The sequence below is a fragment of the Alosa alosa genome, chromosome 4, assembly GCF_017589495.1.
Source record: "Alosa alosa isolate M-15738 ecotype Scorff River chromosome 4, AALO_Geno_1.1, whole genome shotgun sequence".
In the NCBI taxonomy this organism is placed as follows: domain Eukaryota; kingdom Metazoa; phylum Chordata; class Actinopteri; order Clupeiformes; family Clupeidae; genus Alosa; species Alosa alosa.
In genome coordinates this window covers 12,901,282-12,961,549 of record NC_063192.1, presented here as the reverse complement: position 1 = coordinate 12,961,549, position 60,268 = coordinate 12,901,282, and the positions used below count along the sequence as shown (strand labels likewise).

The following is a 60,268-nucleotide window of genomic DNA, read 5'->3' as shown; positions in this document are numbered from 1 at the left end:
GGTAGTACAATTACTACTTACTGTGTGTTTAATTACTATGAGGAAGAGAAACAGTCACTAGAGACTGTCTGAACTTTGATACTCATTTATGGCCCCTTCTGTGCAGGTGGAGACTTGTGTGCTTCGGAATAGCACACACCCGTAGAAGATTCTATCCTCTCTATTTTGGAATGATTGTGCTTATGTTATGTAGAGGATCCTGTCACCTCTAAAACACGAACCACCAGAGAACTCTTTTTGTTCTGGCAAGAGACCTGCAATTCATTTTGGATTTTTTTTCATTACATCTGCTATAATCCATCCATTGTCATGGACACCTTCATGTCAGCATTGCCACTTCCTCCTACATGGATATATGGAAAGATAGTCTGTGAACAAGAAGAAATTACAGTAAAAAAGAATAAACCATATATTTTATTCCGTAGAACAGTGATGACACAAGTCTATAAGTCTGCCATGCTTTTTGTGTGTATCTCAGGAGGAGTCGGGGAAAGCTGCCCTTCAGGTTCAGATCTAGGGATGCTATTAGCTATATGTACACTTCTTGTTATCTTCTAGGAATACTAATCCACCCCTTTCCTTAAATGTAAAGATTTCTTGTTCATTGACTGTATTGTTTCTTCACAGCATCTACCTTGATGTTACCTGGCATTCAAGTATCAAAACATGTTTCAAAAAATACATCCATATGTACAGTAACACTTTCTATGAACACAGTATCCATAATGAATACATCCATTAAGGGTTATAACACACTCATATAGCCTGATAATAATTGACATAAGTCTAAAGACTGGCTTTATGATACTTCAGGTTGTAAGGGATTATTCTACAACGATGCAATGTCTTATGAGTGCAGTCATAACTATTTTTGGATCGTTATACAGTATAGTGGTTATATATTTTGTCAATCATCATGAAACGTAAATACTTTATAACCCTGTATGTATGAATGTGTTTATCTGCATAATGGTTATTGAGTTTATATAAATATTAACATTAATAGATGGTTTTCAGCATACTGGTATCAGCTTATTCTGGGTTGTGGCGCTTGCACAGAAAATATTACAAACCTTGTCTTAGTAGCTCACTGTATTAGTTGATAAATTAGCACTTATTGTTGCATTATATTCATTCATTCATTACACGCAAAATCGTATCTAATCTTTTTTTTTTTTGGAAATGTTACTATTTATGCCAAAGATTGAATGTAAAACAATGCCTTGTGCAGTATTGTATAAGTATATATACTCTTTTGATCCCGTGAGGGAAATTTGGTTTCACACACTAATCCCGGTGCAGTGAGCTGCCTGCAACAACAGCGGCGCTCGGGGAGCAGTGAGAGGTTAGGTGCTTTGCTCAAGGGCACTTCAGTCGTGGCCTACCGGTCGGGGTTCAAACCGGCAACCCTCCGGTTACAAGTCCAAAGCGCTAACCAGTAGGCCACGGCTGCCATCAGTGAAAGCTGGGAATCGAACCCCCTACTTTTCAGGCTACTGCATGCTAGTCCAGCTCCTTATCCACTACACTACCTTGGTATGTCTCCTATCTAATATTGGTATTGTTCAAATGTAAAACAAGCGCTATACTTCCCATAAGATTATTAAGCATGGTTTTAATGCAATGGACAGATAAAATTGAAAGTTGAAATGATTTTAATTAATTTGTTCTCTTTGATAATAAATGTTTGCAGTGCTTACTCATTCACTATGTTCACCTCTGTGGTATAAGACACACTACCAAATAAAGAGCTGACAATTATATCACTTATAACCTATCCTGGCTGATACCAAACCAGTTCAAAATGGAGAATGGGTCTGAACCCTCTCAGTTCACTTTGAATTTCAAAGGGGCATCACCAGCATTGAAATTCAACTTAAGTTAGTACATTACTCTTTCAGACGTACAGCAAATACATTCTTGAAAACAAATGTTTTAAATGCAGTTGTTTGCTCAATTACAAAATTATAAACAATACATGTAGCAGTGCCAACTATCCTCTTCTGTCTGTCATTGTATACATCCCGTTGACCCATGCCAGATAAGCAGTTGTGATTAGTTCCAGGGATTTCTGTGATTTCCAAAATGGGAGAATGGCTCAAATGCATTCTCAGATCTCTATGCTGTTTCTGTTTACTCAGGTAGGCCATTTCAGCTGTGTTTTACTAGCATAACTTCAACCTCTAGGACAAACAGAATGTGCTCAATTATTTACTTTTTACGGTAATGAGTCTAATTTCTGATGTGTTAGCTTTATGAGTACAGTACAGTGGCATATAGGGTCTTCTATATAACATAACATTCTTCCCACAGATTTCTCTTGTGTATCTTAGGAAGTAGACTTGCAGAGCTTGTCCTTGGTGTGGTAACATTCTAGCATTTGTTATACAATGTAAATGTCTCATGACAGAATGAATGACAGTTGCTGAGGATTTGTAGAATGTACATACCGGTATGTAGGGCTATGATCTGAAACTGAGAGGGCAATGTATTCAGCTATGATGAATCTCTGATGCAGTGCTGTTTGGCACAGCTGATTTTACAGTAACAGCAATGATGACATGAAGTCAGTAGATCAATCTAATTATAGACAGGGCAAAACCTTGTGCAATCCGATAATGGTCACTACCAAACTTTTCTCTTTTGATGTTATAGTACTTTTTTGTGTATAATCCATTTCTGCTTGGGACATTTTTGTAACTTACATAGTTAATGAGATAATTTTTTTATTGGAATAAATTAGAGGATATAAATATATAACAAAGACATGTACATCATGTACATCAACATGTACATCATCCTGGCATTGTCATCCTGGAATTTGCCCACTTTAATTTATATTCTCTACTTGTCCCTGTAGTCATGGCCTCCTCATCACTAATTTCGGGCTCATCATTTTCAGTGGTCGACTGGTTGATCTGCTGCTCAGTCTCTGCTGGCCTCTTTCTACCATCCATCCTTCCTGACGCTTGTGTCTACTGTAGGGCCGGCTCGGCTATCCGTATCTGAAAACTTTTGGAAAAGACGGGCTATATGGACCCTATCAACTCTTTTTGGGAGGGGAGAACTCCCTCACGTAGGCTACAACCCATGCAGAGGCATTGCATTGGTGTCATGCACAGAATGCTGAACCTGTCCTACTTTAAGAAAAGACCTACCAAACTTTTCTCTTTTGATGTTATAGTACTTTTTTGTGTATAATCCATTTCTGCTTGGGACATTTTTGTAACTTACATAGTTAATGAGATAATTTTTTTATTGGAACATGTATTGACTATGTGACTGTACAAGAACAACTGAACAAGACTGTCATCCTGGAATTTGCCCATGCCATGCAGGAAGATTGAATAGATCTATAGCAAATAGCATAGATATGTGTCAAATTGTTAGTGTTTTTGTGTGTGTGTTCAGGTATCGGGTGTGTCTGAACTCTGAAGACAATTTTATGTAATGTTGTCTGGGCATGTTGTCCTCTCTTCACCAGTCAGAGTGCTCACTCAGTGGCCCGCGGCACTTGTGCGTGCCAGCACAAACTCCCTGGGACTTACCCTCACACAGACTTCATTTCTCATAACACTAGGCTGGCCATGGGGTTACCCGTTAGTTAAATCCAAACTGGGTTCAGGGTCAGTGTTTATACCGGATCTGTGTTTGCATGTAATACGTTTCAAACACGTGTTTCAACATTGCATTTCGGTCGTTGCTTTTACCTTACCTAAGCCTACGCATGCCAGTTATGTATCCACCAGCTGCCTGCCTGCAGCCTACTTCCAAAACTTCAAAGCTGCTTGCTGTCAGATTTGGTTCCGAGGACACAAGTTCAGTGTATCAACAACACTCAATAACAGTTTATGTGATGTGTTAATCAATTCATTTTCCAACAATTTCACAACAGCTAGTTCTGGAGTTGGCCATTCAACTTGCCCACTTGCTTACGACGAGACTCAGGCTGCGCAATCGGCACCCGCTTCCTTATTTGGGTTTTGGGTTGCCAGGTTTTAGCCTATGACAAAACGGTTGAAATTGATTGTGTATGTGTAGGGTGTATTTCATACACAATCTGGCAACCTGGGAGATGTCAGACTAATAGAAAACTGAATGGATCAATGATTTTAAAGTGAAGTTTGATGGCCATGCAAATTACGGGAGTTTTCCAGGAGAAATAACAAAACGGGAGATGACCTTGGAATACGGGAGAACCCGGGAAAAACGGGAGTGTTGACAGGTATGGGTTGGTCTCAAGTAGCTACATAAGTATAAGTATATAAGTATAAATATATATACTCTTTTGATCCCTTGATGGAAATTTGGTCTCTGCATTTATCCCAATCCGTGAATTAGTGAAACACACAGTGAGGTGAAGCACACACTAATCCCGAAGCAGTGAGCTGCCTTATACAGCGGCGCTCGGGAGCAGTGAGGGGTTAGGTGCCTTGCATAATGGCACTTCAGCCGTTCCTACTGGTCGGGTTCGAACTGGCAACTCTCTGGTTACAAGTCAGAAGCGCTAACCAGTAGACCACAGCTGCCCCAATTACTCCTAGGTGTGGTTTGGGCGTAACGTGCAATAGACCAATCAGAGCATCATCTCACATTCCCTTTAAAAGCAGGCGCGCTTGTTGCATGGCATTACATTATTACATTACATTACATTACATTACATTTGGCTGACGCTTTTTTAACCAAAGCGACTAACAACATGGTAAACAGTAAGTGTTAGAACAATTCTCACAATTTTAGGACAGTTTAAAAAAAACATTAGAGTACAGTAAGAATAAGTGCGTCGGTGAGTGCTGTTTTTAACAGTTACTTGTCAGTTTAAAAGCGGCTGGTGAGTGCTAGGATCAGTAAGACTTGTTGTAAGTGTTGCTATGAGAGTAGATGTTCTCTAAAGAGCTGGGTCTTCAGGAGTTTTTTGAAAGTGGAAAAGGATGTCCCTGCCCTTGTAGGAACTGGTAGTGTGTTCCACCAACGAAGAACAACAGATGAGAAAAGTTTGGATTGGCTTGAGCGCCCCGGTGGTAGAGCTAGGCGTGGATTAGATCAGAGGAGCGCAGCGGTCTGGAGGTAGTGTAAGTCTGTATGAGGGCATTCAAGTAGGTGGGAGCAGACCGGAGACTACTTTGTAGGCAAGCGTTAGAGACTTGAATTTGATGCGGGCCGCCATAGGTAGCCAGTGTAGCTGGATGAGCAGCGGGGTAACATGTGCCCTTTTGGGTTGGTTGTAGACCAGCGCCGCCCGCGTTCTGGATCATCTGAAGTGGTTTCACTGCGCAGGCTGGGAGACCTGTCAGGAGGGCATTGCAGCAGTCGAGTCGTGAGATGACTATTGCCTGAACCAGAATTTGGGTAGCATCTTGAGTCAAGTAAGTCCTGATTTTCCGTGTATGTTGTAGAGTCTGGCGGCATGACCGGGCGACTGAGGCAACATGATCTGAGAAGTTTAGTTGGTTGTCGGAGAACAACTCCTAGATTTCTTGCAGTCCTGGTCGGTGAAACAGACAGGGAGTCAAATTTGATGTTGATGTCGTGGTGTATGGTAGGTTTAGCTGGGATGACCAGCAGTTCAGTCTCTGAGAGGTTCAGCTGGAGGTGGTGTGCCTTCATCCATGTAGCTATGTCTGAAAGGCAATCCGAGATCCGTGCTGAAACCAGGGGGTTGTCAGGTGGAAAGGACAGATAGAGCTGTGTGTCGTCTGCATAGCAGTGGTATGAGAAGCCGTGCGAACGGATAATCTGTCCCAAGGAGGTGGTGTAGATAGCAAAGAGGAGGGGGCCCAGCACTGAGCCCTGGGTGACCCCTGTGGTGAGATGGTGAGGTGCAGATAGCTGACCAAGCCATGATAACGTTAAACGAGCGTCCTGTGAGGTAGGATTCAAACCAGGAGAGAGCAGAACCGAGATTCCCATGTCAGCGAAAGTATAGAGAGAAGGATACGGTGATTAACCGTGTCAAAGGCACCGATAAGTCAAGCAGAATGAGTACTGATGACCCGGCGGTCGCCCTGGCTTCTTTAAGGCTTCTGTTACAGACAGCAGAGCCGTTTCGGTAGAGTGGCCGCTTTTTTGAACCCAGACTGATTTGGATCCAGAAGGTTGTTCTGTGAAAGGAAGTCAGAGACCTGTTTGGAGACTGCTCGTTCAATGCCTTTGGATAGGAAAGGCAGTAGTGAGACAGGGCGGTAGTTCTCGACTTGAGCAGGGTTGAGAGAAGCTTTCTTAAGTAACGGTGTTACCCGGGCCATTTTGAACGCTGTTGGAAATGTGCCGGAGGTTAGCGAGGCATTGATCACATGTGTGATAGCTGGAGCGATGGTCGGGCTGATGGACTGAAGTAGGCTCGTAGGTATAGGGTCCAGCGAGCATGTGGTAGGACGGCTGCATGTCAGGAGTCTGGACACTTCACATTACATTACATTACATTTGGCTGACGCATTTTTAACTACTAACAACATGGTAACAGTTAAGTTTTAGAGCAATTCTCTCAACAATTTTAGGACAATTTAAAAACGGTAGAGTACAGTAAGAATAAGTGCATCAGTGAGTGCTGTTTTTAAACAGTTGAGTGTTGAGTTGAGTTTGAGTTCAAGTGCTAGGATCAGCAAGACTTGTTGTAAGTGGTGCTATGAGAGGAGATGTTCTCTAAAGAGCTGGGTCTTCAGGAGTTTTTTGAAAATGGAGAGGGATGTCCCTGCCCTTGTAGGAACTGGCAGTGTTCCACCAACGAGGAACAACAGATGAGAAAAGTTTGGATTGGCTTGAGCGTACCGGTGGTAGAGCTAGACGTCGTTCGTCTGAGGAGCGCAGCGGTCTAGAGGTAGCGTATGAGGGCATTCAGGTAGGTAAGAGCAGAACCAGAGACTACTTTGTAAGCAAGCGTTAGAGCCTTGAATTTGGACCCCACGACAACGACAACGTTGCAACACATTAAATATATGGGAGTTTTAGCAGAGTGCGGGCATTTCATTCCTTTTGCAGTTTGTAGGCTATATTGTTGTTCGGTGATTTAGCCAGAGACTTTCTAATGAGGAGACACAGCACTCAAAAAATCCTCCATAGAAATGCATGGGGCTAGTTTGTAACGCCAATATGGCAGTTGTCTATACATATCCCACCCCTTCCTCGGCGAAACGTCGACATGTGAATACATTGAGCCAATCATTTGGTGTGATGTGAATACATTGAGCCAATCATATGGTGTGTTGTGAAGACATCGTGCCAATCATGTGTTGTGAACTCGCCGCTGGAGCAAGATTGGTGTCGTGAAGCCTTGTGCACGCGCATTTCTGCCGAACAGGATGCCCGATGAGTGCCCAAAAATCGTTGCAATATGGCCGCCGAGTGGAGGGACTTGCCTAAAAGGACTTTGATTTAGCCTACTCCTTTACTACACCCTCTTCCGAGCAAACAAGGCATATAGGTTTATCATGTAGGGTAATTGTTCTTTCTTACATTAAATAACTTTAATTTATATTCTCTACTTGTCCCTGTAGTCATGGCCTCCTCATCACTAATTTCGGGCTCATCATTTTCAGTGGTCGACTGGTTGATCTGCTGCTCAGTCTCTGCTGGCCTCTTTCTACCATCCATCCTTCCTGACGCTTGTGTCTACTGTAGGGCCGGCTCGGCTATCCGTATCTGAAAACTTTTGGAAAAGACGGGCTATATGGACCCTATCAACTCTTTTTGGGAGGGGAGAACTCCCTCACGTAGGCTACAACCCATGCAGAGGCATTGCATTGGTGTCATGCACAGAATGCTGAACCTGTCCTACTTTAAGAAAAGATAGACTAACGTGACAAATGTCAACATTTTTTTCCTCGACCGGCCCAAAAGTGAAGCGGCCCACCGGGAATTCTCCCGATTACCCACCCCGGGCGTGATTCAGTCTTACTCTTCTTGGACTGAAGACAAGTCCTGCCATGCTAAATAGCCTTTCACAGGCCGCTGAGGCAGGTAGCGGAGTGTTCAGCTTCACAGAAAGCTGCCAATGTACAGAAACATTTCTTGCAAATACGGCCACGGGTGTATGACGTTATTTTCACCACTACCCTGTTCACCGAGTTCACCACTGTCATCGGGGTGGTCGTCTATGATAACGGGAGGTCCTCCAGTAGGTGCTCGTGCAGTGCTTCCATGGCGGTTTCAGTTGTGCGTCCTCCTCCTTTAGCAACAAACAAGCGCTTGCGCAGCGTGCGGAGCGTGCGTAATGCAATCTAGGAGCAGAGATTCGCTAAACCTCCCTTATTGCAGTCGCACGCATTTCTTCTAATTTCATGTTTTAGTAACGAGTAACGAAGATGCTTAGTGGAAATATAACGGAGTAAAAGCATACATTTTATATAGGAAATGTAGTGGAGTAAAGTGAAAGTTGACATAAATTTAAATAGCGAAGTAAAGTACAGATACGTGAAATTTCTACTTAAGTACAGTAACGAAGTATTTGTACTCCGTTACATTACAACACTGGACGTGCATCTGTCAAGGGGAAACTCTGCTGTGCGTCGGATGCAAAATAGGAATGATACAAGCGCCGGTGTACAAAGTCAATTGCGCATGAGTGCAAGATAGACAATGGGCCCTATGTTCACAGTTTGATACTCAATTCAAAAACTGCCAAAACAGCCAAAATGCCACCGTCTTATCTGGGCCTAAAATGGACTGAGGTTACATGGAAAAAGGTCCTGTGGTTAGACCAATAAAAATGTGCCATTCTTTGGTGAGGTGGAGGGTGTGGAGGAGCATTAGTGCCTACAGCTTGGGCATCTTGCACATTTGGCAAAGCACAATCAATTCTGAATGATGTACAGTTCCCTCCAGAATTATTGGCACCTCTGCTAAAGTTGAATGAAAACCGGTATAAAGATCTCTGTTGGTGATTTATTGTAATCTCCCTTTGCCAATGTTCACCAACAGATGCCAATGTTTTATTGGCAAAGGGAGGTATTACAAGCAGGAGTGCCAGTAATTGTGAGCAACGTGTTTTCCTTAAAAATAATGTATTTCTTTTTCTCAGAATAAATTTGCTTCCCTTTATGGGTGGATTTTTCCTCGTTGTTTTCATTGGGAGAGTACCTGTTTTTAGTCAACTTTACCTTTGTACTGCATACAGGTTTTGAGCAACATATACAGTGCCTATAAAAAGTCTTCAGTCCCATGCTAAAGTTGACTAAAAAGAGGAATAAAAAAAATCGTCTTTTGGAAATGGATCTTAATGCCTTAATTAATAAATGAGGAAAAATCCATTATTCATTCACAAAGAAAATTGGTGTCCTTAAAGGTTGGATTTTTCCTCATTTTTTAATTAAGGCATTAAAGCAACACCAAAGCACTTTTCCTCTGTCGCACGCACACTACCGGTATTTGTTTGTTAACGATGTCCACAGACAAGGCAGAGTATGTTGCATGATTTTATGAAAGTATGATGTATTGCAACATCAGAAGCATTTCAAATGTGTAGTTTCTTATGTCTCTCATTCCATCGAACTACAGATCCGCTACCCGATCTGGCACATTTACATAGATAGATAGATAGATAGATACTTTATTGATCCCCAGGGGAAATTCAAGGTCTCAGCAGCATACATACAAGACAAACACATTCTTTAACAGCAGAAGAGTAATTAAAGTATATAATATAAAAACACAACTAAGCAGTAAGGACAGTAGAAGATAAAGAATATGCTAAATATACTAAAATACAAATTATACTAACACTTAATACAATATATAAAAATATGCTAAAATACAAATAACAAAATTACAAATTATACTAACACTTAATCTAAATCAATTCTAAAAACAGTATCCACATAGTGGTGATTAATAAATCAGAGGCTTTGCAATGACTGAGGCAGGGACTGAGCCTGTGATTCTCTGTGCATAGTAAGGTATGGTAAGGTGCTCTAAGGTGCTCTGTGTGAATGAGTGTCATGGTGGTAGTGCAATGGTGATAGTGGTCATGGTGATGGTGCAAATGAGTAAGTCAACAGTGCAACAATGCAGAAATAAAGTAAAGGAAAGTCTATATATCTATATATTTAACTATTTAAGAAAATGTATAAGTGTGGCCACAGTTCGGCTGTGGCATGGAGGGGGGGGGTTATGCATATGTGCTAATGTGCTAATATAGCACGCAAACAGTGAGGCATAAAGACAGTGGTACAAGTGGCTAGTGGACAGACAGTACCAAACATGGAGGGGATGAAGAGGCAGACAGACTATGCAGAGAAGTCTATCTCTCCTCTTCCCTTAAGTGAGGCATTGAACAGTTCAATGGCCCTGGGGACAAAATGACTTTCTCAGTCTGTCAGTTGTGCAAGGCAGCTGATCAGGCTCTTCTGTTTAACAATAGTGCTGTGGAGTGGGTGACACTCATTGTCCAAGATGTTGATCAGTTTGTTCAGGGTCCTTTTGTCAGATAGTGAAGTGATACACTCCAGTTCAGCTCCCACTACAGAGCCAGCTTTCCTTACCAGCCTGTCAATTCGCCCCACATCCTTCTTCCTTGTGCTTCCACCCCAGCATACTACTGCATAGAAGAGGACGCTGGCAACAACAGACTGGTAGAACATCCTGAGGAGCTTACTGCACACATTGAAGGACCGCAGCCTCCTCAGGAAGTACAGCCTGCTCTGCCCTTTCTTGTAGAGTGCATCAGTGTTGGCTGACCAGTCCAGTTTATTGTCCAGGTGGAGACCCAGATACTTGTAGGTGCTAACCACCTCCACATTGACCCCATCAATGTGAACTGGTAGCAGAGTGGGCTTAGACCTGCGGAAATCCACCACCATCTCCTTGGTCTTTGAAGTGTTAAGTTGAAGATGATTGAGTTTGCACCATTGTACAAAGTCCTCCACCAGGCTCCTGTACTCCTCCTCCTGCCCGTTCCTGATACACCCCACAATTGCAGTATCATCAGAAAACTTCTGCATGTGGTATGACTCGGTGTTGTAGCAGAAGTCAGATGTGTACAGGGTGAACAGGACTGGAGAGAGCACAGTTCCCTGTGGCGCTCCGGTGCTGCAGATCACAGTGTCAGAGAGACAGTTCTTCAGTGCGGTTATAGCCGAGAGGGCAGCGAAGCGAATGCAGAAGTGCCGTTCACCCTGTTACGAGTTGATGAACCACTGAAATGATTTTGGAAAGATTATTTTAATGTACAAAAAACTCTTTGGTGTTGTATTAAGATCCATTTCCAAAAGATGATTTTTTTGTATTCCATAGTCGTCAGCATGGGGCTGAAGACTTTTTATAGGCACTGTACTGCCATCCAGGCAATGTCTTTTCCAGGGATTTCCTTGAATATTTCAGGAAAACAATGGCAAAATGGATTCTGCACATATTTAAACAGCATTTCTCCATAGAGTAAGAGTCCAGGTGCTAAAATGACCTGTTTGCAGTCTAATTAGTCAAATTATGTGCATAATGGAATGAAAAACATGACTAAGAATACCCCCATCTTATTGAGCAACTTAAATCCTATATTGGGGAGTAATGGGACATCATTTAATTCTTAAAACTCTAACAATTGGTCTCCTCAGTTCCTAAACATTTACAGAATTTTGTTAAATGAAGAGGTAAAGCAGCACAGTGGTAAACGTTTTTTTAAATATGTTGCTGGTATCAAATTCAAAATGAACATATATTTTCCATTAAATAGTCATGACAAATTTTCATTTTCAACATTTGATATGTTGTTTGTGTCCTTTTTGCTGCTAAATATGGGTTTTACAAGACTTATTATCACATCCTATTTTTATTTGCAACGTCCCACATTTTTCTGATTTGGGGTTGTACATCCATGCCAATGTGTTATACTTACATCCATGCAAATGCGTTAGTACGTACATCCATGCCAATGCGTTAGTAACAAATGCCTGCTGCTTTTTGCATTTTCAATTGCTACTGTCATGTACTGTATGTTGGTCAAAATGCACTGTACTGGTTCAATGCTGAATAGTCCTACTCTAAACCATGTAGGCATATTTCACCACTTGAGTTATTACATGCAAAAGTGTTGAACTAGTTGTTGTAAATAGATGTCATAAGGCGTATTTCCTATGTTTTGCTGTAAATTTGTCATTTTTCCTTTGCACAATCCTGCAAGGCTATTTTATGTTGTATGTTGTATCAACTAATTACAGCACAAACAGTACAACTACGCGAGTGCTACGCCGCACAGAAAATAGTGTTGCCTTTTGGATTTTTCATTAGAAAATACTTACAGAGTAAATTATCTTATAACAGTTTGACTATCTTGTTCATGAACAATAGTGTAAGGACTTGGCAGAAATACTTGCCTTTGAGACATAAACTAAGCATTTTGTGCACGATATGCATATTTGCAGGCAATCCACTATTTAGTGCAGTTTGGACTAATTGTTTTGAGAAATGCACTGTTGTGCAAACGATGATTAATGATGATTCAATAAATGCACCAAAGCAACTGACAAAAACTGTAATTGCATAATAGTATGTGCAAATGGTGAACTCTGGTTGGACTGGCATAGTGGCTGCCTTTGAGAAGATAAATAGATACATACCAGTAGATAGATAGATAGATAGATAGATAGATAGATAGATAGGCCTATTGATTCCAAATGACATGTTGGGAAGTCATATGTCAGGCACAGGCCAATCAGTTAGAATAATCAGACAAATGCTTAAAAGTTGCCAAATCTACATATTATTTTATTTTCAATTATACTTTTCTAAACTGAATACATTACACCTCTCCATTTCATAGACATAACAGAACACATAATTGAAATGCAAGCTAAAGGGGATGTTACAAAGGCTTCAAAGATGAAAAGTGAGATGAGGGTTTGTGAAGCTGATGGCCACCAACAGAGGATGTCTACTTCCTCAGGCCCCTCTTGGTTCGCTTCGACCTAGAAACAGAGAGAAAGAAAGAAAGAAAGAAAGAAAGGAAAAAGGGAGTATTGTACATTTTTGCCAGAGGAAGTATTATATAAAGACATTCTAAAGAGTTGCAACAAAGAAGTAGGGGTCTGGGAACACCTGATGTTCTTGTTTCATGTTACAAATGGTTACACAAATATTACAGCTTGTGAAAATGCTGTTGAAACATTTTGGTAGCACTTTGCTTCAATCTAGTGTATTCCCTGGATTATTACATTTACTGTGTTGACATTAACACTATTACTGTATTAGGTATTCATAATGTATCTTTGAGTTTATAGTATTATGGTATTTTGGTAACACTTTCCTGAATACATAGAAACCTATAAACATATTCATATAGAGTTATAAGGTATTCATAATGCCCCATAATTACTGACATAAGTCTATAAGTTGTACATATTGACTATGTTCATTAAAGAGTTACAATGATACACCCTTAGTGATTGAAGCATAAGAAGATAATGTGACTGATGACATTTTTGCCATTATGTCAAGTGCAGTTTATTCACATAAATGTTCTTAATTAAATATGTGACCCCAAACAATCCTAGTTGTGTAAGGTGTATGGTTGGTTGAACAGTGAATTGCAATCACAGAGTTCAGTTTCCTCGCTGAACTTCCCTTTACTATATTTGGCTTGGATCTACACAAACAGCACAATACTTATACATTTCAGAACCACCATGGCATGTTATACATTTTCTGGCATGTTTTATTACCCCAGGCAGACATTTATGTGTCTATTATGATTTCAAAGTTGTTAATGTTAACCAATGTTATTACAAACACACATAAATTTTTTGGCAGGCATTTGTGCCCAACTGTTGTCTGACAGTTTGTTGTTTCATGTGGATCTCCTTAAATCATTCTTACCCAACACACACCACCTGTCTATAGCCCGTGAGTGACAGCAATAAGGGATAAGCATAGAAGAAGTCACATTGCTAGATCCCTGCAGGCTGTTGGGAGATTAGCAGTGGCAACTGGGGTTTATCGCTCTAAGATAAGAGTACTAAACCTGATATTTGCTCATTATCCAAGAAATAGGAGGAAGGATACTTCTCCTCCTGAAAGATGAGAGTGTAATTTGTCTATTTGACAACCCCCAAAAGACCCCTGTTAATGCTATAGGGATTCTGGCGGACATTTTGGGATACACTACAACTCTCACTCACACACAGACTTGTATAGGCTACTCACGTTTTCTGGTGGTCACTCACTCGGTTTCTCAGCACATTAATCTAAGGCCAGAAAAAAAAGATAGTGTGTTAGTTGTAATGATCCTTGTGAACAGCATGGAAAGTAGGGTATGTTTATTTATTTTTCATTCATTCATTCATTCATTCATTCATTCATTCATTCATTTGGCTGACGCTTTTCCTCAAAGCGACTTACATGGCTATAGACCATGTAAACCAGGCTTGGTCATAAAGTCCTAATGGCATTGTGTAACTCTTACTTCATATCTCTGCTTTGTGAACTCGTATTGCAGCTCAAATTTCTCAGCCTCTAACTCGTACATCCAACTCCACAACTCTTTAGCCTTTTCCCTGCAGGTGAGGTGTGAGAGAAGCCAGGTTTACAGAAACAGAGAATGGCAAAAACAGAGAACAATAAAGACAGAGAACAATGCACCATAAATGATAAAGATGACAGTAAAATTGTAAAATTAGCAGGATGCCCTTGGGAGATCAGCCTTACATATCTTAGCTTTAAGTCATACTCATACAAAATTGGGCCTGCCTTCAAGGTTTGGTTTACAGTGGTTCATATATATATATATATATATATATACACAGTATATATCTGTTGAGCTGTTCTTTTGAATTCAACCTCAGGCTGTTCTCATTCAGACTGTCAATATCCAGAGGTTTGCGGCGGTCACTGAGGATCTTCTTCTTCTTTTCCCGCTCAGTCTGTTTCTTTCCAACTCGTACTGTCTGTAGGAGTTGATAGGCTTTAGAGGACACCATAAGCTTTGGGAACTCATATTAGTTTCAGAACATAGCATGGGCAGTTGATGTAGAATAATTATGTAAGATTAGGTAGAGCCGGTTGACTCTAACTCAAATTGATCATTTGTAGCCTAGGCTCTACATGGCAAACAAAATACCGGCTTGGGCTGGACCATAAACGGTTCCAGCCAATCAACAGGTTGCTTTAGGAACATGGAAGGGAGGGGTGTGATTTGATTAGATTGTTGGGGTAATACATTAATAACCTTCCTCCAACAGCATCTTAAAGTGCTTACTCTCTGCATGTAACCGCCAAAATGTAAGCTGGTGAGAGTCTTTTTCTTTTTGGCATCTTCATCTGCTCTCTTCTTTGCCTCCTCCTCCTCTTTTCGTGCCCGCTCCTCCTGTTGAAGGGAATAAAAAATCCACATGACTAAAACGTGACAGGATGTCATATTAAAAATTCAAACATTTATTGCCCACTTAGTTCAAAATGGATAGTGCTTCCATGACTTTCAAGTTCATTTTGACAGGATTGATGAATGGTTTGGTCAAGCAAATGCCTGCGGTATGACCACGGTCTGACTTAAAGAAGATCAAGGCCTTCCTGACCTGTAGAGCCAAAATGGCGGGAGTAGTAGGCTGCATGTAATCACCTATCATTATTCAGCAATGTGCTGGCCTGATGCCCTGTGGGAGAGGATGTCAGTGAGTGACTCACCTCAACACGCTTCTGCCGTTCTTTCTCACGCTCGCTGCGAATCCGATGCTGCTCTGCCCGCTCAGAACGACGCTTCTCCTGCAATAAAGAGATCAAACAAATCACTGAGCAAACCTAAAGGAACTTGCCTGGGAACAAAAGCTTAGACCCGTCTCTCTAATGGTCTATGAAAGTAATGTCATCATCTTGAATAATAACAACTTGTTGTAAAGTGCTTACACTATTAAACTAAGAACCTGTGGATTAAAGTCCAACACCTTAACAGTCAGTGTACTGATATGCCCAACTGCTGCAGTATTATGTTTTATGTTTCACACACATCCATTTAAAGCATGGACAAGCTCAGGTTATGAACTGGTGTTAATGGATGAGACTTACAAACAGAGTAATGTGTGCCAAGTGCAGAGATGATGTGTACATTTTGTGAAAGAAATTGTTTGACAGATAGTTATGCTTCAGTTGTTGTGAATGAGCCTCATTCACCAATATCTACCTAAGCCAAGATCCTATGAAAAATCTTGTGAAAAGCAGATTTTCAAAGGTGTTCTTAAAGGACCATTCCGGCCATTTTCACATAGATCTCTGTAGGCAGGCAGGCCAAGCAGCTACACTCTGGGGGCATGATTATGATTATGCCCCCAGAGTGTAGCACTGTAGCTGCAGCAACTCTAGTCCCCCGTACAGACAGTACTCGCTGACCTCGAGAAACAGAGATCTATGTGAAAAATGTCCGGATTTCTACTTTAAGCCTCAGAGTTGTTGCAGCTTCAATCCCATCTCTTCTTAAGTTGACAGGGCATGCCAGTTGTTCTTAATTAGTATAGGTAAACGCCCTGACAGTCCCCATAGAAGGGCATGATACTGCAGGGCTGTGTCACACACATTGAGGCTGAGACACCACACTTTTATTTCTAATGTAGGCCTACCTTATACAAGCAAGACAATTTAATTACCATATGACAGCTGCTTTGAAGTGATACTGCTGCAAAAATTAAACAGTAAACGAGTCTATATATATATATATAACTAAAATATATATGGTATAAGTGTTACTTGTTGTGTTTGTTGTGTTTATTTATTTCAAAAGACCATAATGCTTTGTAAAATAGTGGAATTTATTTTATTTAAAAAAAATTATTATATCATAATAATAAAATATAAAAACTGATAAAATATATACATACATTTTGTTATATTTCATGCTTGCAAAAATGATGTAACTGCAATAACCATTTATTTTGCACTAACAAGTCACTACTCATGCATAAGAGTGTTCTTGAGTGTGTGTAGTGACAGTGAAAGCCAGAACCTTCGGGAAAACTGCCTAAGTGGGTTTTAAGAACACATTTCTTTGTCCGAATGGTTGGTGAATGAGGCCCATTGCTCCTTTCTGTGGTTGATATGGTAAAAGCATCCAGGTATGTTTTACATTCTATATAATTATACACTTAAGAACATCTTATATAAAGCATGCTCTACGGCATAATACTCCAGCTAGAATGCAATTGTTATACTACAACATACAATTGGAGGGTGGGAACTTACAATCCTGTCCGTGAGGTTGATCAGCTCCTCCTCTTCTTTTTTGCGGTTCTCAAAGTGAGCCTCAATCAGCGACTGCAGCTCAATCAGGTCCTTCTCCATGCGCTTACGGTGGATATCCTTCAACAAAACATGTGCATGCCTTTCATCAAACTCAGACAATTCTCTTCACATTAGTCATTCCATGTGACATGCCATGTGATATATTAACCCATTCGCGCTGGATGCTGCACGACGCAACATTCTATCTCCCGCCTGTTGCTGCATAGCGCAGCATTGAGTCTCCCGCTGGTTGCTGCGTAGCGCAGCATGCTTTTTATTTCATGTTTCTAAGTGTACAGAGGCTTAGATATTAAGGTTTTGGTAGACGTTGACAATTCTTAGTATTTTTTCAGAAAACCCTCAGGAAATAAGGTTATTTAGTCTAGAATGCCATAGGATTCTATAGGCGTTTTTATCAGGCATATTAGGAGTAAATGGGTTAATATGTTTATGTTCTGCATGTCGCCATGACATAGCACGACAAATATATTGTACACACAGGAGCAATTCTTAAGGAAACAATGTAAAGCCTGTCATGACAGAGATCCATACTTACATCAAAGTCAACTTTTTCTCCATCTGGAATCTTGGGAGGCACCAGGTTGGGCAACATGAAAGGCCTAAGGAAGAACATGCCAGAACAACATGTATACATGGTTTTAGTCAATAAACAGTCATTTTAAAGTTACATTTGTTTTATATTGACTGCACTTACTTGAATTTGGGTTTTGCCTCCTCTGTGTATGTGGAGAGAGGTGGTGTGAGAGTTGCATTGGAGGGCAGAGACAAAGATGAAGGTGAGTGGCATCATTTTATTAAAATCATCTGAATACAAAACTGACTTGTTTTACTAATACATAGTAAAATATCACACAACATTGTAAAATAGTATTTAGCAACATGACCTCAAAAGAAGATTCGAGAACATCTGACTGAACGGATATATTATCGTGAATAGCATTTTGTTATTCACATTGTCATAACTGGCCTGTTTGAAGGTTCAGTGTTGCGGCAACATTGACCTCATAAAACGACCTAATTTGTTAATGTTGAAATGATATAGGTTTGAACTAGTCCCTGTCTTCTTCTTCATATTTAAGGTATTCTGTTGAACATACCCTAAGGACTGTGCCAATATCAATAATGACACTGAGTCACCCCATGTGTTCACAGACTGGTTGTCGCAGAGAAGTTTGATGCACCTCAAAAAAAGTGAACAGTCACAGGTAATCATTTTGCTTGACTTCTTTTGATCTATTTCCCCAAGGCTGAAACTGTTACTCATGGGCAGTAATTGGACTTAATAACAATGGCATGAATCAGCACAGGTCCCAGCCCTTGTTATGCTGTCATGACAAATCAGAGAAACCTTTTTTTTATTATAGTGACATTTACTTGAACCTAACTAAGACAAAATTGCTCTGAACATGTCATGACCAATACAATAGACCATCATATGCAAAAATATCCAAAGACATATAGATACATCACATCACCATCATTGGTCATTGTCAATGCAACAGTATTTGATGTTGCGGTAGCTGATTTGTAGTGATGGGCAAATGAAGCTTTGGTGAACCACTAAACCACAGCAGTGTGAAGCTAGCAACACTAATGAAAAAATCCAATATGGCTTCCACATGTAGATTTTTCAACATAAAAGTCCTTACCCAAACCAGTATATGTAACCAAAAATATTGGTTTGCTAAGGACTTTTATGTTGAAAATGTATGTGTGGCGGCCATTTTTTTGCTTTATAGCTAGTGTCGCTAGGTTCACACTGCTGTGGTTCAGTGGTTCACCAAAGCTTAATTTGCCCATCACTACTGATTTGACATGGCCACTACCATTATAGGCACTTTCAAATCAATTACCTACAGCACATCTGTCATTATGTTAAAGGATACTGTATTGTGTGTATACCCCTCATACTACTAGGGCCTATTCGATCCAGCACAACTATAAAAAAGTACACCCCAGCCAATTTTACAATTGTACAATTGTACTTAAGCATTTAGCATATGCCTCCTCCTCCTCCCAGAAACACTTCAGTATCAAGTATACAGTGAAGTATATCAGTGCTTGTGCCCTAAGCTACCAGTTCTCTCCTCCCACCCTTCACTCCCTCTTTCATTTCGCCCAATCAGAGAGGCCAAAGTCAAATCAAAGCCTTTACCTCCTCCATCCTCTGGCTCCTCATCTGCCTCTGCAATGAAGGGAGAGTGTTAGCCAAGCAACGATGAGGCAATGGATGACAACAGTGATAGGTCCGTGGAGGACATGGGGGTGGCATGGATGGGGGCTGAAATAGCATGCTGATAAGACAAGTGGCGGTTGGAGGAGGAGGGGGTGAGGGCTGGAGAAGGGTGGAGGGATGGTGATAAGCCTGTGATAGAAGACAGTCTCCAACAACATACTCTAGCCAAACATGGAGAGGAATCCGTGCAAAGGAAATTAAACATGCATGAGTGAATGTACTCGTGTGACCCCCAAGAGGCCTGAACAGAATTGGAATGTTAAGCACAGACCCTGATGTGTGAATGTAGGGACGAAAGCCACGGCCAAATACTCGTTTACGTGCACATACATGTGTGAGGACAGCCACACACACGTGACATACTCAAACACGCATACACTCTTTCTTTCATTCTTCCTGCCTCTCATTCTCTCTTTCAGACAAGTACATAAAGTGCTTTCTTCTAAAGGTCAGATGTCTATAATTTGTTATATTTATATCATTTTGTATGGATGTAATAATGTTGACTCAGACAATGATGTAGAACTGTATGTTGTTGTTGATGATGGTGGCTGTGATGATGAAGATGATGACAGCATGGTAGGGGAAGAGCTCAGAGGCCACGTCCATTCCAGACACCCTATACTCTACTGTCTGACTCGCCTAATAGTCAGTGATTTCTGCCCAGGGCCCATTGTTGTCATGCATTCGGCCCCCAGTATCCAACTTCCATTTTTGTATTTTCTCAGTTGGTAACTATGCCTAGCATTGTTTTGTGCCTAACATAGCTTGCCACTGTGCCTAATATTGTTTTGTGTGTGTGTGTGTGTGCGTGTGCATGCATGTGTGTGTGTGTGTGTGTGTGTGTGTGTGTGTGTGTGTGTGTGTGTGTGTGTGTGCATGTGTGTGTGTGTGTGTGTGTGTGTGTGTGTGTGTGTGTGTGTGTGTGTGTGTGTGTGTGTGTGCTAAGTACCAGGCTCCTGAGGGGCCTCCTCCTCCTCCTCCCCTGCCTCCTCCTCCTCCGCAGCTGCCTCCTCCACCACCTCCTCCTCCTGAGCCTCTGGATGGGGGGACAAGTTTGTGCGTTAGTTGGGCTCTGTCATGCATTCATGCATTCATGTCATTTGGTTATTCACTACACCATACAGGGAAAGAGAAAATGTATTTTTTTAAACTCAACATTCATTTTCAGAGCAAAATGTAAAACTATTAAAATAACTTTGCCCCAGATGACAAACATTTAAAATTCCATGGTACACACATCCAATTGCAATTCAAAAGCCCAGTTGGGTAAAGAGAGCACCGAGCCCCTGTAAGAAAAAAATAATATCTTTTCCTCATGCACATGGCCAAAACACTCCTCCAAACCATCCACTGGAAAGGACTGGAAAGAGATGATAATTGAATCACTACTGAAACCCTTTTACTGTAATATAACCTGTCATTTTGATCAACTGGAATTATTTCAGTACTGTTAAAGAGGGGGCATATATGGTGCAGTGCATAGCATGTCTATCTCATCTGCCTGTTTATGGACACAGATAACAACCCTTGCGTTCCAGATAGCCCTCTGTAGTTGTTTGCGGGTGGCAGCTGAGGTGATAAGAGGTGTTGAAGTTGAATAACATTTAAATTTCATGTCCTTGTATAGAACAATATACCACTCTAATCCACTTTCCTCAGAATTAGAATACATTTTTTCCCTATATGCATGCTTAAAAAAAAAAAAAAAAAAATCCAAAACCGCACCCACATCCTACACAATATACAGGCAACAGAGCATCTGCCATTCATGATTGTCTGTGCAAAGTTCACTTCTTTGCATTTGATCTGTGATAAGGGCAGATAAGCAAAGCACAAAGCAGGAGCGACAGCACAGGCTCTACCTTCTACCTCCTCTGTCACCTCCTCTGCCACATCCTGCACCTCCTCTGTGCAAAGCAAGAGCAGACTGTTAGTCAGCAGGGCATCCCACAGTATTGCACACAAACACAGCTGGCAGCTGCACTATGCATGAGTATAGCCGTGGCATTAGTTTCGCATTACATGTCATGGTTATATGATTACCCATAATGCTCATTGATCTGAAGGTTCTTAGACTATATTAATTTGACCTTGAGAATAATGTATACTCTTTGAATGACTTTGTGGTATATGTACATAGCAACTACATTACAATATCACAGGAGTACAGGTTATAGTGGGCTTTGACTAGAGAACATCACACAGTTCAAGCAAAAAGATGCAGTACTGAATGATGTCCATGAAAAATCCATGAAACAAGAAGCAATCAAGGAAACACCCAGTCATATATCTATACTGTATATGCCAGGTAGCATATCTCAATGTCTTGCCATGGGATAAACAAGGCAACCTGATGATTGACATGCATAAGATGAGAGAGATAAACTATTAAACAAAACCATACCTTCAATCACTTCCTCGTCTGTCGATGAGGCCAAGAATCAAATGGGAACATTTCAATTATACATCAGCAGAGGCTTTTGTTACAGTACATGCAAACAATGTTAAAGTATCCTGTACACAAAACATATACATAGCACTAATCCTTTGTCTTTGTATTTCTTTGTTCAAGAGTGCAGTATATATCATGCATCTTGACAAGTGTAAGACCATAATCTGTTATTTCAACAAAATGGTGCATAGGGCAACATACCAGGATAGGTTTACATGACAATATGGCTTTCATTCTCTACCATCTTATGGTACCAACTGATGGTTATCCTCTATACAGTACATGACCATACTTACAACTACACAGCATTCATTTATCACATTTTGGTTAATTTGGTTAATTTAACAGGGTTAGCCCAATTAATGTATACAACTATGTAATACATGATGATTAATCCATAGTAAAGTCCAACCCTGAGGTCAACTAATGGGGGAAGATCAGAGCAGCATGGATCAGTGATTTTAAAACATACGGCATGAAACGGATGTGATAGAAGCAAGTGCCGACTTACCCGCCTGCTCTCTGTTTACAATGGAAAAAAAAACAGAAAACGTCTTTTTAACTACATTCACATGACAACATAGTGTTGGCATTTTGACATGGTACTTTCTCTAGGTATCTTTATTATTGTGGGTAGGTGTGACTTGAGTACAGAGCCTGGGAGGTATTAGAGATTTTAATGTATATCGAGAGAATGTGTGCTCGTTTTCCTAAATCATGCACACTTAATGCTAAATCATGCGCTTGTTTTACTATATTGTGATTTTTACAACAGATATAGACTGCAGTAGCTGTCTTTGGTTTCTCTTTGGTGATGCACTTTGTAGACAGTCCCTATGCTGTCCTTCTGACAGCCAACAGCACATAATATTGAGCCATTTACGCAGATCTGTGTACAGTGTAGTAGCCCAAACAAGCACACAATTTAGTCAAATGAGCATGTTTAGTAAAAAGAGCACATGTTTTGCTAAAACATTCCCTCAATATATATATATATATATATATATATATATATATTAAAAAAAACATGACACTTCCAGAGCTCCGTATGAATACAATTCATTACACTTACTCATATTCCTCAACTTCTTCGTTGTCTGACATTTTTTCTTTTTCCTCTGAACTCAAAGCAGGAGCAGCTGTTGAAATATCCAAGATTTGAGATTTTCTGAGGAGGTCCTAAAGACATTGCCATCTATCTTTCAAAATCTTTCAAAAAGTTGTAGTCGCTTCAACATCTCAGGTTATGAGGACCAAGGAGACTGCAGCCATTAAGATAACACATGTATGCCCTACTTCACCAGTTCTCCAGTTCAGAGAGGGTTGCGATGTTGTTTGAATAAAACTGTATGTACTTACCTTAGGGAAAAAGAGAGGAATGCAGAGACGGGCAGATGCTGAGCTGGTCAGGGAGTGGAACCCTTAAAGCCTGCTGGATTTTAAACTACAGAGGGTGCAGAGGAGGCTGGATGACAAAGGGTATTTATCTCACCATACCACCCCACCCCACCCCAGCCCAGCTACCCACTGTCACCACTACTCACACACACACACACAGACACACACAAAACATGCACACACAGACACTATTTATTTTTAACTCTAAAGATAGTCCTCACACTCTCACTCTCCAATCCCAAAAAAGGCATGTTCCTCTGTTCTAGTGGGCAAATTTTAAATATGTTGCTTATTTGGTTTGTAAGATTGTCACAGATAACACCTTGTCTCTTCTATTCTCTCTGGATTCTGTAATTATGGTATTATTTTAAATATCTAAACGTAAAAATGCCTTATTCTTGGGGGCAGCCGTGGCCTACTGGTTAGCGCTTCGGATTTGTAACCGGAGGGTTGCCGGTTCGAACCCTGACCAGTAGGCATGGCTGAAGTGCCCTTGAGCAAGGCACCTAACCCCTCACTGCTCCCCGAGCGCCGCTGTAGCAGGCAGCTCACTGCGCCGGGATTAGTGTGTGCTTCACCTCACTGTGTGTTAACTGTGTGCTGAGTGTGTTTCACTAATTCACGGATTGGGATAAATGCAGAGACCAAATTTCCCTCACAGGATCAAAAGAGTATATATATAGTATATATAACACCCCAATCTGTTGAGAAAACATTGAAACACTGACACAGACACTCAGACATTAACATGATTCAAAGTAGGCCTATTTAGCAAACAAACTTTTATATGAAACTTATATATAAACTTTATACTTGAAATATATATATATATATATATATAAAGCCTTGGGAAACAAAACTCTGTATTTAAATTTTCGAAAATATAGTTTATTATTATTTACTAAACACCTCCATATAGAAAGTAAGAAAGTAAACATATAGCATTGGCACACTCATAAACAATATCTGAGAGTTGTCATTTGTGTTAATCAACAGGCCTCAGTGTGATCTGATGCTTCCTATCACACATACTGCACTGTAGTTGTTGTAATTAAATGATGAGAAGTCAGAGAGATAGCTTGTAATGTATGTAATGTATGTAATTTATGAGCATTAAGAGTGCAGGTTAGACATATGTTAGACTGCCATTAATTTAAAATATCTTATTGATAATTAATGAATCAGCAAAATCATCATTCTTCCTGTTCTTGTAAGAAAATGGCAAACTGTACATTTTAAAGAAAGCCTTGCATTCATTACACTACTGAAATGAATGTACATTATTTTGTTTTCCAAAAAAAGTGTTTGCTAGTTTGCTAAAGTACAAACACTTCTGCTGAAGAAGAATGCATACACAGAAAGTGCATTAAAGACTGGGGGCAGTTTTCTTTGAAAAGATTACATTAACAGAGCCATTATCTGTATTTAACCAACAGAGTCAGAGTATGATATTTAGGATAAATCTCAGAATGCAATGGATATTTTAGTGTGCTTTGTATTTTTTTTCAGTCTCTGACAAAAGTGTATCTTAAAACAAAGGAAATATATGAATGTATGCATGTATGTACCTCATCAACCCCATCATGTATGTAAGTGTGTACCACATCATGCAGTAATGGTGTACAAGCCATTTAAAAGTATTATTTTGGAGTAGAAGTGGACATGGTCAAAACTCCTCACTAAAATGTACAATCAGTAGTGCTGGTCCTCTGTAGTGGTCAGACTGTGTTCCTGTGAATCCTGGAGTCCTATGAGAGAAATACCCAACACATTTCACTTCCAGGCAACACAACTTCTCAAAGATTCCAAAGGATTTTTCTGTGCACTCACGCTGAAGCATCTGCAAAAGCAGATATATAGCTCCAGTTGAAAGGATTTATAGTGTCGTGTTTATGTCATGATCATTATGCAGTCCAAAATACAATGTAAATATATTTTAGCACCCCATAATTACAAACATAAACAGTAGACCATAATTCAAACATGGTAAGCAACCTGTACTTACCTAGTAACAATACACACTTTCGAGGACATTCCTTTGCAAAGCTAGAGTAAGCAACATAGCATTAGGTTTTTTGTTTTTACTAAATAGACAGGAAAGTTGAATATGGCACTTACTGTCTAGGTGGTGGCATTTTCTCTTAATTTGAGCTCTTGCTGTGCGGTTCAGGAGACAATGGCCTTTCGTCCTTGCCCCGCTCAAAGAGAATCTTCTTGCTTAAGATGTCCACATTCCTCAGGTCCTGGAGGGACAATTGCAACATCAGTAAAGCATTTTGGACATTTCTGGAACATTGGTTGGAATGGTTCATATCTATCTTTAGAAAAAACAATGATGTTACAAGCAATGTGTACTTCTCTAAATTATACTCAGAAATATTAACGGTATATAGAGATAAAAAAAAAAGTCTTTAGTAACAAACAGGTGAATACTGTGTGAGAAACTAAAAATTTTCAATAATGAATCTCAATCAACCTACATAAGTACATTTCACTCAAATAGACATATGTTTGTAAAACTGGGATAGTAGGAACTACAATTTTGCATATATCTTATTACAAGATATACAGTTCTTCAGCTTCCTGTATCATACTGTACATAAGATCTGATCAATAATGGACTTTTGCAATGATTACATCCCGGATGTTCATGATTTTCAGTAATGCTTGGCTGACTTGTCACTCATGCCTCATTTAAAGGGGACTTCACATTGCACGCTAAGTTGCTCTTGGTTGAGGTAATGTCCCAAAGATTTGTGTTTGTGTTTCATAGTGCAGCACTGCCGTTTGCGCGTACAATGTGAACTCCGCCTTACCCTTCAGAGGACTTCCTTTAGAAAACAGAGTAACAGTGCCCTCTAGCTGGTCTATCAGGCATTTATTAATAAAGATAAAATCATATCATATTTCATATTATTACACGGCTCTTCACAATGCAAGTAGAACGTTCCATTGACTTGAATGGGATTTCCCAAAGTTTTAGCGGTCATTATTTTCGACTAGAGGACCTTTGAAAAGAATAATGACCGCTGTCAATGGCAACGGAGTTTGTGATTCTAATTCAGGTCTTTCATATCACTCTGCAACTACTGGAACTTCATTCAAAAGTGAAAAGCAGACGGTTGATCAGCTGTGTTCTAAAGAATGTTTGCGTGTTGTTGCAAACTATTTGTTTCTCAGCAAAAGCCACGATGAACAGTAACAAATAGGTTATAGCCTAGGCTATATAGGCTAAATAGTCATATCGTGGGGAGTTTATTGTTTTGTTTTGGCAAGTAGCCGTGTAATAAGCGGGATAATGTATAGAACGCCGGTCATTATTGGGAAAATAAGTCCCTTCAGGCTCCGATGCGCGTTGGGGTTCGGTTCGCCCTGTCGGGACTTATTTTCCCAATAATGACCGGCGTTCTATACATTATCCCTTACTAAAACAATGCATATTAGGCCTTTAGTAGGCCTATTGTATACTAGTATAGCATAGTGACTAGCATAAATACTTACAGATGTGGTGGAAGTAGGGCTAGGCTTTGGTTGTTTCTGCAGCCAGCGATTAATCCGGTCAGAAATTCCAGATGAAAAGTTGCGAAAATCCTAAATGAGTGACAAAACCACAATGATTGCAAGTACTTGCCCAACAGATAATTTGAGCATTAGTAAAAAAAATGACTGTTTAGATCACTGACTGATCAGAGAGAGAGTCACACTAATGTATTGCCTTTGTATGGATACCAATACAAACAAACTGATATTTGCATAAACCATCAGTCAGAAAACAAACATATCAACAAACAGAAAACAAGATGGGTGTTGTATCTACGTTTCATCTATCAGTTTAGAATGTCGTCATTAACCAAACATGTTAAGTAAAAATGTATAGTTTGCTTGATACTCTTTGTTAAAGCTGTGCTACCTGTCTGCCCATTCCAGGCTCTTTCTGTCCCTTTGGCTGTTCACTCTCAAACAGATTCTTCTTTCTTAAGACTTCATCCATAAGAAACAGAGTCCTCTCTGGCTGATAGGGGGATTTACTTGTTTGTTTCTATAAAAGAGAGATCGATGAAAATCAATTATACAATGAACTGATTCAATGAATCAGTGTCACTTCAAATGCCAATATACATTTATATATAAAGCACATTTAAAAACAACAGTTTACCACAGTACTTTACAATCAATAAAAGCAAAACCATAACATAACATAACATAACATAACATCACATAACACAACATCACATAACATAACATAACATAACATAACTTATTACACGGCTCTTCACAAGGCAAGTAGAACGCTCCATTGGCTTGAATGGGATTTCCCAAAGTTCTACGGTAAAATATTTTCATCTAATTACCGCTGCAAACATATAATTACCGCTGTCAATGGCAACGGGTTTTGTGCTTCTGATACGTCTTGCATATCACTATGCAAGGACTGGAAGTTGAATAACATTTAAATTTCATGTCCTCATGTTCAGGTCATTACTGGGAAAATAAGTCCCTTCAGGGCGGAACAAGACCCCTCCGCTGCGCGTCTGGGTCCGGTTCGCCCTGTCGGGACTTATTTTCCCAATAATGACAGGCGTTCTATACATTATCCCTTACATAACATAGCATAGCATAACATAACATAACATCACATCACATCACATCACATCACATCACATCACATCACATCACATAACATCACATAACCGATAGAGAATCAGTATAAAAACGTAAACACACCTGTGAAGCCTGGGCAAGTCTCTCCATTTTTTCTTGGATTGAACGAGCTGATATTCTCTGTTTAGAGCTGAGCAATTAGCACCAAAAACAAACATTTATACATCAGAAAATCTGTTAGCAACAAAATTAAGGACACACATTTAACAGATGAAATACAAAAAGTGTGTGATGTAAGTACACAAGCAATGACCCCACTATAACTGATCATACACTTAAGTCCCCAGACACATTTATAATTATAAAACAATTGTTGTTCAATAAACAAAAAGCATTGCTGCATCTAGCATCAACCCTATTTAATGCTGCAGTCGTATTACACACATTACTTGTATATTTTTCTGTTATTTTTATTAAAAAGAAGAGCTTACTTTCTCTGAAACGGTGACTGTTGTTGCTCATCTTGATTCGGACTCTAAGAAAAAGAGTTATCTGTTAATGTACAGAACAAACCCAGCTTAAAACATGCAGCGATATGCCTCATGTTGAAAGAGAGAGCTCTCTCTACCTTGTTGGACTCAATTTTGCTTGTGACCCGAACACTTGCGCTGTTGAGGTAAATGAACATGACAGATAAGGCAAAATGTAGAGTTACTTCACATTTTATGGAGTCTCAAAACATTCAAGACTGCAACTTATTATACATACATTATATGCATAATAAGTTGCATATCAACTCATGAATTTCCCCTTGGGGATAAATAATTTATCTATCAATCTATCTATCTATCATACAGTACATCAAACACACACATTTGATGCCCCCAGCATACTGTAGCAATTACATTAATTGAATATCACCTTGAGCAGTGCATTAATGTAAACTCTTTGTAACTCTGTAGGCTACTGTAGATACGCGTTCAATAATTATGTATTTCAAGTACAGTACAGTAGGCCTACAACCGATGTTATAAATGTGAAAGTGAGTTACGTTACCTCCGTTGCAATGGCATGCTTTGCTCCTCTTGCTTCTTCAGCAACTGACATGAAACAAAAAGCAGATGTACTGTATTGCCGAATGGAGAATAAACTCATTTAATGTTGCATTTGCGTGCTTACATAGGCAAATATGAACCACATGCCTTTGACGAGTGAGGCAATGCCATATACAGCTAAACAGAAGGATATTGATGTTTCAAGCATCAAACACAGATGATTTAAATGATATTTCTTGTTCACACATTGACCTAGGCAAATTCTTGATAATGAGATACGGCCTGCAGTCTCCACACCATTACAGAGGCTGTCTATACTTGGATACTGCAGTGCTGCTGTATAAACAGAATAGCACACTGAACAGAACCCAGTTGAGTCATGTTGTTGCTTTGACTGATACATAAAGCTGAAACATTAAATAACTCAAGTCAAGTCAAAGCAATAACATGGCTTGACTAAGTTATTTTCTGTTGTTTTACAGTGTGACATACTAATAAGGTAACACTACTGTAAGCAAGAATGCAGTCTTCCATTCAACGTACTCAAATGGGACAAAACATTTACATTTATTCATTTACTGTAGCAGACACTTTTATCCAAAGCAACTTACGTATGTAAATTATATTACAAGGGCCATTGACTTAAGAACTTAAGTGCCTTGCTCAAGGGCACAGCGATGGAAGCTGGGAATTGAACCCACAACTTTTCTGGCTACTGCATGCTAGCCCAGCATCTTAACCACTAACCACTACGCCGGCACCCCACCACCACCACCACCACCACCACCGCCGCCTACCAAATTTGTCTACAACCATCAAAAAGGGCCATGCTACTACCCATGACAACAACATTACAGTTGGGTAATCCAAACTTTTCTCATCTGTAGTTCCCCGTTGGTCGAACGCGCTACCAATTCCTACCAGAACTATCTTCAAAAAACTCCTGAAGACCAAACTCTTCAGATAGTACCTCCTCTTCTAGCACTACCAACAACTACACATGCTAATTCTAGCACTTACCACCTGACTATGCCTCTTCTAGAACTATCACTTGATTCCATGTGAGTAGTACTTATTGCTGCACTAACATGTCCTTGTCGCACTATACATTGATTGTTTTCCTTTTTTGTAAGTCACTTTGGGTAAAAGCATCAGCTAAATTACTAAAAGTAAATGCTAAAAAATTTACTAAAAGTAAACATCACATTATGTTTAATCACAGGCATTCTGTGCACACATCGGCAAAATCAGAGACTCCATACTGCTTGCTGTAAGTCAGTGTGATATCAAAATAAGTTTGAAGCCATTATTTTAAGGTGTTGTGTTGCAATTACCCTGAAGGAGGTGGTTCTAGAACTTTGTCTTGTAAAGGCAGGTTTGGTTGTGGTCTCAATGCTGGCAGCTGTGCTATTCTGTCAGGAGACAAAGCACATTCCTTCATCATAATATTCACCTCACCACAGTCATTTGCTAACATGTGAACTATAGAATTCACCTCCAGGGGGTGCTATATCTTCAAGATTCAAGTGACAGAAGGTGAACTACAAAAGGCTTGAAGGGAGTGACAGTGACCTCACTAAACAGTTTAATGTTTGAATGCATATCAAACTTACTGGTGGTTATGCAATTACATTTCACAGGCCTTACAGTAGCCATTTCAATTACTTTACTTCAGTTTTAAACTCAGAGATTGTTGACTTTGAAACATCTGAATACATGATACTGACCTCGGCATCCCCATTTTGCGTGGGGCTTTGGGCGCCCCCAAAAGTGGGGCTGAATGGCCTCTGGGGTGCACTTCTGGGGCTGAGGGGAGAAACGAGCCTCTGTGGCGGTGACGCCGCCGGGCTTTTGTCAAAGGAGATGGAGAAGGAGCTGTGCAGACACATAAAACAGGAGAAGTGAACAAATGAAATTGATCATTATGGGTGTGTTGGTGGACTCTGTACTGGACAAAGGTGGCTTCAAACAAAAGCTGATAAAGAATAGTAATATTAATGGGCAGAGCTTGGCACTATCAAATTGTGTCAACTGTGGAGGTACTGAGAAATACACATTACCTGACAAACTTCCTGGACGTCTTCGTTGGAGTTGACTGGTCTGAATTTGCATTTCTGTTTTCATTCTATTTAGAACAGAAATATAAAATAAAATAAATAAAAATGAAGAAATTCACCTAAAGACATTGAACTGTTTGAGAAATGCTTTTGTTTTCCATAACCCAAATAGTGCCTCCCATGCTTGCGGTGCATTCACATCATGGCCCCTGACTTTGTTCTCTCTGTTAATGGTGTAGATGATTAAACACAGAGACTCAGTGGGTGGTATAGCAGATAACTGCCTCTCTGAGGGAGGTGAGGTGTGGAGTAAAGAGTGGGAAGCTCACACACCTCATGTAATTTAACCTGACACACTAACCCTGCCTTGTCTGCACACCACAGGGCATGACGCAGATAACACAAGACAGAGTTGTCGAGTCACACAGGAACAACTCACGGCTTGATCTGTTTTTTAAACAATTCGAATGCAAGGAGCCTGACATGATACACTGTATCACAGCTGAAGAACTTGGTCATTGTGCAACCATACGTCCTTAAAGGAACACAGTGGAATAATTTATATCTATGCCCTTTGGTGTCAATATTCAACACCATTTAGTGCTAAGATGGTACAGAGTCCTAAATTGACTAAAAGGGTCACAATCATACACGATTAACAATGTTACACAGTGCAATATCAAGTGTTCTGGGTGTGCACTGGCAATGTCAGAGACTTCAATCTCCATATTATAACTCAGAGTAGCATCAGAATGAGTCTGAAACTGTGATGTGTTCCTTTACATTTAAAACATTATCATCTAGGTAAACTACACCCATAAGTTACACAGTAACTTATACAAAGCAGTTGTGGTTATGCAGATGCATTATGCAATGTGTTATGTACTTTCCCACTGATACATTTGATAGTGTAAACAAGGTCAAAACAACATAGATTCTGAGAAGCTTACACAACCCATATGACTGCTTAATGCTCACAGAAGCAGCATCTACCCCCAGATGCTTCTGACAAGAAGACCAAAGCACTTTCCAGATCAGAAGCCAAATCGTGCACTGTTAGAAAACATCTAGCTTCCTAACTGATGAAACATGTTTACAATTAGATTGCAAGGAGCCTGACATGTTTACAAATGTGTACAGACGTACAACTCCCTCACCTGATGAAATATTTTTACAAATGTGTACAGACGTACAACTCCCTCACCTCACCTGATGAAATATATTTACAAATGTGTTTACAAATGTATGACCAGACGTACGCCTCCCTCACCTGAGCCTCCCCAGTGGAGTGGCTGGATTGGCTCCTGCTGTGGGAGCTGCTGGTGCTGGCAGGACTAGCGGGGCTTTTGGGGCTTGTGGGGCTGGTAGGTCTGTCCCGGTCCAGCAGGATGCGGAGGGGGTTGATCAGGGCCTCCGTCAGGTCCACGTCCCCCAGCAGCTCGACCCTGGGCTGGGCCTCTGGACCGCCCTCCTCTGGCCCCTCTTCCTCCTCCTGCTTCTGCCGCCGCAGCGTCTCCACGTGCCGGGCCCTCCGCCGTTCGTCGCGCAGGCGTAGCATCTCCACAAAGTCCTCCTGCATGGCACTTTCATCCTTGTCTCCTTGGTCAGAAGGCTCCGGCTGGGCACTGCTCGCACTGATGGGCATTAAGTAATACATCACAAATTAGTCATTGTTTATTGCTATTTGTGGTTTGGCTGCAATGTATCTAAATAGTCATGCTAATAAAGCATCAATGAATGTGACATTCTTTAACTTTGACCAAAAATGTTAGCCAGCTAGCTCAGCTGGCAAGTTGCGACACCTGGTGCACTATTACATTAAATATCAATTCCCCAGAGATGTACGAGATTTCTGGGGCCCCTGCTGATAGAGCCCCTGAACTATAGGAATATGCCTTCACAGCAACACACTATAGCATTTGCCTATAAAGGATATACATCTTGTGTGCATGAGTAGGGCTGCAACTAACGATTATTTTCAATTAATCTGTTGATTATTTTCTTGATTAATCAATTAGTTATTGGATTGATAAAATGTCATCAGTGTTCCAAAAGCCCATCCCAAATGCCTTGTTTTGTCCATTTAGTTTACTGTAAAAGAGGTTTAAGTAAAGAAGCTGTTATCAAAGATTTTATGGTGTTTTCTTTTAGAAATGACACACAATGATTAACTCATAACCAAAATAGTTGCCAATTAATTTAATAGTTGAAAACTAATCGAATAATCAATTAATTGTTGCAGCCCTAATAAGGAGTGTCCCTTTTCCTTTATATGTTTACAAAATTGTGATGAATATGCATTGTTCTCAAACAGACAAACACATCTCACTGTTTGCTTGTGTTGAAGTGGCCCTGCTTCCTGGTACCAAGAAGCTCTGAGACATCCATTCTATAGGGTCAGAGAGCCCAACAGCAATTTATACGATTTCAGTAAATACATCCTTTACATTTCCCAAAGTTAGTCTCCATAGTCCCAAAGTGTCTCAGTGTGATCAAGCAATAGTTAATGTGATTGCACAACAATACGAAGCTGCACTAGTCTGCATGCATGGATGTTTTCTGACCTCCTGGAGCCTTGGCTCTTCTCACTAGCAAGGCCCTCCTCTTCATCAGGGTCTGCACTGACGCTGGGATCTCGCGTCTTCCTCCGGCGCTCCCGTTCCAGCTCCTCCTCGTCCTCCATAGTCCACTGCCGAGCCAGACTAAGAGCCCAGCAAAGGTGGAAAAAATAACATGTGTGAGTTGATTTGGTGTACCTGTAGTAAGTTGAAGTAAGCAGTCCCTTCCACTGCTGCATTGTTGCATTGGCTTTGTTGTTGGAGCTCACTGTGCCAACACAGATGTGTCCTTCCTTAATGAAGTGTCACTTTGATTTGTTTGATTCACTGATGTACAAATTGTACAACATGTACAATGATGAAATGCATTTATTTCAGACACCACATACCGCCATACTATTTACTTAAAAATCACATAAAACACACCATCTCCCAAATGCCCATATAACTCTGAGTATCCTGCATCTATAGGCTACTTTGTCACTCTAACAACTGTTATTGTTGCAGACAGCCAGCAGTTAAGTTCCTCTGGCGGAACTGCACTCAATGTTTTGCTCCTCTGGAACTGAAGGGTTAGTCTAGCGTGAAAAACAGTGGCATAGCATAATGTTCCACTAAATTACATCATTGCACAAAGTGCTACACCTGTCAGAGAAACGCAAGTTCAGCTCTCTGTGCGTGGGTGTGCTTTCATACTCACAAGTGGTCTAACCGTATGGGCAATTAACTCTAGCTTTTCACAACACAATGACATGATTGTGTTCCTTTACGAAACTGAATCTGTTAAATCTGACTAAGCCAGGCTGACTAAAATAGCACGAACGTGACATGCTCTTTAATTACGCAAGTTATTCGTTAATTCAGATTAAGTCAGTATTTTAATCATTAATTCATAGACAATTAATGTGTTATCTGTGGCTGTGAGTGGATTAGATTTCTAATACTACTTCTATACCCAGAAGTAGGGCAACAAAACGAAAGCTGCATTTGGCAGTCCGACGTCCACAGGTAGCCTAATAGGCTAGGTGTTTCACGTTATTTTAAAACAGAAAACCATCACTGGAGTATTTCCAGAATTGCTGCATTATAACTATGTACACAATCTTATCAAAATACAAGCATAGCTCCTTGTTGTGAGTTAAGTCTCCTGCCAATAAAATACCTGCGCTACAATAAAGATGGTAAAAAAGAGCAAAACAACCTACCTAGACAGTGCAGACCAATTCTTCCGACTGACAGACATATTTCCTCTTTTTTTATCCAAAACTTTAGTATTTGGAATCTCTCATATGCAGGAGTGTCTCAAACAAGTCCTGTCAGTAGTCGACGAAAGACAACACTGCACATCTACCTTTACCCCGCAGCTTTGGGCAGGTCACATGACCGAACGGCGCTATTGTAAAAGCAGTTAATGTCATAGAATGCAAAATCATTTTATGACTTGGGCAATCAGACGGCATTTTCCTTTATTGGCCTGAATGGTTTCCCCTTAAGTTGTTCGAGGTTATGTGGACTAGCAGTATTTTTTTTCCCAAAACAAAAACAGCCACAAATAATTCATTTGTGAAGAATGACAAGAATCGGGCTTTATGCAGATGTGATTTCATGAAAATTAGATCAGAAAATCAGAAAAAGAGCCAAATGAGAAACACTAAGAAAACGTGCCCATGAATTCATAGGAAAGAAAAAAATAATAAACTTAAGGTCATAGGTTCAGAATCTATAGTGTCAAGCAGCCAGTGACTCAGTCATGTTTACTTTTCATCTCAGAACCACACCTTTATTATAAGTGTCTATTGTACTTTGACCGGGTCAATGTGTTCATGTATGGGACATCTCTGAAGGGGATTTCAAAAGAGCGAAGAAGCACAATAGCTGCACTTACAACTTGACTACAAAAAGCCCACACACAATGTGCTGATTTCTATTATGATAATAGCACAAATCCTAATTACACTTGGATCATAATAGGACAATGATGCTGTCATCAGAGATATCCTCAGCAATGAACAAAGAATGTGGATGTGCTTCATTCATTTATTCATTCATTCATTCATCCATTCATTCATTCATTCATTCATTTATTCATTCATTTACTCACTCACTGACTCATTCACTCATCTTCATAATTGTGACTAATCCACAACTGTGAATGTTAGAATCAAATACATTATGACAACACATGCAGTTATACAGTAGGCCTAGCTGTTCTGTTTGACCATGCTCTTCATGGCTTCTGAATTCCATATTTTACGGCATACTCTGACAATTTCTTGTCTCTTTCTCTGTCATGCCAGCCATGATGCTTTCAAGCCTCATATATGCGGCTGAAATTAAAAGCTCAAATTTGCATTGTCCAAATGTTGCTTCCATTACTAGCAGGCCCTATGCTGAGATATGGCCAAAGCAAATAGACATGACGGAAGTCACAGCTTCATTGAAAACTGGCATTGTGTGTCTTATCACAATTTACCATCGTTACCTCCTTGGTAGTCAGCTGTTGTACTGTGGGTTTTGCATGCAAATGGATAAGGCAGTGAAGTCATGAAGTTTTAGCAGAGCGGTTTAAAATGTCCATGCAAAACAGGTTTGCCTTCTACCTAACACCTTTCCTATTTGCACAAGAGACTGCCTCTAAAAAGAGGCTTGTGCTGGTTTCTACCATTCCCTTTTATAGATACTGTTTTAGGTTTAGGAAGCCACTGTTCCACCCAGTCACTGTGCTTTTGATATCCTGAAGTTACCATTGTATTATTCAGAGCATTCCCCCTGTTTGATGTGTTGTGATTCTTAGCTTTACACATAAATAAATGAATCACCAACTAGCCAATATAGAAAAAGAGGTCAAGTTTTTTTTATATGAGTATAATTATATCAAGTTTGGATCATATTCACAGACACATGACACTCTGAAATAGCTTGATTGCTGTGGCAGATAAGAAAAAGGTCCACTGTGAGTTCCAGAAAAGAAGCTGGATGGACGCTTATCAGTTCTTCTGGCACCAATGGAAATCCTGTGACCTACAAAAGACCAATGGGAGACATGAAAATCAAAGCAACCTTATATGTAAAGACTCTCATCCAAAGCAACCTATAAGTAGCTAAGGCATAAATCATGATGTGTGCTAAATCAAATCCCTAAAGTTAGGGCAGCCAACAACTTTTCCTATTGGATTAGCAACGTTAGTGCTTTGTTTTGTCTTGTTCTGATACCTCATAAAATAGATTCTTAAAATGCAGGCTGTGATGCTTACTGGTTTCATGTAATGGTTTCACAGCAAATGGCATGTGGAGATATGCCCCAATATACAACCCCAAATCAGAAAAAGTTGGGACGTTGTGTAAAATGCAAATAAAGACAGAATGTGATAAACCCATATTTAGCAGCAAAAATGACATAGACAACATATCAAATGTTGAAAATGAAAAATGATTCAACTATCATGGAAAATATATGTTCATTTTGATACCAGCAGCATGTTTCAAAGACAGTAGTATTTCTGTATCATACAATTGTGGCCGTTGTATGGTAAAGTTTACACTACCATTTTTGAATTGAGTATCCAACTGCTCATGGACAATGGTAATCAGGTTTTCCTGAGCTCATACAATGATTTTCTTTACAGAAACAGGTCTGGTTTTGATGCAGTGCCATCTGAGGTCCAAAAAACCAAAGCCATCCAATATTGTTTTTCAGCTCTATCCCTTGTTTACAAATATTTCTTTGGATTCTCTGAATATCTTAATGACATTATGGACTGTAGATGATTAACTCCCCAAATACTTCACAATTTCATGTTAAGAAGCATAAAATAACATTGTGTCATCATTTGTCCACATAGGTTTACACAGAGTAGTGTTCATTTTGTCACCTATTTTTAATTTAGTCTTAGTCTTAGTCTTGTGACGAAATGTCCTTTTTAGTCTTTGTCATATTTAGTCATTGAAATATCATTTTTGTTAGTCAAGTTTTAGTCGACTAAAAGTCTCGTCATTTTAGTCTAGTTTTAGTCAAAAGAAAACTAAAGGTATGTTAGTCTTAGTCAGTTTTAGTCAACACATTTTAGTCTTTTTTTTTATAACAAATTATTTCTGATTACCATTTGAGTCAAATAGTGTTTCACACATCTCAATTTTCCAACAATATTGTGTGTCCACAGGGCTACTTGTCTGTTATAATGACTCATTCTGATTTTTTGTCAGTCAGTATGTTTACATGCACAGGTAAGTCGAGCTACAGTTATAGCTCGGCTGGGATTTGACCATAGACAGTAAAAGATTTGACTGGACCACTGTCATATAAAGTAGACCAGTGTTTCTCAAAGTGTGGTCGAGGGGATCACTGGTGGTCCATAAGCTATCCCAAGTAGTCCGCAAGCAGATGTAGTAAAATATAATATAGATGAGTTGTTTGCAATATTGAACCAACTTGTATGTAAAAACAGTTCTGCAACACTATCTATGTAAGATATGCCAGTTTAAATCATACAGTATGAATCTACACAATAAGCAAAGTCCAAAGACAATAAGCAAGGTGGTTCAGTGAGTAGGCCTATTGTGTAGACTAATTACAGGCTACTGTTGAAGTAGTTTTTTTAGCTAGGGTTAGTTTGTGGTCCTGAAACTGAAAAAGTTTGAGAAACACTGTCATAGGCCAAAGTATTAATGTTTTACTCCGCCTCACTAGATGGCGATATGCGCCCAAACAACACATTCCCCAAACACTCTCCATCTTAGCCATAGCTAACTTGCTAGCGAACTTTCCATATTAGCTTACTTGCTAGCAAACTTTGCATCATCAGTCTAACTAGTTAAATAGTTGACATTACCTGATGAACATTTTCGTATGGACATTCTGGGGGATGTTAATTTGTATGAGAGAAGCTTCAACTTCTGGGTATGTGGCATAAAGCTTAGGTAGTTAGCTTGCTAACTCTGGCAGAAATCTCCAATGTTCTTGTTCCATGTAGTTTCGTGTTGCAGCCACAGGGTTGCAGCAACAGCACATAGACTAGCCTACAGGAAAGCTGTTGCGTATGAACTCATTATCAACGGAATATTTTGAAAACATAACAGCTAGATATTCTGTCTTCTCATTTTGTAGACGAAAATGAAGAGAGATTTTATCTTAGTTTTTATTTCATGCAAAACATTTTAGTCTCGTCTTTTTTCATCAACAATAATGCATCTTAAGATAGTCTTAGTCAGTGTTTCAGGACATTCCTGCCGTCTCATCATCGTCTCGTCTTAGTCATGAAAAAAAAGGTCGTTGACGAACATATTTCCTCTCGTCTCGTCTGACGAAATTAACACTAACACAGAGTGATGAATACCCCTACATCTTTATTTCTAAGAGACCTTGCCTCTCTGGGATGCTCCTTTTCATACTCAATCATGTTGCCAGTTACCTTAATTAGTTGTGAAACATTCCTCCTTTTGTATCTTAATCATTACACAACTTTTCCAACATTTTGTTACCCCCGTCCCAACTTTTTTTGAAACATGTTGCTGGTCGGCAATTCCACGCAAAACTGTCACATCCATAATGCTAATCCGTTATGGATGTGACAGGTTTGCGCGGAACTGCCCTGGTATTAAATTCAAAATTAATATATTCCATGAAATAGTCAAATTTGCGATTTTCTGTGTCCTTTTTACAACAAAATATGAGTTTACGATATTTGCAGATTATCACATTCTGTTTTTATTCACAACGCCCCAACCTTTTCTGATTTGGGGTTGTAAACAGTGTGATTATGTGATTATGAACCCTGATTATCTAGTGACTCTCTCTAACCACTCTCTCCTTACTTCAGGTGCAGCAGCCTCACTGGGTTGGACTCTTGGCCGCATCAAACATCTTCTTCCTGCCCTCCATGCCGGACATAGCCTCCACGTTCTTCCTCCAGTCACTATCCTCCACTGGCCTTTTCTGCACAAGGAAGAAAGATATAAGAAATTATTAATTTAGGGGGAACGGTCCACGGGCGTATACTGGCTGGTAGAAATATTGGGTGGGCAACAAAGCAAAGCGGTCAGATTGGATCAAAGTGGATATTAACACAAACAGCAGGTTGAGATGAGGCTTTAGGGCTAAGTATTCCAGAGCTTGATACAGTAACAGTGAGAATGAACTTACAGAAGGTTTCAAAGTACAGAGTGTGCTTATAAAGCTTATCAGCAATTTAAAGCTCGATATGCATCACAATAGTGATAGATAGAAGATATTGAACAGTCTTATTGCAGTGCGAACAAAGGATTTTCTGAAACGTTCTGTTCTGCAGCTCAGCGAGCGTAGCCTCCTAAAATCCACTTCCATCTTCTTGGTTTTAGCAGTGTTGAAGTGAAGACAGCGCTTACTGCATCAGTCCCTAAAATCCTCCACCAGGTCCCTGTACTCCTTCTCCTGTCCACCCCTAACACAGGCCACAATAGCTGTGTCGTCAGAATATTTCTGTATGTGGCAGGACTCTGAGTTGTATTTAAAGTCTGCTGTATATAGAGTGAACAGGAAAGGGGCCAAAACAGTCCCCTGTGGAGCACCAGTGCTGCTACTGACCATCCCAGAGACACAGCTATTAAGCCTGACGTACTGTGGCCGCTCGGTCAGGTAGTTTGTAATCCAGGTTGTCAGGGAGCAATCCACTCCCATCCCTTCTAATTTGTCTCGCAGTATGAGGGGCTGTATTGTGTTAAAAGCACTTGAAATGTCGGCTTAGGCCCGCTGGAGCATGTAAAGAACTGCGTCCTCCACTCAATGTGCTGCTGATAGGCAGGGGTCAAGCGCATCAGTGACCTCTGACCTTAGGAACCGAAGGACCAGACACTCTAGAGTCTTCATAATATGTGGCCACAGGTCGGTAGTCATTTAACTCAGCCGGGCGCCCCACTTTGGGGACCAGAACGAGACAAGATGTTTTCCACTGCAAGACATCAGTAAACAGCCTAATTATGTGGACCTTTGTTGGATTCTAGGCCTTGATGCTATACTTTATTGCATTCAACTTACACTACACAAAACTATGCAGAAATCTATATTTCAAATAAAACTTAGTTAGCAGTTAGCAGTTATTTACAACTGCTTAAACACAATTTCACAATACAGCCATGGTGGCAGCAACAAAGGGGGGATTTTCGTTCATGTCATTGTTTGTTTTATTTTGTCTGGCTGTCGGCAAATAGACATAAAAAAAGATTTCCCAGATAACTCCACACCAGTTGGACAGGTCTGTAACAACAACTGGATCCAAAAACTGGCTCAAATAGTGGCAAATGTAGAAGCACATCTCCACAACCACCATGCTGTTTTTGTCACAGCAGCCTGACCTTCTTTGCACTCCCCGCACCCTACATTATGCTCCACATAATCGCCTAGCAGGGACGAAAACTCCTCAGGAACAAGTCTCTTTGTGTGCCGCGCCCATGCTGTATTTCAACCCATCTGTCTCCTGGTGTCCAAACAATCTGAGAGTGATGTCATTAGTGTCTCCGAGGAGTGCTAAGCTCTGGGCGATGCTCAGTGGAGTCCAGGCCCAAGATTGGGTGGCAGTGGACGATGTCAAATGCAACACCAGAGGGATTGTATTACAGGTGTGTTATAAGAATCTGTAGCCTATCTGAGGAGATTTACAATGATCTTTTCTGTTGTCGACTGTTCACCCAGAAGGCATGAGGGCAGTGATTAAAGTGAAAGAAACGTATCAACCACCAACTCTTTATCATATTTAAGACCACACTCACATACAGCACCCTGCTCACTGGTTTTACAGGATATTATTCCGAACACACACACACACAGGCATGCACAAGGTCACACACACACACACACACACACACACACACACACACACAGACACACATACCTCCTTTGAGTCCTCCTTTTTGACGGACTTCAGGTTAGCGCGGAGATCCATGGACACTTTGTGTTTGGATCCGAGCAGGGAGCGAAGAATGGCGTCTGCAGACACCCTCACCCTCCTGAGCGGGGGCCTCTTGAACTTCCCCCTCAGGTCAAGCACCTTGATGTTAAGATCCTTGATCTATTTAGTGGTTAGCATTCAGAAGAAAATGTGTCTGAAGATTATGAATATAAGTCTATATCATAACTAGCACACAGCATAAAGTAGCCATTTACGGCCATGCTTTTGTACAACATATATTGAGTCAGCTGTATTATAACTTCCATGCAGTGCAGTGCCACTGTGACAAACTGTACAACTACATACATTACCACAACACTTTATTAGCTCTGTATATTTACAGTTTACAATTCAATAGTTTTTGCTCATAAAATATTAAGATGGCAATTAAGATGGCAGGTAAAGAAAGGACATACATTCTGTGACAGGATGCCTATATTCTAACTTTATTGACAGCACAGGCAGGATGATGTTTGAGTTGTGGTACCTCACGAGTATGGAGATTGACTTTAGCCTCAATGTCATAACGTTCTTCATCCACAACAACAATCTTTGAATGGAGCTCCTCACAGAGTTTCTGAGAAAGCAATGGAAACCAATGACTACCTTAGACCTACTGCTAGTTACACCCAAACTAGATAGACTTTATACAGTACACTGGGCTTAACAAAACTGGAAGCTTTCAATTTGTGCACTGGAGAAAAATCTACCCAGTATTGACAAAACAATCAATCAATGTAACTGAAAATAGGCTTTTGTTTATGATATTTGCCTTTGCACCCTATTGGCTGATACTTATGTGTGAATAGCGTGGTTTGAGCAACTACCTGCAGGTCAGCAAATGATATGCCACTGGTTTTGAGAGGGGGAACCCTCTCAGCCAAATATCTCTGCTTCTCTTCCTCCTTATCCAGAATCTCCTGCTCAAGTTCCTCCTTTGCTTTTGCCACCAGCAAACTCTGCAGAGTACACACACACACACACACACACACAACATAGCCATAATACTGCAGCTATTCTTTTCACATTTTTTAACTCTTCTCACTGAGTCAGTCTGGACTTGACTGCCCTCTAGTGCCTGTAACTGGTTATGGAAGCATGTGCTTTACATACCTTGAGCATCAGCTTCCGTGAAGCTGAGATCTTTGGCTTCCTCTGGAGAAAACAGATGTATATTTGTCTCAATAAAAATACATATTTTATGATATTAATATTGTCTCCAAATATCAAAATATTGCTGACTTACCTCTTGGCTGTAAAGAGAAAAATAGACACACACTTAATCAGGTTTGGATAACACTACAGTTCTCAAATAGAAAAGCAAAATGTATAAAAGATATACAGCTTATGTATGAGAATTTCTACTTACGGTTGCTCTGGCATGTTGCACTGTGTGGATTACTGAAAGATAACAATAAACTTCATCACTGTCAGCACCAAACAGGTGCTGTGCACTCCACATGAGGACAACCAAATAACCAAGCATGTGGAAGGTATGTCATCTTTTTCTTTGTCATAATTGTTTCAAGATGTGTAATGAACAGTTCTAGTCAAGAAAAAGAGAGATATGAGATGATATTAGATATTTGTTGTTACCAAACTCATCTTCTGAGAAGATATGAGTCTGAATTTGCATTTGAGTCAAGAAATATCCTGAGTAAAGACTGTATAGCCTAATTAGAACACACTCAAATAAATGTTTTGTAGGACAGTCTTTCGTTGTGAAATGTTCTCTTCAGTTATGCAGAGCTCATTATCCTCCACCAATTGTTGTTGCATCCTGGAATGATCGAGCCCCCCGTCCCTAAAAAAGAAAGCCATCACAACTGACCCAAAGACATGTGGGAGTTTAAAGGCTTTCCTGGGACTTTGAACAATTCCAGAGAGATTGCCATCACCTGCTTGGTGCCACGGATTATCTCCCACTCTGGAATCTGGAGTGGTCTAACACCAGAAATAGATGCCCAGCCTGTCCTGGACAGATACACTGATGAACAATGGACAGGGCTGGCGCAGGGTTTGATTCTAGAGCCACAAATGTCAGCATCACTCTCTAGAGATGTGGTTAACTCTCTGAACCCCCTCTCTACTGTGGTACTGGCAGTGGACAGGTACGTATAGGGTAGTGTTACAGGACAACCAAACCCTCTCAAACACAAGTCCATTCATTATAATCTCAATGCTGCATTTGAACATACAAAGATTAATGCATGACATGCCGTAACTAGATAAAACATAATCTGTACTGTAAATGAATAGAGCAAACGTATCATAGCAAATAAAGGCTAAACTTCAAATTCAATTTCCTTAAGCTGTTTTGGTTTGTCCTAAAACAAGAAGAATGTTTCTAATTATTTGTCAAGATATTCACACATCTTAAAAAAGTGAATTGTGTGGTTTATTTGCCCTGAAAAGTCTCAATCCATCCAAATTACATTAAATATACCGGTAACCAGGTAATGTGTAACTCAGTACAGTAACTCATCAATTCAGCTGCATTCGATCTCCCATCAGATGGCCTACTGGAAAGCGGGTATTACATTTAAAATAAAATAAAAAAATTACATTAGACAATAAAATCCTACCTTTCTGTGGAGAGGAATGCTGGTCAGGGGTGTCTTCAGAAGAGCAAAATAGAGGGGAATGACTGTGTCCCACTATTTAACCATTGGCTCCCTTTGTCTTTCTGATCTGCCAGTGGAGGGTATTTTTAGAAAACTCCACTCTCCCTCTCCCCTTTTTAACTCCCTTTCCAACACACATCGAATCAGACTCACTTACTTACTCTCACTCACCCTTACTCTCTCTCCATCTCTCTCTCTCTCTCTCTCTCTCTCTCTCTCACACACACACACACATACACACACACACGGGGGGCAGAAGACAGGGCTGGGGGATTGGTGAGGGGGGGCACAGAAACTTTTTCTGGCATCCCAAAATCCCTAGAGGGATAAGTTCAGAACAGTTGAAGTCATCATAGTGGAAGATATATCACATTGTTTTCTTCTATCTTAGTGACAGGGACTTATATAATTATATAATAATAGTGCCCATCGTATTTTGATTGTCTTCAAGCATTTTCGTCTCCATCAAAGCATAAGCAGAGAAATAGCGTTATTTATCTGATTCCACCTTTATTTTTGACTTTTTATTATTTGTTAATTTGTTTGTTGTGTGTCTTGTATGCCTTGGTGTCATGGGTACGCTGGCGATTATATCGCTCCGTCTGGCATCTTTAGTCTTTGATTGTATTCACTTAACCCCTCCCCCGAATTATTTGTTAATTTGTTTGTGTACAGTTTATTGAGACCATGTTGCATGGTGATTCTGCACTTTAAACAATAAATTGATTGATTGATTGATTGATTGATTGATATTATGACAAGTTCATTATCGAGCATCATCAAGCAACAGTTTACATATACATTGTGCCACCATCACAAAAAGAAAACTTTTATAAATGTCTAAATAAGGAAGCCAAGACAAAGAGAGAGAGAGATAGTTTGTCTTGGATTCCCTGTTTAGACACATATAATATAAAAATTATTTGATATATCACATAACACAAAAATGTATACAAAAATAGATTAAAAGAAGAGTAAAACAGACAGTTATGTAAATATGACAAATACATTAGTAAAACTACTTATTTGTGGAGTTTAACAGAAGTCTGTGCTATTATTGGGTATATTACAATGGGTATTATTGATGAGACCAACTGCTGTTGGGAAAATAATGTTTTTGTGGTGCAAGGTTTTGCAACCTTGGCCGTTTGCATGGCAAAACCACCAGTCAAATGGGATTTAAGACACTGAATGAATCAGTGTTATGGAAATGACTACCCAATGAGCAACACTGGCTGTCCTGAAAGTGTTTCAAACATCATAACATTCTGCAATAACAAAAACAACAACAACAACAACAACAAAACAATGCTATCGTAACACCCCCAATTATCACCACTTTTGTTCAGAAATTCTAAAACAACGATGTTTTTCAACACTTCAAAATAACATTTGCTAAATTAACCTGACATTTTTCAGTAGCCATAGGTGTGAAGATTTGAACAAAATCTGGTTTGTTTGTTAACGGGAGCATTTACTGCCTGAAATATCCGATTTTGTTTACCACGCTCGGAGTTATAGTGCTGGCCTGATGGGTCGCCTATTTACACCGTTTCAACGGCACATGAACGGTTAGACCGAGAATTCTCGTCGTGAAATTAAAATTCCACTGGAGCTCCAAGCGGTTGTGTACACGCAGCCTTACAACACTGTCTCCAGCTCTTTGAGTCACGGTAAAATGTCATTTTTGGTACATAGCTAATTTAGATACACCTATGGTGTGGGTGGTTGCGTTTCTTTAGGAGTCTGCTATCTTGGTTTGTATAGAAATTGATATTAAGTGACACATACACGCAAGACGGTGGAAATACGGGACCGACGGTAATAGGGGGAGTTCCGATATATGACACATACAGACAAAGACAATAGAATATAAAGTGATATCCAGAAAGATTTCAGATATTATCTGTAATGTTGACCAATGTCTGTACAATTGTATTTTGGTTAAAACAAACTGCAGCCTTTTTAATATTTAGATGACATTATTCTTGTATTACAGACAGACAATTTAAAGTGGTTACATTTAGTAGTTTCATTACAATCCAAATCCTCTGAACCACCTCCACCCCAATTCTCCAACCTTATTAATTAGATTATGTACGAGGATTGTGAATGGGATGACCTCAAAGATGAGTGAAATACCTCAGCTCCTCATAAACAGACAGCCATCAGCTGCTCAGAGCTGGAGGGAGCAGTGTGTCATTAACGTGAGTGCATGTGAGCTTAGCATACTTAGCATTGTTAAGCTATTAGTTATTGTAACATGGGAGGTCTTTTGAGAGTTTTTTCGCTGCTTTTGACCAGGGAAGATATTTCAGCATGATTAAATTGAAATGATGACAGATACTGACAACCCAATGAACATCATTCCCATGTCCAATTACATGTGATGGTTATCAGTGTACATGTACAAGAGGAAGACCAGGAGGCTGATTCAATTATTTAGGTGAAATAAGTTAACATAAGCCACAGTTAAAAAAAAGTTGTTGTAATGACTATGTGCCTATTTGACTGGAGTTTTAATTAGTAACTTCTACTGTTGGGCAAACCTTTGCGATAAATCAGGTAAAACAGAACAATGAACTATGGTTAGTTTGAAAGAAGAAAGAACTGTAGCACTCATATGCATTCATGCATGTGTAGCTGTGTTTGGCTGCATGCATCTACAGACAGCACCTGTTCAGTTATAACACAGCTCAACGCTCTTCAGCTTTGCCAAAAACTCTCTCAGAAGCACCCAACTATCTGTCAGCTCCTCTTGTTGTCTTGGAAGCTTTTATATAGCACTGTTTGTGCTCCTGACTTGACTGTTCAATGGCTTAACAAATCATTTTTTGCAGCTTTATATGATAATCTGGGAGGAATGGGATGAAAGGGAAGAATGTAATATTAAAGCGAGTTGAACAAAAGGATCTCCTGAGGACCTCAGGATTCAGGAAAAGGTCAGTGTGGATTCCCAGGGGCAAGGGAATCCTCTTTGTGGTTATCAACTGGAGGTGATGGCAGCTAGGCATTAACCAACGGCACAGCTCTCAAAAGCTCTCGGCACAGCTTTCTCATTTCATGTTCCATCTTAAAAGGTGCTTGGCATGACTGATGCCAAAATATGCCAGTCTTTTGGCACGATGCACTGGGCATGTTTGCACATTCACATAACATTCACATATACTCAGGTCCTGCCAGAAATGCTACCAGAAGGTATGGACAGCCCTGAGTTGCAACCTTATGAAATGGGATAACAATCTCACAGCATATTTTTAGCATTTTGCAAATGAGGATGATGGTGAACCAACAGATGGTGTTGATAGGGATATAATTTGTGCTTTCCAAATTCAATAACAGAGCCAGTCATTGTTGATGTTGAAGTGAGCGATGGTTGTATTAGCAATGGTTTTAAGGTGTCTCTTTGTCTCTAAAGAAGAAAATCTGCATCTGATCTTGATGTAAAATTCATCATACATATTGTTTTCGTAACAATATGTAACTTGACTAATCTATGATGATGTACAATAAAAAAAAAAAACTTTTGAAAAATAAGAATTATTTCAATCAGTACATTCCTGTGATAGATTAGCTCCATAAAATGGGCAAACAAAATATATCCTGTATGGCTGTTTTCTATTTTTATTTTGGCTTGGTATCAGCATACAGATTTAGATCACCAGAGACCTACCTAATCAGAGAATAAGATTACAGAGAGATCCCAGGAAAACAAACAAAAAAAACCTCTCCATGCACTTTTGATAGACATCAGGCTCTGGAGGACCTTCAAAGACCATGTCAGTGCCCCTGGCCTGAGACAGATGCAGGCTAAATCCCATTGTTATTTCCCCTGCTCCCAGAAAAGACAATCAGCACTGCAGAATCACATAGGATTAGTGGTGCATATTTGTCTCAGCATGGTCTACTCTGGGAGGGGACACAGCACTTGATGAATGGTCCTCCACTGTATTTAATAGACTAGGACCAATGTGAAACCGGAATCCACTTGTGTTGCACCACTGGGATAAGTGAATTGGGTAAAAATGTGCTTCCTGATACCCAACAATACTTATAATAATAGAACTAGATTAAAAGTGGTAAACATTTGTAAATGTGATGAGCAGAGCTGTTCTGGGACCGCAGAATTATTTTTTTTATTTGTCAGTTTGTCAGCAACCTACATCGAAACGTTAGTCTTTTGCTGCCCCGTTCAGAAAAAAATAGTAAAAAAAGTAACTTCAACATCTATGTGCTCCGTGAATTCCTTCCTTTCCACCGCATGGTCAGTCCTCTCCACTGGATTGTTAATCAGAAGTGTGGTGGAATTACCATTTTTTACAATACAGAAATATTTTGTTTCCTTAAAGCATGATCCCAGGCGTTCATGGATGTGAATACTGGTCACAACAATCTTTTTCTTCCTCTCCAATAAGGTTGACATAAGTGACAGAATGAATATAGGTCTGATGCTTTTTTCTATTGAAATATTCTGTCAGAAATGATTTCACTTGTTTGAGTTGTCACTTGTATGACCCCTTTAGCTCTGTAATACACAGTCTTTCAGTCAGAACAAGTTTGCCCTCCTCTGGATACTTTCTGTATTGTTTTGACTCGCAGCTCATTTTATCTGAAGGATCCACGTTGTTTTGGATAACAACATATCCAATGCTTATTTGCGCCAAAGCTGTTTTACATGTTTGTAATCCTGAATTCTGATAACATTCTGATATTTTAAAGCTGAACACCACACTTTCCTTTGGTACAACTTAACTACACTTTGAGTGATGTTGATCACCAAAAACAATTTTGCAGTGAACATAATTAAGTTTATGTGTATGGGTATTTAGTAGAAACTTTTATCTAAAATCTGTCTAGATAAATTCTCTCTCTCTCTCTCACTCACACACACACACACACACATATATATATATATATATATATATATATATATATATATATATATATATATATATATATACTGTATAGAAATGCACAGATATAAATGATTTATACAGCTAACGGTGTGAAACATACAGTGAATGAAAAGTAAGATGAAGTGAGTTCCACTTGGATGGTTATGAAAACACCACAAGATATTGTAGATCGGGAATGCTGTTGACATTCTCATAGTCTCACAGTTAGCAGAGATTTTATAGTGCCTCTGCTCAGCTTGACACCTTGCTGTCAGTAGCGGGAAACAGCCCCTGGAATGTGTTTTTTCTTGGACAGCTCTTTGACCTATCAGAGCCCACTACTCAGCTACATCACAAACACTCCAAAAGTGGATGGGAAAGTTCCATAAAATGAATATGTAATATAAATACAGGTTATTTCTAAATATTGTGTCAGTGATATTTCTTGGGGGGGTTGAGGGGTGATTAAAAAAAGTCACAACTGTTAAGGCTGAGAAAACAAATACTATATATTCCATGTGTTTTCTATCTGAAGTCTGCACCGCCCATTGTCTGCAGGCAGAGTGGTCAGCTGTCAGCTGTGTCCCACCTTCATGGCCTCCATGTGTGTTCACTGTAACATTAATAGACAGCTGTAACTTCTCCCATGACGTCGCTGGTTAAGTGCTGAGGCTATCCAGACTGTTGGTCTGAACAAGAGAGAGAGGGCTAAGGTGGTGTACTTACATCCTTTATTGTCTTTGGAAAGAAGTGCTATGCGTATGTCAATGTGTGAGAGAAGGGATTTTAAAATATATATATGGTCGCCCTTAAATAGTTGTAGGGTCTTTTGCACTATCACATTCTTTCTCATTTCTATTTCTGTTTTAACTCTAACTCCAATTTGCAGCCGGACTGCATTTGGCTCAAGAGAACCCAGAAACAACATTCCATTTTACTCATGCCAAATGTTCAGTGTTTTTGATTACTTACATATTTCCTGAATTACCTCAAAAACATTTGAATGTTGTAGGAAAAATGACCAGAACTGGTATAATAATCACCTAGCCTACTTTATGACTATCAGTTGATAAAACAAAACTGATCTCAATGACTGCAGCCTATGAATCTAACACATGCAGATGTAGGCTACACACATCTGAACACCTCTGTCTTCGTACAGCCCTGGAAATGTCAAAAAGATCCTGGCCAACTGAAGCCCTGGGATGAGAAACTTGTGTATATCTGCCAAGCAGCTGAGTCATATTATGACCATACTTTGTTTACTGTGCCATAACTGGGCTTCCACAGTTCCTTCACATTTGGGACTTTCCAGGGAACACAATCAATTCATTATGGCGCAGCTTGGCACAGATTCTGGGCCGTGAACCTAAAGGAGAAAGTGCCACCTCGCATGCCCTCTGTGAGACCGAGACCAAAAGAGATACAGACTGCATGCTGCATTCACACAAGTGCTTGGAAAATAAACTGTGGCCTGTTTTTTTGCAACGTAAAGTATGAATAAAGCCATACACCCACTCCCAGGGGAAAATATGAAGTGGCTGCATCACAAAACGTTCACAACTCATGTTTTAGAAGGACACAAATCTACCCTACAAATAACCTGTATCGCTTTTGAATTGAAAATTACAATTACAAGATTTTTATTGAATGGTGGCATTTTTCTAGCCTGGTTAAAACCAGACTTGCTCACTTTTTGAACAGAGTTTGGGGACTTCTAAACTATTGTCATCCCTTCTCATTGCTGATTGGCCCTTTTTGGGGTCTGATGGAAACGTTAGTGGATCATGGTATTCCAGACTAGTGTCTCCCTGAAAAGAGATCAAGGTGGGCGTGACCAGGCTGGCATTTTACCTCCATAAATTGTGACTTGTTATTTTTCCATCCTTAGGCTTGAATAAGGGAGTGTACCTGGAGGATGTCTCTTAAAAACACACAGGCTTAGTGGGTTATGCTTAGTCATTGGGGATATCGTCAAGACATGCCTCTCAGCTGTATAGGTTAGCCTAGATACACACACAAACACACTGTCAGTGATCCAAAACCCTCAAAGGACAATGTCACCAAGTACAATACAATAAGAGTATCGTGGCAGGGAGACTTTATCAGCAAAACAAGAGGGTGTGATTTGGGATATGCAAAGATTTAGCTTAACGGCCAGGATTGACTCACAGCCACACTTATTGCACGTCACACCAAGTGAGTCACACAAAAATGAACCACACGACATACACACTAATCAATACTACTTTTTGCTTGTATGAATGTATTAGGTCGCACAGCCATCCAATATAGCACACTGAATACAACACACAAGGAATACTATTTATGCTCATACAGTAATAGTTGGCAGGACATGTTTTTTTTTCCTTCTGAAAATATTTATGTAAGTATTTATGGAACAGCACAAAAGAGCATGGAGGACATTTTTTGCCAGAATTTCCAACCAAGGACATTTATCACTCGCTATGTGAACCATGCACAGCATTTCAGTCCAAACATTTCAGTCCAAGTATGAGTCTTCTCTCTGTGAGAGTGACTTTGTGGTTCTTTGACAATATTCAGAGACAAGCTTGTAACTCCTAAAAATGTACGGTCAAAACATAAAAAGCAGCACCAGCGTTTCCACAGCTTGAGTAAATGAATCAGAGTACATACCTTCATTACATAGAAGCATAATGCTACCAAAATCCATTGATTACTTCATCAATAACAAATATTCTTAAAAAAACAACACACACACAAAATGTGTAACACTATTTTAACGGAAGACATATGTGCAATTTTCCTATCCATATAAAGCTTGTCTTGAAATAACATAAATGCACTTCAGGATAAAATAAAGTGACAAACCACTGGTTGTTCACTGTTCATTTTCAATGAGAGTGCGAAGGGAGCTTGGCAACCATAATTTATCCTTTAGTTTCTTTTTAAGTAAACCTGTACAAAAAAAAAGAATAATCTCTCCAGCTTTTATTAGTTTCCTTTGTCCATCCTCTAACTCCACTTTTGTCTGGATCCCTTATGCATGTCTGGACCACATCCCAGATCTGTTGTGGGAGAATCCGTGGGTTTGAGTGGTCACATCAATTGAGTCTGGGTCTGTGGGTTTGGAAACACGAAATAGATGTGTTACAGATGTGTAACCTGACAGAGGAGAAATTATGAAAGCCACATCATACTGTTCTGATGTAGGCTACCATGATCTGATCCTTACACACAACTACTGTAACATACACCTCACATACACACTTTCATTTTTGACTTATTTTCATTTAATTTGACTCTGGTATGTCTTTGGACTATCTGCCTGGAGATACTTTCTAAGTGCATAAACAGTACCCATCTACACAGCATCTAATTCAAATAGTAGAATTTAGCGCATATCCCAAGCGACTCAGATCAATATAGTGCCACCAGCTAGATAAGCCATTTATATTGTACATTACAAATGAAGAACTATTCGGGGGTAGCATACCTATCTTTTGGATAACGTTCATCCTTATTCGGAGCTTATGAAATCCTCCTCGCTACTGCTCTGTTGTGACAGATACCGGTTCCTCCCCGTTTGAACAGCGACGCGGTTTTTGAAGCGCACCAACGCCAGGGCTATCTCAGCATTCCAGGCGGTACCTTCTTGCTGACACCTGAAATCGATCTCCTTGCCTCCACACATCACGATAGTGAAGTACACAAGACCGCGTTTGTGTTCCACGCAGTCCACCGTTTCCATGTGTTCAAAGAGTATATTTTTCTCCTTCAATCCCGGTCCAGCGTTCCTGTCCTTGCGCTTGTAGTCAAATAAGTGCAGTCCGTCTTCTGTCATGAGACAACGCTTTTTCTTCCAAAGCTGAAGCAGTCCGTTGCTCCTTTTCTCCAGGTATCCGTCCTTCATCACTTTACTTGAGTTCATTTTATCAGACATGTAAAGCGTAAAATATGGCACTTACATTCCAACGATGGTATGAGTCTGAAATAACTATAAATGCTGAGTGAGGTATGGAGTTATTCAGAAGTCACGAAACAGTACGTCTAAGCATTTTTATCCAATAAACTTGTTTTTAAATTATGTCGAATTAACTTTCATCATGTCGTTCCCCGCACAACGTGTTCTGCAACATGGTAAACAAATATGGTTATTATAACTTAAACTGTAGACAACCTGATCCGTCGGATGTGCTGGACATGTTTCTACTTGTTCAGGCAGGCTCACTTGACTTATCCTGTTACTGCAGATCCAGCCCCCAGACCGTGACGTCATCTACACAGTCTTATGTTTATATGGCACTGCTCGGAAAAAGGGCGGTGTTGTCTCACAGAGATCCACAATGTGTTCATTCACAAAAGAAGATATGTCTATGTAGGTAAGACTTAATTATGATCGCCGCTACTTCCTGCATTTTTAGTAAACGATTCCCAGGACACCCAAACGCCGGGGCACATGATTGGTGGGCAAGTATCCCACCAAGTTTTTCTTAAATAACTATCTGAATGGTGGCACCAAGGATACCAAGGAGGATGAAATCATTATGGTATGGTGGTCTCAAGGGCCCCATCAACCTAGCCCATAACCAATCAATTGTGATTTGCACCCTCCCGGTAAAAAAATAAAAAATGCAATCTTCAGTTGAGATGTTCTGAACTGCACCATATTTCATGTGTATGATTAACCAGACATCATCTGGGGGTATGTCAAGTCTCGTGGAATTTCATCCATATAAAATAAATGAATGTATATCTACATTTAGTGACTGTACACCCATGTAGATGGTGGATAGATGATGAGAGGATGATGAGAGGAGCTAAAAGGCAGGACTGTCTCACACACTCTCTCTCACAAACATACACACACATAAACACACACACGCACACATACACATGCACGCATGCACACACACTCACATCCATATGCACAGACGCACAACAACAACAATACAATGCGCATCTTGCAGGCAGGCAAAATTGAAAGGTCACGTTGATAGCCTATGACGTCACCTACCGGCAGCAGCACAGGTAGACGAGGCTACCAACTTTACTACTATATTATTTCTTTTATATATAAATGTTTTTGTTCTCGAATAATTGATTCACACGTAAATTTGTAAATGTTTATGTGTAATTTTACGAAGCATTGATAATTTAAATGGCCAATCAAAAGGGCACCCATAGACGCCCCCCCTCCCGCCCCCCGTTTATTTGTGAAACATAAACACGGTTATACCGAGTAAATTGATAACAACACTGTAATTGTCTTTTTCGACTGTCATTCCATTCTTTTCTGACCATACTGACAGGAACTAGGTTAATTAACCACAACGCCAATGCAATGTTTTTTTTTTCTGATGGAAGAGATACATGGAAGATACCTGTCTAAAATGCATCCTAAACACCGGCTTGGGACAATAGGTTAAATAGGTTTTTCTGCTGTTGACTCGTTCACAGTCCTTGGTGGCCCTGTCAGTGCTTTGTAAAATGTTGCATTACTGTAAGATCACAAAAAGTCTGTACAAAATATATGTGAGCATCTGAGCTAATTCTCATTCCCAAACACCCACTAGACTACTCCCTAGTTTCAGTCATCAATTTCTTGCATTTCAACAAAGGTGTTTTAAGTAAACAAGAGCATGGTTTAGGCTACAAAGGCTAAAAGTAAAGACAAATGGACAAGTGGAGACAAATTGACAACCGTGATTTATTATAGAGGATGTACAGGACTGAGCGGCGGTCATATTTTGTACCGCTATGCGGTACATCTAGTTAAGGTAGTCATATCTTCTTTTTCCGTGTGAAACTTTCTCAGTTAGAATTATGTGTGATAAGAAGGGCGCCTCATTACATATGGATTTCTGGATGGGCCTTTTATGTGTGATGCACACTTCAAATCATTGTAAAGGACCGAAGTTAATGTGTTTAATGTTCAGAATCAATCTTTATCCTCTACTGTATGTGTTTTTCTAAACTTTGCTTGTTGCCATATCTCTAACCCTATCTAAAGTGATGATGCATAGTGGCATGGGTGAATGTTTTTCAACTGATATTCAATTCAATTGATAACAATGAATATACACAACGTTGGCAAGACTTTGTCCAGGGAACTCATAGAATAGGTCACAAGACAAGATAATATTGATGGGAGTTGCAAGAATGTTAGGTTATTTATTTATTATTATATAATATATATTTATTATTATTATTATTATTATTATTATTATTATTATGTTATTTATTCTTGTCATGAAACTGGCATACAGCTTACAATAAAGCAGTTAAATTAGTGTTGATAAAAGTGAATTTTCTGCCGTGAGTGATCTGTATGTGGATAGTTTCTAGCTGCCCTCTTTTAACTGTATTTTTGGGGCCAATGTACTGTAATATCTAGATTTTACAAATGCAGTGGGACATGTTTTATTAGTTTTGCTTGAGTTAGCAGTTAAGTTTTCAGTCACATAAAAAAAAAACTAATTGGAGTGCCGTGACAAGAGTTGCTAAAGTATATTTCAGACACCCATTTTTCATGGACTTAAAACAGTGGAGGGTGGCTGTCTTGCATTAAGCTCAGCTCTCTGTTTAAACATAAATATTTTTGCTTCATGTTCCCTGGCAGTTGGAATGTGTGTAGGAGGCAGATGTTAATAGGAGATTTGGCCGAAGTCCTGTGGCTCTTTCGCAACTATTATATTCAGTCACATGTGGGAATCCTCCCCCTCTTCCTCATCCTCCTCCTCCTCTTCCACTATACTCTGCCTATACTCATACAGTCATAATCAGTGTCTGGATGTGCTGCATACTTTTGATATGGGACATATTTCATATATGGTGCATAGACCAATGTTTTACCTTTAAGTAATGCTTTTAGTGCAGTACAAATCTGCGGGGCAAGGACTTTAAAAACAGCCTGATGTTGAGAAGATACATAAGGGCTTAAGGCACTCAGCAGACTTCAAATAATTCCTTGCTCAGGTGCTCTTCTGCGATGGGAGAAGTGAGAATTCAAAGAAAAAAGAATTTGCAGAGGCACTCTGAGGTTGAAAAAGTATAAAAAAAAGCCTTTAATATATCATGGCAAGAATGGGCAGCCGTGGCCCACTGGTTAGCACTCTGGACTTGTAACCGGAGGGTTGCCGGTTCGAGCCCCGACCAGTGGGCCGCGGCTGAAGTGTCCTTGAGCAAGGCACCTAACCCCTCACTGCTCACTGCAGGCAGCTCACTGCGCCGGGATTAGTGTGTGCTTCACTGTGTGTTCACTGTGTGTTCACTGTGTGCTGAGTGTGTTTCACTAATTCACCGATTGGGTTAAATGCAGAGACCAAATTTCCCTCACGGGATCAAAAAAGTATATATACTTATAAGAACTGGTTAAAAGCACATGGGCCTACGAGTTACAGCCTTCATCAGGGCATAGAAACAAGAAGACTGGTGTTGACTTGAACCAAGCGAGCTGCAGTTGCTACAAAATACATAGTAATACGAAATGCCCCTTTAGAAGAAAGACGGCTTGTATATAAAAGTTCCCTGTCTTTACATTTCACCAGGTCAAATTCCTTGTTCTTTCATTTTTTTCGTGTGGAAAAAGAAAAAAAAACCTTGGCAATAAAATTATTCTGATTCTGATTCTTATATAGAAAATGGAGAGCAATAACTCAAAAAAGCAATTTTTTACATTTATTTTTCAACATTAAAAGACAAAGATGAGCTATGGTGCATGATATGACAGAGCATGTTGCACAAATAAGAAATAGGAATTCTCTGGATGTCTTCTGATCTGTTGGGCTTCATTATCAAGGCAGAGAATCTCAAGTGAAAGTCAAAGAGGTGTTTTACCATGTTATATAAGTCACATATTTAGCATAGTGTGATCATGAGGTCTGGTGTAGAGTCATTCGAGTAATATGAATGGAATGTCATCACAGAATATTTGCAAACAGTTTTACTTCCTGATGGGAAGATAGCCTTGATTGGACAAGGTCAAAAGGTCTTTATCCACAAGAGTATTGTATGTATTTGTTGAAATTTCAGCATACAAGATATCTGGAAAAATGGCAGTTTTCATTTTTCGTGACGGTTTCAGATTCATATTTAATATTTTATATTTAATATTCATATTCCCATAATGTAACAATAGGCCTAACTATCTATAGAGTACAGCATAATGGTTTCATAAGGACACTACATAGGTTATTTTGCCCATGTCTCAATCAAATGCTATGGAATGATGTGAAGTATGTTGTGCATTAGATACTGTAAGTGCAGCACATGCTGTAATATTGGTTATTGGATAGGTTACTGAAAAGCTGGAATGTTACTGTTACTGCTAAAAGCTGGAATGTGGTTGACAATTATGACGTGGTTTTTGCAGCAAACAACCACTGTTAGCAGCCAAATAAACTAAAAACAAGGAGAGCATAACAAAGAATTAACACTTTTAAAAACTCTTCAAATGTCATTGGTCCCATAACAGCAAAGGGAAGGAAATGTCATTCATAGAAATTAACTTGAATTTTTAGTGAAATAAAAAATGACTGTGGCTTTGCGTTGGATGTGATATCCTTGTGGTGAACTTTCCCCCCGGGGATCTACTGAGCGTGTGCCAATGCTCCGGCTCCTTGGCCATAGCCAAAGCCTTTAGGTCCAAAGTTTTTGGCATAGCATCCTGCATGACAAATAAAAACATCTGTTATGCACGGCAAAAATATTGGATCATATATCAGATGATGCCTCCTTCAACTGAGAAATGGGTACAGTTGTGTGGTGGACAGTACCTTTGCAATATATTTCTCCATCCTTGTCAGCTAGAGTTGTGGATTCTAGACCTTTGCCACACTTTGCACAGCGGAAGCAGCTCTTGTGCCAGGCCTTTGGAGGATAGGATATTACTGTTAGACTGGTTATCACAACCTCAGACAGCCCATGGTCTATTTACGGAGCTGCTCAATAAATGTTTATGTTTAGTTTATATTAGATGCCTAGCCAAACCACACAAAGTAGTGCAGGCTTGTTATAAACAAAACATGGCACCCTGACACTTACATTGCCAGCACCAATGATTTTCTCAGCTGCGTAGACAGCCTTGCCACATCGGGGACAGCTATCCGAGCCCCCAAACTTTTGAGCAAATTTGGATGGATTTGGGTTATTTGTGGGGCGGTGTTCACCTTGCCTGTGGAAGAGGGGGACATAGACATTAATGTAGTTTTAGTCAAAATTATTATTATTATTATTAATTATTATTATTATTATTATTATTATTAGTAGTAGTAGTATTACCAGGGTATTATATTTAGAGCTTTTAGTCTCGTAAACCCATATTTAGCAGCAAAAAATACATAGACAACATATCAAAAATTTGGACTATTTCATGGAACATATATGTTAATTTTGAATTTCATGCCAGCAACATGCACAAGTTTTACAAATGTTTAGGAACTGAGGAGACAATTTGCTAGAGTTTTGAGAATGAAGTGTTGTCCCATAACTCCCCGATATAGGATTTCACACTCCATTATGCACCATTTGACAATTCTGGACTGCAGAATACACGGCCATCTTAGCACCTGGACTCTTTCTCTATGGAGAAATACTATTTAAATATTTGCAGAATTCATTTTGGCATTGTTTTCCTGAAATATTCAAGGTCTTCCCTGGAAAAGACATTGTCTGGATGGCAATATATGTTGCTCAAAAATTCTGAAATCATTCAGAATTGATTGTGCTTTGTCAAATGCCCATGCTGTAGGCACTAATGCTCCTCCACACCATCATAGATGTTGGATATCGAACTGAGCACTAAAACAAGTTGGATACTGTAGGTTGGATAATAGGGGGCCGCCGTGGCCTACTGGTTAGCGCTTCGGACTTGTAACCAGAGGGTTGCCGGTTCGAACCTCGACCAGTAGGCACGGCTGAAGTGCCCTTCACTGCTCCCCAAGCTCTGCTGTTGTTGCAGGCAGCTCACTGTGCCGGGATTAGTGTGTGCTTCATCTCACTGTGTGTTCACTGTGTGCTGAGTGTGTTTCACAAATTCACGGATTGGGATAAATGCAGAGACCAAATTTCCCTCACGGGATCAAAAGAGTATATATACTTATACTTATACTTAATAATGTATAGGCCCTCTCCTCTTTAGCCCAGATGTCCATGATTTCCAAAAATAATGGCAAATTTTGATTGGTCTAATCACAGGACGTTTTTCCATTTTACCTCAGTCCATTTTAAACAAGCTCAGGCCCAGATGAGACAGTGGTATTTTCTTTATCATGTCTCAATACAATTTTAGCTGTTACAATTTTGGCTGCAGTTTTTGAACTGAGTATCAAACTATGCACATAGACAATGTCAGAGGTTTTCCTGAGCCCATACAATGACAGGTCTGTAAACAGGTCACTGGTGTTGATCCAGTGCCATCTGAGGTCCAGAAGACCATGGCCATCCAATTTGTTTTTCAGCTCTATCCCTTGTTTGCAAAGATTGCTCTGGATTATTTGAATGTTTTAATAATATTATGTCCTGTAGATGACGAACTCCCCAAATACTTCACAATTTCATGTTAAGAAGCATTTAAATAACATTGTCTCATCATTTGTGTACACAGGCTTACACAGAGTGACAAATACCCCTATATCTTTACTTCTAAGCGACCCTGCCTCTCTGAGATGCTCTTTTTCATACCCAATCGTGTTGCCAGTTACCCTAATAAGTTGTGAAACATTCCTCCTTTTGTTTTTTTATCATTACAGAACTTTTCCAGCATTTTATTACCCCCGTCCCAACTTTTTTTTAAACATGTCGCTGGTATCAAATTCAAAATGAACATATATTTTCCATGAAATAGTCAAATTTGTCATTTTCAACATTTGATATGTTGTCTGTGTCCTTTTTGCAACTAAATATGAGTTTAAAAGATTTGCAGATTATTACATTCTGTTTTTATTCACATTTTACACAACGTCCCAACTTTTTCTGTTTTGGGGTTGTACATAATTTACAATTCTGTTCAGCAGTGTCACATTTCTTTCATTGAGTAAAATGGGAAGACATATTAGTTACTACTGTGCATGTGTTAATATGCAAACCCACTAATAATCAAAATCTGTTTTGGAAGAGAGCTCTTACTCGTCGTGCTTGATCCCGAGCGACTCTCCTTTGTCCATGCTTAGGGTTCCAGCTCCTCCTCCGTAGCCATAGCCTTTTGGCCCATACTTCTTGCCGTAGCAGGACTTGCAGTAGACCTCATTTTCATGTACAGCTACTGTAGTGCTGTCCAG

General features: G+C 39.8%; 6 protein-coding genes across 12 annotated transcripts in view; 1 reads left to right on the top strand and 5 right to left on the bottom strand.

The window, feature by feature from the left end:
- The window catches only part of LOC125293286 (plakophilin-1), a gene marked incomplete in the record, with an annotated part of 16,019 nt that extends 14,316 nt beyond the window's left edge, over window positions 1-1,703 (top strand). Inside the window, 1 exon segment of the mRNA XM_048241143.1 lies at window positions 107-1,703.
- Window positions 1,704-12,672: 10,969 nt separating this feature from the next.
- Window positions 12,673-23,368, bottom strand: tnnt2a (troponin T type 2a (cardiac)). 3 transcript variants are annotated; one of them, XR_007193341.1, is made up of 14 exons: window positions 23,259-23,368; window positions 22,972-23,038; window positions 22,411-22,421; window positions 21,852-21,869; window positions 19,364-19,393; window positions 17,903-17,924; window positions 17,744-17,807; window positions 17,149-17,265; window positions 15,604-15,681; window positions 15,179-15,286; window positions 14,723-14,867; window positions 14,387-14,477; window positions 14,128-14,168; window positions 12,673-12,893 (listed from the first exon to the last, which is right to left on the bottom strand). XR_007193341.1 is itself a non-coding variant. In XM_048240932.1 (14 exons), exons 2-14 carry the CDS (start codon window positions 23,001-23,003, stop codon window positions 12,860-12,862), a joined length of 753 nt encoding a protein of 250 aa, XP_048096889.1. In that variant the 5' UTR covers window positions 23,004-23,038; window positions 23,259-23,368; the 3' UTR covers window positions 12,673-12,859. The 3 variants fall into 3 exon arrangements, 2 of the variants coding, with proteins under 2 accessions (XP_048096889.1, XP_048096890.1); XM_048240932.1 differs by having other exon boundaries at window positions 14,761-14,867; XM_048240933.1 differs by lacking the exons at window positions 22,411-22,421; window positions 23,259-23,368 and having other exon boundaries at window positions 14,761-14,867; window positions 22,972-22,990.
- Window positions 23,369-24,163: 795 nt separating this feature from the next.
- lad1 (ladinin) lies at window positions 24,164-34,919 on the bottom strand. Of its 4 annotated transcripts, none has more exons than XR_007193339.1 (16): window positions 34,775-34,919; window positions 33,576-33,713; window positions 33,341-33,400; window positions 32,282-32,645; window positions 31,015-31,079; window positions 30,682-30,829; window positions 30,289-30,366; window positions 28,956-28,999; window positions 28,528-28,567; window positions 28,391-28,434; window positions 28,023-28,089; window positions 27,208-27,336; window positions 26,799-26,888; window positions 25,416-25,540; window positions 25,303-25,343; window positions 24,164-25,045 (listed from the first exon to the last, which is right to left on the bottom strand). XR_007193339.1 is itself a non-coding variant. In XM_048240930.1 (15 exons), exons 1-14 carry the CDS (start codon window positions 34,810-34,812, stop codon window positions 25,439-25,441), a joined length of 1,407 nt encoding a protein of 468 aa, XP_048096887.1. In that variant the 5' UTR covers window positions 34,813-34,917; the 3' UTR covers window positions 24,164-25,045; window positions 25,416-25,438. The 4 variants fall into 4 exon arrangements, 2 of the variants coding, with proteins under 2 accessions (XP_048096887.1, XP_048096888.1); XR_007193340.1 differs by lacking the exon at window positions 24,164-25,045 and adding an exon at window positions 25,073-25,137; XM_048240930.1 differs by lacking the exon at window positions 25,303-25,343 and having other exon boundaries at window positions 34,775-34,917.
- A 1,524-nt stretch (window positions 34,920-36,443) lies between these two features.
- tnni1a (troponin I type 1a (skeletal, slow)) lies at window positions 36,444-44,159 on the bottom strand. 2 transcript variants are annotated; one of them, XM_048240927.1, is made up of 9 exons: window positions 44,074-44,159; window positions 42,858-42,889; window positions 42,735-42,741; window positions 42,602-42,643; window positions 42,316-42,447; window positions 41,976-42,065; window positions 41,432-41,608; window positions 39,381-39,501; window positions 36,444-36,590 (listed from the first exon to the last, which is right to left on the bottom strand). In XM_048240927.1, the coding sequence occupies exons 2-8, from the start codon at window positions 42,869-42,871 to the stop codon at window positions 39,397-39,399; spliced, it is 567 nt and encodes a 188-aa protein (XP_048096884.1). In that variant the 5' UTR covers window positions 42,872-42,889; window positions 44,074-44,159; the 3' UTR covers window positions 36,444-36,590; window positions 39,381-39,396. The 2 variants fall into 2 exon arrangements, with proteins under 2 accessions (XP_048096884.1, XP_048096886.1); XM_048240929.1 differs by having other exon boundaries at window positions 42,858-43,034; window positions 44,074-44,125.
- A 7,089-nt stretch (window positions 44,160-51,248) lies between these two features.
- Window positions 51,249-53,218, bottom strand: phlda3 (pleckstrin homology-like domain, family A, member 3). Its single transcript, XM_048241562.1, has 2 exons — window positions 52,486-53,218; window positions 51,249-52,109 (listed from the first exon to the last, which is right to left on the bottom strand). The coding sequence occupies exon 1, from the start codon at window positions 52,930-52,932 to the stop codon at window positions 52,510-52,512; it is 423 nt and encodes a 140-aa protein (XP_048097519.1). The 5' UTR covers window positions 52,933-53,218; the 3' UTR covers window positions 51,249-52,109; window positions 52,486-52,509.
- A 3,438-nt stretch (window positions 53,219-56,656) lies between these two features.
- Window positions 56,657-60,268, bottom strand: part of csrp1a (cysteine and glycine-rich protein 1a) — an 8,206-nt gene continuing 4,594 nt past the window's right edge. Inside the window, exons 3-6 of the mRNA XM_048241123.1 lie at window positions 60,117-60,268; window positions 58,035-58,164; window positions 57,767-57,860; window positions 56,657-57,657 (exon numbers count right to left, since the gene is read on the bottom strand). The exon at window positions 60,117-60,268 is cut by the window's right edge and continues 17 nt beyond it. Of these exons, the coding sequence (XP_048097080.1) occupies window positions 57,581-57,657; window positions 57,767-57,860; window positions 58,035-58,164; window positions 60,117-60,268 (453 nt within the window). The 3' untranslated portion in view covers window positions 56,657-57,580. The remainder of the gene's footprint in view (window positions 57,658-57,766; window positions 57,861-58,034; window positions 58,165-60,116) is intronic.

Coding starts and splice junctions, on each gene's coding strand:
- phlda3 (XM_048241562.1), bottom strand. CDS start 52,932: ATGTCTGATAAAATGAACTCAAGTAAAGTGATGAAGGACGGATACCTG.
- tnni1a (XM_048240927.1), bottom strand. Junction 42,448..42,601: donor CACGGAAGCTGATGCTCAAG/GTATGTAAAGCA, acceptor TGTACTCTGCAG/AGTTTGCTGGTGGCAAAAGC. Junction 39,502..41,431: donor AAAAGGAGGACTCAAAGGAG/GTATGTGTGTCT, acceptor TTCCTTGTGCAG/AAAAGGCCAGTGGAGGATAG.
- lad1 (XM_048240930.1), bottom strand. CDS start 34,812: ATGTCTGTCAGTCGGAAGAATTGGTCTGCACTGTCTAG. Junction 31,080..32,281: donor ACTCCACTGGGGAGGCTCAG/GTGAGGGAGGCG, acceptor TGTTCTAAATAG/AATGAAAACAGAAATGCAAA. Junction 28,435..28,527: donor GCAAAATTGAGTCCAACAAG/GTAGAGAGAGCT, acceptor TCTTTTTCTTAG/AGTCCGAATCAAGATGAGCA.
- tnnt2a (XM_048240932.1), bottom strand. CDS start 23,003: ATGTCAGACAACGAAGAAGTTGAGGAATATGA. Junction 17,808..17,902: donor GAGGCAAAACCCAAATTCAA/GTAAGTGCAGTC, acceptor GTTCTTCCTTAG/GCCTTTCATGTTGCCCAACC. Junction 15,287..15,603: donor AACGGCAGAAGCGTGTTGAG/GTGAGTCACTCA, acceptor TCCCTTCAACAG/GAGGAGCGGGCACGAAAAGA.